Raw genomic sequence first — 72,089 nt, 5'->3', positions numbered from 1 at the left:
GTGAAGACACTGAATTGTGAACATCTTAAACTCCTTTGCTATTCATTGGTCACTTCATCTTTTTATTTTATTTGGTCTCAATACATCTGAAGTTTATGGTTCTTTGGATTTTCTGTTTTAGATTTTTAAATACTGGGATATTCATGTATCTATAGTCCTTGGGGCTTGTGTTTGTCTGGGACCTCTGAAAAGCAGATGGGAAAATGAGATAAAATGTGCTGGCATATTATTGGAGAACTGGGAGAAAATGGAAAGGGAGTGATGAATGTCTGGGATAGCTCTAAGACCACGCGTGCATGATCAGTCATGTCTGACCATTTGTGAGCCCATTTACTGTACTCTGCCAGGCTCCTCTGTCCATGGGATTTTCCAGGCAAGAATACTGGTGTGAATTGCTATTTCATACCGCAGGAGACCTTTCCAACCCAGGGACCAACCCACATCTTTTGAGTCTCCTGCACTGGCAGACAAATTCTTTACCCGTGCACCACCTAGGAAGCCCAGCTCTAAGACCATAATTTCAGTCTAACTCAAAGTATAGAGAAAAAGGAGTAAAGGTTACTAGGAAGCCTACCAAACAGCAGTGTAGTTTAAAGAGAGTTCATTAGGACACCTGGAAGTCCTCAAGCCAGAGGCTGGAGGGAAGTCTGTGTCTCTCAAGAACAATGCTGCCTTTGAATGCTTCCCAGGTCCAGCCATTGACTGGGGACATCCACTGGGAAGTGTGGCCTCAAAGTAAAGGCCGAGGTGGAGTTCAGAGCACCACAGCTGCAGTCCTAATCAGTTAAGCTTCCTGAAGTTGGAAGTCTATGGACCGGGGACTCTTTGAAAAGCTTGAATCTTTATCAAAGATAGTGGAAATAACACGTATATCACTATCAAGTATGCTATACTAGTGAGTGAAAGTTGCTCAGTCATGTCCAACTCTTTGCAATCCCATGGATTATACAGTCCATGGAGTTCTCCAGGCAAGAATACTGGAGTGGGTAGCCTTTCTCTTCTCCAAGGGATCTTCCCAACCCAGGGATTGAACTCAGGTCTCCTGTGTTACAGGTAGATTTTTTACCAACTGAGCTATCAGGGAAGCCTGATTCTATACTATACTAAGGATTCTTTAAATGACTTTAGAGACAACTTATTTTATTGTTTTTTTAAGGACTCATTATAAATGAACATCTTTAAATACAAAGATAATAATCCACACTAGTGTTAATGCTGCTAAGTAATATAAATATGCATAAACATTAAAGGATTAAGGGGAGAAGATAGAAAGGAAGGAGAGGAAAAAGACTCTGACTCTGCTCTTTTTACTGTTTTGCTTCTTTTTACTATATCAGTTTACTGCATACTAACCAGATGAAAGATTATAGGATGGTCTAAAACACAGTAGGCAAAATGAGCTGGCAATGGATGACCCCACCATATGGTCACACATAGCAAATTTGCTTAGTGTCATATGTGGTACCCATATTCTAAAAGAGAAGACTTTGTTGCTGTTTACTCTTAGGTGAAGTATAATCTCAAGTGTAGGTCAGCAAAGAATGACAAGCAGTGTTCTGGGATAAATGTAGGGCATGATATGAAGAACAGAACTCTTTAATTACCAAAAGACGTCATTGTTAAAGCAAAAAGATGGCTTTGAGAATTCAAATAGACTTCTCCAAACAGATCAGATGAATGGAAGAACTGTACAGTTGATGTGGGCATATGGAAGAAATAGTTCTCTCCCAGTTAGATACACAGGAGGACTATTTATGTGCCTCTTTTAGAGAAGACAAGGTTAGTTTGCAGACCAGAGCCAATTTGGGAATGTGGAAGCCTTCATAAAAACCTACTTTCAAATGCTGAATAATTTTAATCTAAATGTGCTGCTAAGGAAAGAAATTTTCACTGTTGCCAATGTTGTTCTTATTGTTTAGGTATGCAATAAGCAAAATAATAACAAAAAAAGTAATTTGCACTTTAGAAATACACCATATATATGAGCCATCTTTTAAAAATATTTTTAAATAGGGAATAATAATTTACATACCTAAAAATTAGGGTATGTTGTTTTCCTTTACAAAAAACAGTATCTGTAGTTCTATATTTTAAAAATTTTAATGTCTTCAAGTAGAGATTTTTTTTCTTTTTTAATTGCTGAGAATGAGAAAAAGTAAATTATGCTTATTATAATTAAAAGGAATAAGTTTAATACAAAGATGATATTATTATGCAAAAAGTATTAGTGAAAGGCATAAAATAAAGACGGAGAAAGGTCAAACCACAAGTTGTTCTTGATAAAGTTGTTTTAGATTGTTGCTATAGGCTTTGCACCCCTTTGGCTCCCTATTTACATTCCCACCTCTCCCTACACTCCATTTCCAGGTCCCGCTGCAAATTGTTTCTGTTTTTAGAGGTGTGTGCTGTGAGGTTCTTCAGAACAGGAGATAAATCCTATCATAGTATTAATCCCTACTGCATTGGTGAAATTATAGTCACTGACTCTTAATTTAAAAACTAAGTAACAAAAATATTTTAGTTACTATAGCCAGAAAAGTATTTCAGAGAAACTGTTAACAGCGGTGTTTATTGTTTAAAAAAAGAAAGTAAAAACACTACAGCACAACAGCCTACTTAAACTAATAGTTACTGCTCAATTACAAAGTCAAAAGATATGAGTTTTGATATAAATTGGAAGTGTAATATGGTTTTTCCAGTATCATGTATGGATGTGAGAGTTGGACTATAAAAAGCTGAGCACAGAAGAATTGATGCTTTTGAACTGTGGTGTTGGAGAAGACTCTTGAGGGTCCCTTGGACTGCAAGGAGATCCAATCAGTCCATCCTAAAGGAGATCAGTCCTAGATGTTCATTGGAAGGACTGATGTTGAAGCTGAAACACCAATACTTTGGCCACCTGATGTGAAGAGGTGACTCATTTGAAAAGATCCTGATGTTGGGAAAGATTGAGGGCAGTAGGAGAAGGGGGTGACAGAGGATGAGATAGTTGGATGGCATCACCACCTCAATGGACATGAGTTTGGGTAGACTCCGGGAGTTGGTGATGGACAGGGAGGCCTGGCATGCTGCGGTTCATGGGGTCTCAAAGAATCGGACACGACTGAGCGACCGAACTGAACTGAACTGAAAGGGCTTAAATTATTTTTTATGTTGTTCAATGAGAAGTTTAGCTTCAATTGAAACATTCCATTGCAGTTTTAGGCTGTGAATTCTATGTTTACTTGTCACTAGGAAATAAAGAGTAATGAGATCTCATATTATATACTAAAAGATTCTTCTAATTCAAAAAGAAGGGAAGATCTGTCAATAAACCCAGCTTTTAGTAATATCAGGTATTAAGAAGAAGCAATATTTATCATTGACTCAGTTTTTAACACTTTCAATTATTAATTTACTCGTTTAATGTTAGAGAAATTAGCAACTTGCCTAAGGCCATGTGACTAATCTATGGAAAAACAAAGGACCCACAAAATCTTAATTTTTACTTTGTAACCCAGAATAATAGGCCACCCAAGCTCTGATAATTTATAAACCTTAAGAGAAGCAATTAAAGTATCAGAAGCCAAAAGAAAATAATAAATAAAATCAGTGTGGGTTCATGAAGGAGGCAGTTTTCTGTTTCCAAATACCGTGATTTATTTATATTTCCTTTTAGTTGACTTTGTGGCGCCTTTACATTTAAAATCTGAACACTGAAAGTAACCATGGAAGTCACTTTTTTCCCAAACTCCATAAACTGGCACTTAACCATTCCTGCTCGATTGATGTCTACTATTTGAATACCTGCCAGAAAGTTCAGTTCAGTTAAGTTGCTCAGTCGTGTCTGACTCTTTGCGACCCCGTGAATTGCAGCACACCAGGCCTCCCTGTCCATCACCAAAACCTGGAGTTCACCCAAACTCATGTCCTTCAAGTTGGTGATGCCGTCCAGCCATCTTATCCTCTGTCGTCCCCCTCTCCTCCTGCCCCCAATCCCTCCCAGCATCAGGGTCTTTTCCAATGAGTCAATTCTTCGCATCAGGTGGCCAAAGTATTGGAGTTTCAGCTTCAGCATCAGTCCTTCCAATGAACACCCAGGACTGATCTCCTTTAGGATGGACTGGTTGGATCTCCTTGCAGTCCAAGGGACTCTCAAGAGTCTTCTCCAACACCACAGTTCAAAAGCATCAATTCTTCGGCACTCAGCTTTTTTATAGTCCAACTCTCATATCCATACATGACCACTGGAAAAACCATAGCCTTGACTAGACGAACCTTTGTTGGTAAAGTAATGTCTCTGCTTTTTAATACGCTATTTAGGTTGGTCATAACTTTCCTTCCAAGGAGTAAGCATCTTTTAATTTCATGGCTGCAGTCACCATCTGCAGTGATTTTGGAGCCCCCAAAAAAGTCAGCCACTGTTTCCACTGTTTCCCCATCTATTTCCCATGAAGTGATGGGGCCAGATGCCATGATCTTAGTTTTCTGAATGTAGAGTTTTAAGCCAACTTTTTCACTCCCCTCTTTCACGTTCATCAAGAGGCTTTTTAGATCCTCTTCACTTTCTGCCATAAGGGTGGTGTCATCTGCAGATCTGAGGTTACTGATATTTCTCCTGGCAATCTTGATTCCAGCTTGTGCTTCTTCCAGCCCAACGTTTCTCATGATGTACTCTGCATATATGTTAAATAAGCAGGGTGACAATATACAGCCTTGACGTACTCCTTTTCCTATTTGGAACCAGTCTGTTGGTCCATGTACAGTTCTAACTGTTGCTTCCTGATCTGCATATAGGTTTCTCAAGAGGTAGGTCAGATGGTCTGGTAATCACATCTCTTTCAGAATTTTCCATAGTTTATTGTGATCCAGACAGTCAAAGGCTTTGGCATAGTCAATAAAGCAGAAATAGATGTTTTTCTGGAACTCTCTTGCTTTTTTGATGATCCAGCGGATGTTGGCAATTTGATCTCTGGTTCCTCTGCCTTTTCTAAAACCAGCTTGAACATCTGGAAGTTTATGGTTCACATATTGCTGAAGCCTGGCTTGGAGAATTTTGAGCATTACTTTACTAGCGTGTGAGATGAGTGCAATTGTGAGGTAGTTTGAACATTCTTTGGGATTGCCTTTCTTTGGGATTGGAATGAAAACAGACATTTTCCAGTCCTGTGGCCACTAATGAGTTTTCCAAATTTACTGGCATATTGAGTGCAGAACTTTCACAGCATCATCTTTCAGGATTTGAAATAGCTCAACTGGAATTCCATCACCTCCACTAGCTTTGTTCGTAGTGATGCTTTCTAAGGCCCACTTGACTTCACATTCCAGGATGTCTGCCTCTAGGTGAGTGATCACACCATCGTGATTATCTGGGTCGAGAAGATCTTTTTTGTACAGCCCTTCTGTGTATTCTTGCCACCTCTTCTTAATATCTGCTGCTTCTGTTAGGTCCATACCATTTTTGTCCTTTATGGAGCCCATCTTTGCATGAAATGTTCCCTTGGTATCTCTAATTTTCTTGAAGAGATCTCTAGTCTTTCCCATTCTGTTTTTTCCCTCTATTTCTTTGCATTGATTGCTGAGGAAGGCTTTCTTATCTCTCCTTACTATTCTTTGGAATTCTGCATTCAAATGGGAATATTTTTCCTTTTCTCCTTTGCATTTTGCTTCTCTTCTTTTCACAGCTATTTGTAAGGCCTCCTCAGACAGCTCTTTTGCCTTTTTGCATTTCTTTTCCATGGGGATGGTCTTGATCCCTGTCTCCTGTACAATGTCACGAACCTCCCTCCATAGTTCATCAGGCACTCTGTCTATCAGATCTAGTCCCTTAAATCTATTTCTCACTTCCACTGAATAGTCATAAGGGATTTGATTTAGTTCACACCTGAATGGTCTAGTGGTTTTCCCTACTTTCTTCAATTTAAGTCTCAATTAAGCAATAAGGAGTTCATGATCTGAGCCACAGTCAGCTCCCAGTCTTGTTTTTGCTGACTGTATAGAGCTTCTCCATCTTTGGCTGCAAAGAATATAATCAATCTGCTTTCAGTGTTGGCCATCTGGTGATGTCCATGTGTAGTGACTTCTCTTGTGTTGTTGGAAGAGGGTGTTTGCTGTGACCAATGTGTTCTCTTGACAAAACTCTGTTAACTTTTGCCCTGCTTTGTTTCATACTCCAAGGCCAAATTTGCCTGTTACTCCAGATGTTTCTTGACTTCCTACTTTTGCATTCCAGAAAAGGAGATGCCTAACATCTCAGTTGGACATTCATACTTGTCTTGTAAACAGGGAATTCTTATCTACAACCTATATTATTCTTAAGTCTTTAGAATTAGAGAAGAATTGGCCATGACCCAACTCTTTTCACAAAGGCATTAATATTTCCAAAGTGAATGTTCATCTTTGATCTTCCATACTTTAAGAAACTTGGCAGTGTTTCTTCAGTTCTAGCTTTCCCACTTGTCTGTCCAGTTTCTATTTGAATTTTTATTATAGATATTAGTGACTTTCATTGTGTACTTCTTTTTCTAGTCTTTCCTTAGTGTTATAACTTGAAAGTAAAGTATCAGTATAGGATTAAGTTACAAATCTGGGCACTGGTGGGTATTGCCATTCCTACCTGCCAGGCACCAGCTATCTGTAATGTCACTGTTTTAGAAAAAAGACACCCAGAATTAACCTGTTCTCAGATTGATGGCTGTGAGATAAAAATTGACAAGAAGATAAACACGGTCTGTGTTTTCTACTTTAAGAAAATCAACATCTTGTCTTGTGGCTTTAAAACTGTAGATATACCAACAGTGTTTTATTTATTTGTTTATTTCTTATCTGGCAAACTAAAACATTAGCTCTTAGACAAATTTGCCCCAGGACAGAAAGGCTGGCCCATTTTCTTATAAATTCTCTCAGTGGAGGAAGCCAGAAAATGTGTTAGTTTAGTTCAGGTTGTTGGATTTGCTACAGGGAAAATCAAACCACACTACAATGATTTATCAGATAATTATGTTGTCTTTAACCACAAACTAATAACTAAGGACTTATGGAGGAGTTAAGATATTTGAAGAGAAAAACAAATTCTAAATCTATTCCTGTTCTTTAAAATCACCAACTAAATAAATAATTACCTTTTCCATTCTGGAATCTGCAAGGCCCAGTAGAATATGCAGTAGACCAGGAAAGGGGAATTCCAGAAAGGGGTTATAATTACCATACTGTTATAAATTTACTCAGACAAATCACTTACATTTGATTTGCCTCAGTTTATTTGGATATAGATTGTGATAGCTGGTCTCTTTACTTAATATTTAAACATAATGTTTTCTATAAATGGTGAAAAATTGTTTATAAAAAAATATAGACAAATATTTCAACTGGTAATATGCTTTTTTCTGAAAATAATGTTTTGTCAAAAGAACATTACTTGGGCAAAATAAAAGTAGCTTAACATGGTTAAATATTTTCTCATTGGGTAATGTACCATTTGGTTTCACATATATGTTTGATGTTTATCAGAGCTCATATTTATGTATCTAGTTACGTGTTATGGGAATATTTTTGTTATTGTTTATTAACTGAGGATAGTACTCATTAAAGTTATGTAAATAAATATATGTTGTATGTATCTATCTTCCAGTTCTTTGAACAATAATTTCTTAGACTTAGGGGAAATATTCTTAAAAATATTTGGTGTGTGTGTGATTTCAGAACAAAAACAATTCTATAGGCAGGATAATATATAACACTAACCTAATACACAATGATAATCTTTGCCATTTAACTATAAATGATTAATCCTTACATATGACCCATATTTGGCATTATAAAATACTCTATTATGATCCCTGTTGTCAAAAAACTTACATTTTTGAATAGCTTTTTTTTTCTACATTATTAGATTAATAATTCCATATATTTTGAGAATAAATATTTTTTACCTTATTACTTTCTTCTATATTTTATTCTGTAATTAGATTTTAAAAATATCACAAAATCAAGTCAGAAGTTATGCATACTACTTTGATCACGCTGCTACTTTGGTGCATGCTTTTGTTGGCAAGATTGGGTACCATTCATGCTCATTCTTGGAAGATCTACCTATCTGTTTATCTAATCTGTCTATCTCAAATCATCATCTATCAAGGCCTTCCACCTAAAAGGAATTCTCTGTCAGACTCTGTGAACTTACAAATGGACTACTCTAAACTACTCAGATAAAATTAATTATGCTATAAATATCATTTTCAGAGTAGTGAACATAGTGGTTTTCTGCATTAAGAGATAAGACATAAAATATTTGTGTAAGATTTAAATAGTCAAGAATTATACTTTAACTTAGAATATTTACTTAATAGGAATGTATTTACAAAGTATATTCAAAGCTAAGATGTCTCTCCTGGAGGAAAATTTCACATCTTGAAGCAGATAGAAATTTCCAGTGCCTATGCTCTATACCTCCTTTTGCTTTAGATAGCTGTTCATTGCTGATGTGAAAGAAGAGGGTGAGGAATGGCATCCTTACAAGGAAGAAAAACATCTGGAATCAAGGAGTAGGCTCCACAAGTCATTAAAGCCTTGCTCTAAGTAAAAGGCAAAACTCTACAAGTGTCTTGAAAACATTAGGGTAAGTCTCATTGTCCTTGGGCTATGTGGGCTATGCTCTTGACTTACTGGTCACTGGCTCATGATCAAGTTTGTTTTTCTGATCTCCTGATGGACTTTCTGCTCTACACTGCTACATAAACCACCAGACTACACCCTCAATAAAATTTGGAAATGTTTTCTGAGATGTGGTTTTTGTAGTAACTTTTTTCCCCCCAGTTCTGGCGAGCAGTTCAATACCAGCCAATCTTATCCCTCATTTATTATTATTATTTTTATTTTGGTGCTGGAAGGGATTTCTTGGATTCAGCTCTCCCCTTTGCTTCTGGCTTATTTAGTTTTAAATATAGCTGAAAGTTATCAACAAGGAAGTACTAAACAAACCTTTGTTTAAGTTTCCAACATCATTCTAAAGATTCTCTTATTTTGATCTAACTATAATACAGATGACTATAATACAGACTAGTGAGGTGAAGTGAAATCGCTCAGTCATGCCCAACTCTTTGTGGTCCTGTGGACTGTAGGCCACCAGGCTCCTCCATCCGTGGGATTTCCCGGGCAAGAATACTGGAGTGGGTTGCCATTTCCTTCTCCAGGGGATCTTCCCAACCCAGGGATCGAACCCAGGTCTCCCACATTGCAAGCAAATGCTTTAACCTCTGAGCCACCAGGGAAGCAAAATTAGAGATACCAAGGGAACATTTCTTGCAAACATGGGCACAATAAAAGGCAGAAATCATATGGACCTAACAGAAGCAGAAAGATATTAAGAAGAGGTGGCAAGAATACACAGAACTATACAAAAAAGATCTTAATGACTCAGATAACCATGATGGTGTGATCACTCATCTAAAGCCAGACATCATAGAGTGTGAAGTCAAGTGGGCCTTAGAAAGCATCACTATGAACAAAGCTAGCGGAGGTGATGTAATTTCAGTTGAGCTATTTCAATCCTAAAAGATGATGCTGTGAAAGTGCTACACTCAATAGGCCAGCAAATTTGGAAACCTCAGCAGTGGCCACAGGGCTGGAAAATGTCAGTTTTCATTCCAATCCTAAAGAAAGACAATGCCAAAGAATGTTTAAACTACTGCAGAATTGTACTTATCTCACATGCTAGTAAAGTAATGCTCAAAATTCTCCAAGCCAGGCTTCAACAGTACCTAAACCCTGAACTTCCAGATGTTCAAGCTGGTTTTAGAAAAGGCAGAGGAACCAGTGATCAAACTGCCAACATCAGTTGGATCATAGATAAAACAAGATAATTCCAGAAAAACATCTGCTTCTGTTTCTTTGATTATGCCAAAGCCTTTGACTGTGTGGAATACAACAAACTGTTGAAAATTCTTCAAGAGATGGGAATACCAGACCACCTGACATGCCTACTGAGAAATCTGTGTTCAGGTCAAGAAGCATGAGTTAGAACCGGACATGGAACAGTGGACTGGTTCCAAACCGGGAAAGGAGTAAGTCAAGGCTGTATATTGTCACCCTGTTTATTTAACTTCTATGCAGAGTACATCATGCAAAATGCCAGGCTGGATGAACCACAAGATGGAATCAAGATTGCCGGGAGAAATATCAATAACCTCAGATATGCAGTGACACCACCCGTATGGCAGAAAGCCAGGAGGAACTAGGGTCTGTTGATGAAAGTGAAACAGAGCATGAAAAAGCTGGCTTAAAACTCAACATTCAAAAAGTGAAGATCATGGCATCCAGTCCCATCACTTCATGGTAAATAGATGGGGACACAATGGAAATAATGAAAGGCTTTTTTTTCTTGGGCTTCAAAATCACTGCAGACAAGGACTTCAGCCATGAAATTAAAAGACACTTGCTCCCTGGGAAAAAATTATGGCCATCCTAGACAGCATAGTAAAAAGCAGAGACATTATTTTGGCAACAAACGTCTGTCTAGTCGAAGCTGTGTTTTTTCCAGTCGTCATGTATGGATGTGAGAGTTGGACCATAAAGAAGGTTGAGCGCCAAAGAATTGATACTTTTGAACTGTGGTCTTGGAGAAGACTCCTGAGAATCCTTTGGACTGCAAGATCAAACCAGTCAATCCTAAAGGAAATCAGTCCTGAATATTAAGTGGAAGGACTAATGCTGAAGCTGAAGCTCCAATACTTTGGCCACCTGATGCAAAGAACTGACTCACTGGAAAAGACCCTGATGCTGGGAAAGATTGAAGGGAGGAGGAAAAGGGGATGACAGAGGATGAGATGGTTGGATGGCATCACTTACTCAATGGACATGAGTTTGAGCAAGCTCTGGGAGTTGGTGATAGACAGGGAAGCCTGGCGTGCTACAGTCCATGGGGTCACAAGGAGTTGGACACGATTGAGCGACTGAACTGAACTGAAAATACAGATGAAAGTAGGTTGTGCATGATATTTTGATTAGATCATTGCCTCATCATTTATTGCCACTGTAATTATTTTTTCTCCTTTAGAAAGTATAAGAGATTTTAATTTTGCTTGTCATTGCTCTTTATGAAGGCATAATTTTGTTTTTTTATGAAAGATAGTGTTTAATTTTTTTTAACATTTATTTTTAATTGGAGGATAATTGCTTTACAATGTTGTGTCGGTTTCTGCCGTACATCAACATGAAACAGCCATATGTATACACATGTCTCCTCCTTCTTAAACTCTCTCCCATCTCCCACCCCATCCCACTCCTCCAGGTTGTCACACACCACCAGGCTGAGCTCCCTGTGCTACACAGCAGCTTCCCATTACCATCTAGTTTACATACAATAATGTATATATTTCAATGCTTCTCTCTCAGTTCATCCCACCCTCTACTTCCCTTGCTGTGTCCATAAGTCTGCTCTTTATCTATATCTGAGTCTCTATTCCTGCCCTGCAAATAGGTTCATCAGTACCATTTTTCTAGATTCCATATATATGCATCAATATACAGTATTTGTTTTTCTTTTTCTAACTTACTTCACTCTGTATAATAGGCTCTACAGATAGTGTTTAATGTTAACACAGTAACATTTTACACAACACCATCTTTTGCCAACATTTCTGAAAAAGAAAAAGAAAAATTATAGTATAGAGAAACTCTGTGCCAGAAAAAGTACTGGATCCTTGATAGAGATTAACTTTACCGTTCATTTATTAATGTAACAAATATTTATTGAGCAATCATTAGTTGCTCATCATTATACAAGTCATGTGGATTACATCAGTGAAAAAAGAAGAAAAAGAAAACAAAGTTCTGCCCTGATGAAGCCTTTATTCTACCCAGAGTTGAGTTTGGGAAGATTAATATGATATCATATATATAATAAAATTATTTGGCATGTTTTGTGGTAATAAATATGTGGAAAAACATAGAGCAGTCTTTGCAGACTAGACTTGTAAGTGACTCAGTGACAATTTTAATCAGTAGTCATAGTGGGCTTCATTGAGTAGGTGACATGTGATCATAGAGAAGAAAGCTATGAAGGCCTGAATGTGGGAGCACACTTGGCATGTTTCCAACATCAACAAGGCCAGAATGGCTAGAATGGAGTGAGCAGGCAAAGAGTAGAGGATGGGTCTCGATCTCATAGGTTCTCAGAAGGGCCTTGTAAGCCATTGCAAGTATTTCAGCTGTAGTTCTAAATAAATGGGGTGATTTTGCAGTGATTTGATTAATAGGATAATATAATGGAACATAAGATCTATTACAATTACTCTGACTTCTTTGTTAGGAAACCTCTAGAGGAGAAAGAGGACATTTAAAATAATGGTAACTCAGATAAATGAGGTGGGTGTACATGATTGAACTGTGGTAAAATCTGCATATCTTTTGAAAATAAAGCTATGGATATTTTCTGATAGGTTAGATCTTTTATAAATGAAAAAGATGAATCAAATATTTAAACTGCAAGATTACCTGAGATTTATCAAAGGATTGACAATAGCTTGAGAAGAAGGACCGAGGCTGAGGTCTGAAATATTTATTATTAAGGGTCAGGGGAAAGAAGGGGATAACATTTAAGTAGAGTCAAGTAAGTAAAAGGACAAGAAAAAGTGGGGACCTAGAAACCAAGAGAGGAAAAAAAAATTAAAACAGCAGTAAATATCAACTGTTTTAAAAGCAAGTATCAATCAGAGGTCAATCAGGAACATAGAACCACTGTGTGTGTTGTAGAAAAGTTATTACTTATGGAATTGCAAGAGCAGCTAAGGAAGTAAGAAAAGGTGATCTCCAAAAAGGATATAAGTGCTCAAGGAAAAGTTGCTAACCAGCCTTCCTGAAAGGTCAATTGGTAGAGAAGACTAAGTAAGGCTGTTGCCTGTGCATTTGGTCATGGCTGGGCTTGTTGTTGATAAGCAGAGCTGCTAGTTTGAAGAAAAGCTGTAAGCAGGGAGGGGTTAGAGGAGAGATAAGTTGAAAGCCACCAGCACTTTGCAGAAACACTATGATCTCCACGAAGTAATCAATGATTCTTCATTTTTGTCTTCCCAATTTGTGAATATTTCCGTCTTGGCTAATTCCAACTCAGAACTATAAAGGGAAAGAAATTCTAGAAAATGTAGTTATAGCTTGGCCATGTTGACATAGCATGAAACAACTACAGTCCACCACTTTCCAACTTGATAGCCATATGTACCAATTTGAATCATGTTTCATTTTCACCTAAAGACAACAGCAAAAATTTGTGTTAGCTTTAGTTGGTATAACTATCCCTCTTGCTGCTAGAAACATACTACTCTCCAAAAGAGGATACAAAGTCTATGCAGCACAGTATCAACATGTGGGTAACCTTCAGTCCTTGTTTAGCTGAGGTATATCCCCTCTTGGTATTTTATAACTTATTTACTGATGAGATATAAGTTCAACCATTCTATTAACCCCATGTTCAAGGTCAGAGAAACCCCAGCAAGACAGTAGGCACTGGAGCGGTGGCTGTGCAGCGCTGAAGTGGCTATAAGGAGATACCCCATGCCCAAGGGCAAAGGAGAAGCACCAGCAAGATGTAGGAGGGGCTAATTCGCATTTAGAATCAAACCCCATTCCCACCAGAGATGCACAGGGGGCTCAAACAAACCTTGTGCAAACCAGGGCGCAGGGACCCCACAGAGACTGAGACAGAACTGTGTGTGAGTGTCTCCTGTGGAGGACGGGTCAGCAGTGGCCTGCTGCAGGGACAGGGGCTCTGGATGTGGCAGACTTGGGTATGTCATGGGCCCTCTTGGAGGAGGTGGCCATTAATCCCACCATAGAGCTGCCAGAATTTACACAGGATTGGGAAATAGACTCTTGAAGGGCACAAACAGAATCTTATGTGCACCAGGACCCAGGAGAAAGGAGCAGTGATCCCACAAGAGACTGATCCAGACTTGCCAGGAGTGTCCAGGGGACTCCAGCAGAGGCGTGGGTCGGTGGTGGCCTGCTGCAGGGTTGGGGGCACTGAGTGTAGCAGTACATGTATGGGATCTTTTGAAAGAGGTTGCAATTATCTTCATTATCTCTGCCATAATTTGGCCTCAGGTAAATAGCAGGGAGGGAATACACCCAACAGAAAATTGGATTAAAGATTTACTGAGCCCCATCCCTCAGAACAAGACCCAGTTTCACCCCTCAGTCAGTCTCTCCCATCAGGAAGCTTCCATAAGCCCCTTATCCTTCTTCATTAGAGGGGAGACAGACTGAAAACCACAGTCACAGAAAACTAACCAATCTGATCACATGGACCACACCCTTGTCTAACTCAGTGAACCTATGAGCCATGCCCTGTAGGGCCACCCAAGACAGATGGGTCATGGTGGAGAGATCTGACAAAACGTGGTCCACTAGAGAAGGGACTGGCAAACCACTTCAGTATTCTTGCCTTGAGAACCCCATGAACAGTATGAAAAGCAAAAATATAGGACACTGAAAGATGAACTCCCCAGGTCAGTAGGCACCCAATATGGTACTGGAAAAGAGTGGGGAAATACCTCTAGAAAGAATGAAGAGACAGAGCCAAAGCAAAAACAATAACTAGTTGTGGATGTGATTGGTGATGGAAGTAAAATCCGATGCTATAAAGAGCAATATTGCATAGGAACCTGGAATGTTAGGTCCATGAATCAAGGCAAACTGGAAGTGATCAAACAGGAGATGGCAAGAGTGAACATTGACATTTTAGGAATCAGCGAACTAAAGTGGACTGGAATGGGTGAATTTAACTCAGATGACCGTTACATCTACTACTGTGGGCAAGAATCCCTTAGAAGAAATGGAGTAGCCATCATAGTCAACAGAAGAGTCCAAAATGCAGCACTTGGATGCGATTTCAAAAATGACAGAATGATCTCTGTTCCTTTCCAAGTCAAACCATTCAGTATCACGGTAATCCAAGTCTATACCCCGACCAGTAATGCTGAAGAAACTGAAGTTGAATGGTTCTATGAAGACCTACAAGACCTTCTAAAACTAACACCCAAAAAAGATGTCTTTTTCATCATAGGGGGCTAGAATGCAAAAGTAGGAAGTCAAGAAACATCTGGAGTAACAGGCAAATTTGGTCTTGGAGTACAGAATGAAGCAGGGCAAAAGCTAATAGAGTTTTGCCAAGCAAATGCACTGGTCACAGCAAACACCCTCTTCCAACAACACAAAAGAAGACTCTACACATGGACATCACCAGATGGTCAAAATCAATCATAGCTATAATTTATATTGTCTTTCTTATCCTACTCATTTCACATTTCCTTTGCCCTCAGGAAGAACCTCATCTGGGTACATATCATTGCCTAATGGTGTGACTCAAACCTTTATTCCATTGACAGTCTCCCTGTATCAGGCGATTGTAATTTGTTTCCTTAAATTTTACTACAGAAAGTGGATGAATGGAGGGATATCTCAGAGGATCACCTGCATTCCACCTATACTGGTTCTAAACCCTTCATCTCTATCCAATTTCCACTTAATAGTCAGAATGTGTTGTCCAATCTGTATAGTAACCCTATTCTTTTCCTGTCGATACATCATAATGAGAAACCCAGAGTGGCCAGATGACAGACTGAATTTCCAGGGTTCTGTAACCACTGCTATACTTCCTGGTGGTAACATTCCATGAGGAATGCAAGCTCCCTCCACTAATCCACCAAAACCCAGTGTTGCAGGCAGGGAAGCACATGCTTTGTGTACAGTTGAGAATTCTCTTTACATTGTGATTTTACGACTCACAGAATTAGATTGTTGATTTGATCTTCAGAAATTTCAACCTCTGTGACTATAGTAGACAAGGTTTTGTTTTTGTTTTCATTTAGGAAGTCTTAGAATTTATTTTTTCTTACTATATCTTTAAATGAGAATTTAAAGATTTAAGCTTATAATTTTCTTTCTCCAAGTTTCTACCACACTTAAAAGCATGTGACCAGGGATTTTTGGTGGTCTGGTAATTAAGATTCCATGCTTCCATTGCAGAGGCACAAGTTTGATTCTTGGTCAGGGTACTAAGATCCCACATGCTATGCAACACAGCCCCCTTGCCCCCACCTCCTCCTAAATAAGTGAGCTACCAAGCCCATTATGACCCTATTGTTTCTAAAGATTTAGTGGTAACGTCTTGGTTACTTAAAACCTTGATTCTGTAGACACCTGGTTATAGATGTTTATAAATAATAATGTAAGCAATTGTTTGCCATTATATGATATGTGGCTCAGACAGTAAAGAACCTGCCTGCAATGTGGGAGACCTAGGTTCAATTCCTGGGTTGGGGAGACGCCCTGGAGAAAGGCATGGCTACCCACTCCAGTATTCTTGCTTGGAGAATTCCTTGGACAGAACAGCCTGCAGGATAAAGTTCATGGGGTTGCATAGAGTCAGACACGACTGAGTGACTAACACTTTCAGACAGAATTCAGCATTCCTTCACTTTCAACATATGCTATGAACTATTCCATTGTTCCCTCTCTCACTATCAAAAGTGTCATTTGTACCTTTGAATCTAACTAGATCACATAACTAATCCCACACTTCTATCCTTAAGGTTTTATTGACTCAGACTGGTATACCACGAAATAATTAATATTTCCAACCATATTTTGATAGAGGATTTCAGATATAGACAATACTTAACACTTTCCAAATGATTCATCTAAGCATTTCATTAAATATGCTTTGAGGCAAAGAAAACTATTAAATATATGAAAAAGTGTTAGTTGCTGTCATGTCCAACTCTTTATGATCCCATGGACTGTAGCCGACCAGGGTCCTCTGTCTGTGAAATTCTCCAAGCAGGAATACAGGAGTGGGTAGCTATGCCCTTCTCCAGGGGATCTTCCCGACTCAGGGATCGAACCCAGGTCTCAGTCTCCTGCAGTCCTGCATTGGCAGGCAGATTGCGTTTATCACTGAGCCACCTGGGAACCCCTTTAATACCTTATTGTGTAGCTTCACACTATTGCATCAAATAGATGTACTTATTTAAACATTCATCTACTATTAGTTAATTTCACAATACAAAAGCCAGTGGATTTTTTGATTGCAACAATCAGAAAACAATTCAAACTTCTTAAACCAAAAAGTGAAAAGTAATATCTTGGTTGAGAAACTGTGACATAATTATTCATTATCTAGCAACTTCAGGTTAAATGTCACATTTAATAATTTCCAACATACTTAAAATAAAGTAAGATAAATGGACAAATCTCCCATTTTGATAAAGAGAAGCAGAGAGATAACACCCAGCAATCACTGGGTGATTGCTCAAAACATATCCTGTAGAGCAGTAAATGCCAGATGCCTTCCTTTCCCTTCCAGCAGCAATGGAATGAGTTCCACGTCCAGCCAATCTTATTCTGCTTTCTAGAAAGGTCTCTTGTTTTCACTTCGTGGTCAGTCACATTGGAAGGGCCTTAAGGAGGAGGATTTTCTTACTGGAAAAATCCTCATCTTTATTAACTCAGAGTATGGGTTTGTGAGCCCATAGACTGAGGAGTAAGTATAGTTGTGCCAGGACTTGTAGCCTCCTTCAAGGTTTTTCAGGAAAAGTACCTCCCTCAAATGATTAGCAAGATGTCACCTTTCTTATTTGTGGTCAGGTTCCAAAGGCAAATATCAGTGGAGAACCATAGGTGATTTATCACAACTTTGGCCTGGGAATTCCTTCTCTTACAGAAAAACTTTGTATCTATATCTCCCTCACTCTCAGCTAATGACTTAGGTCTATTTCTTAACAAATTTTGAGTTAATCGCCAGAGTTAAAGCTGACAAATGAATCACCCCTTGTCCAAAGGTTAAGAAAGAACTTTTCTCAACAAATTAGTTTTCTTTCTTTTATTTTTCTAGACAAGCCTGTTTCTGCACAATGGAAATGAGACTTTGATGAAGGTCATAGGAATGAGCTTATAAAAATGCTCATATTTTTCCTTATTTCCTGACTTTGTAACTCATAGTTTCATTCTTGTACAATAGAATACATTTCAAACACTTGTTTTTGTATCTGTGGAAAAAAAAAAAAAAGATAGTAAGATAGTCACCTTTTTAGCTGAGGAAGAAGGACCTTCATGTTCCTCTCTCCAATTGTGTATTTTAGAGCTTGAATTTTAACATACCTCCTTATTTACTTTGTTCCTATGCTTTTGACTTATCTTTTACTCCAGCCACATCTTGGCAAGCACTTTGTGGAAAGTGCAAGATGACAGCACCTCATACACAACATACCTCATGTTTCTAACTTTTGGCATGGGTCTCCCTGATGAAACCATCTTGTAATTACACTTGTGAAACCTGAAGAAATCTCTTGACCATTGGGAGGAGGCTAGTAGATACATGTGTTCTCTTCTTCTTTGAGCAGACAATTCTGGGCATATACTTCAGTGTTCCTCACCAGGTCCTGGTGGAAGCTAGTCCACACTGACCACAGCAATGACGGACTCTAGAAAACATTTTTGTTTTGGTTTTCTCTCTTTCTCAATTGACTGTTCCCAGTCCCCCAGCCTGATTCTGGGGATCATTCTCAAACTATGCTTGCTACCTTTCTTCAAGTATTTGTTCCAGGCTATTCTTTCTGAAGGAGAACTCAGGCTAAAGCATCTTCAGTTTTATATAAAACAATCATCATTTTATTTGAAATTTTGTTAGTAATTGGCCAGCCCCAGGATGCATCAGGCATAGCTGAATTTCCAGGCTTAAATGATTCCATGAGAATTTTGGCTCCATGTCTTTTCTCTGCTTTCCTCTTAAGTTGTCTTATTCAAGTAGACAGTTCCACATAGTGGCAAGATTGCCACCACTGGTTCGTGGCTTCTACTCTAAGGGAGACTCAGAAAACGCATGCTTCTTTTCCAAAAGTTTCACCAAAAATCCCGGTTATATCTAGTCAGCTTGGCTTACATCACATCACAGACTCAAGTAGTCACTGTCCAGGGTATGGAAGGCTTTGATCCCTGGAGTGATTGAGAGGGGAGAGGGCAGAGGTGTGGTTTCCCAAAGAAAGATCAATTTACCATTACAGAATAGCAAAAGATATGTAACAGGCATTGTTTCTTTCTCCTCCTCTTAATTTCTCTGCTATTTTAGCAATATATATTTTATAAATAATTTTATTGCTGTACTGTAAATTGACTTCTTTATTATACTTTCCTTTGTCTTATAAAGGACAAAGGAATATTTTTAAATCAATAAAATATATTAAAATAGTTAAAATGCATGAGTAAAATATAAATAAAGTGGAACATTTTGATGAAACTGGGAGTTAGAATAGAAACTCTAACTCATAGTAGAAGTGAAAGTGAAAGTTACTCAGTCTTATCTGACTTTTTGTGACCCCATGGACTGTAGTTCTTGAGATTCAGTCCCCAGAATACTGGGGTGGGTAGCCTTTCCCTTCTCCAGGGGATCTTCCCAACCCAGGGATTGAACCCAGGTCTCCCGCATTGCAGGCAGATTCTTTACCAGCTGAGCCACAAGGGAAGCCCAAGAACACTGGAGTGGGTAGCTTATCCCTTCTGTAGCAGATCTTCCTGACCGAGGAATTGAACCGGGGTCTCCTTCATTGCAGATGGATTCTTTACCAACTGAGCTATCAACTCTTAGTAGGGGGCATATGTAAATTTGACTTGACGCTTTCTTGTGGTTATTATGATCAAGCAAATGCAATTAATGAAGAAAATTTGTGTTTGTTTTTTTTTCACAAAAGCAAACATTAAAAGGAAAGAAAAGGAAAATATTTCTCTCACCAGCACCAGAAATTACTCCAGTGATCCTCACCAAGAAAACCATGTACCATTAACAACATACACTTTCAGTTACTTCTGTATAGTAAAATATTGAAGTATTTCATAGAACTGGTCCTTCTAAAGCCATTCACAATAAGCCTAGAGCATTATACTGAAAGGTAAAGTAGAACAGTTCTATGGATGCCAACATACTAAATTCTGGGTATTTGGTTCTCCAATAGCCTGACTTAATGCCAGTAATAGTGAACAAGTTTTCACTAGTTGTGGTACAAATGGGCATTGTTCCTTAGTGTCTTTCCACTGAAATAGGTCAAACAAAAGGTCTATGGTAATATACACTTGGGAAATTTTATTCTCTTAGAATTAAAAAAAAAAACAACTCATTAGTATATTAAATTATTTAGAGGAAATTTATAATAAACATTTTTATTCATTCTTTATTTCATTCACTTATTTATTCAACATATACTATCTACTCTGTTCCATAATATGTGCTAAATGTTTGGAATATGATGGTGAACATCCAGATAAAGTGGATGCTCTCATGGAGCCAAAAGCCTAGTGGAAGAGACTGACATCCACCACAATATCTAAGGAGATAAAGTTACACACTGATATAAATGCTTCAAAGAGATTAACCTGTCACTGGTCTCTGCTAGGACACTTCTAAACATGATATATATATCCTCCCAGAAACACTGTGAATTGGATACCAGTATGATACCCGATTTACAGATGAGAAAATGAAGGTACAGAAAACAAAATCACGTAGCTACTAAATGATAGAGTTGGAAATCAAACATAGGCAAGGTTCATGCCAGAGTCTGTTGTTTGTCTCCTCTAATATGGAAAATAATCTTATAGAACCATCCAAAAAGATTACAAAGATACTGAATTATCCTTACTTGCAGGTGATATGTCGTGGGAAAATAGAACTGGGTGTAAGTAATAACTCTTTCTCAGCAAAATGACATTTGGTCAAAATGTTGACACCAGCCAGAACATCATCCCCAGACACTTCTGCTAAGTCCTGTGGATAAGTTTTCATGCAGGGCAGCCTGTCTTGCTCTACCACTCTGCCCACAGTATCATTCAGAAATCAACAGCTACCCAGTAGTAGACTTTTTCTCCCCACTTTGAAGTCAGAGAATCCTCTTGCTGATGGCCCCTCTGCCAGCAATTTGTTTGTTCTCAAGTAGGGAATAAACTTTGGAATTGTTTATTATTGCTTGATAATGTGTTTGGACATCCTGATACCATGAAAGAGAGGAAAAAATAAACCAAGCAACAAACTGGGTAAGATATGATTAACAAAATACTTACTGGCTCCAATAAAGGAAATCAGAAATATTTCACACAATACCAACTTAAAATAGTAAGTGGTATTTTATTCCACAAGAAAATAATCTAAGATTTATAATAAAACACAGTTCAAAATAGCAAAACAAAACACTCCTCCTCAAACAAAGCAAAACAAAATAAAATACTATAGACTATCTAGGAATTAACAGTAACTAGCTTCAAAGACTGTTATAACACAAGACTTAAATAAATGGAAAGAGGTAATATATTTCTGAATGTGATAACATTATAAAGTCAACAGTAAATTGTCTCAAATTTATCGCTAACTTCAAAATAATTCTAATAAAACTCAAGCAAGATTTTGGAGAAGCATGAGAAAATAGTTCTCAAAAAAATGTATTAAAAGAATAGAAGTCCATGACCAACTAAAACCATTTTTAAAAGAGTAAAACAGCCAGGAGGCCTCATGCTACTAGATGTTAAACTGTGTCACAGAACCATTAACATGGAAACATTGGAGTACTGATACAGGAACTGAGAGATACCAACAGTGTCCTGCACACATAGATGCTAAGTGTAGGATTAAGGAGACACCAAACTTCAGGGGAGAAAAGATGAATTATGTAGTAGACAGCACTGGGAAAACTTGGCTCACTTTTCTGTGGAGAAAACTAAAGTTGTATCACTAGCTACATTGTATACAAATCTAAATTGTGGATGGAATAAAGACATGAATAGGAAAAGTGAAATAAAGGACCCAAGCAGAAAAGCTTAGGAACAAATAATAATATTAAGGGCAGATTTGAAAATATCAAATTTTAGGGAGTTTTGGTTAAATTTTAATCCAGGGAATCTTCCCAACCCTGGGATCGAGCCCAGTCTCTTCCTGCATTGCAGGCAGATTCTTTACCAGCTGAGCCATAAGGGAAGTCCAAGGATACTGGTGTGAGTAGCCTATACCTTCTCCAGCATATCTTCCCAACCCAGGAATTGAACTGGGGTCTCCTGCATTGCAGGCAGATTCTTTACCAACTGAACTATCAGGGAATCTCCTACTAGAGACCAGAATAAAATATTTGTAATGCTTCAAACAAGGAATATCTACAAAGAATTTCTGCAAATCAAAAGGAAAACTCAGGAAACCTAAGTGAAAATGGGAAAGAGGTATATATAGACAGTACACAACAAAGTGCTATATTATTAACTTGCTTTGTTGTTGTTGTTTAGTCACTAAGTTGTGTCAGACTTTTTTGTGCCTCCGTGGACTGTAGACTGCCAGCGTCCTCTGTCCATGAAATTTCCCGGGCAGGAATACTGGTGTGAGTTGCCATTTCCTTCTCTGATTAACTTACAACTTTCAACTAAAGCAATTCCAGGATTCCACAGGATTAGAGCTTAGAAAAATGTCAAGTATTTGTAAATATGTAGAAGATGGAAATTCTTATATTCCTGTGCACTGCTGGTAGAAGTTGAGACTGCTATAGATACCTGATGGTATTTAGGGGAATTATATCAGTCTTTTTATGAGTATACTTCTGAACCAATTATTTCACTCTTTATTGTATCCCTTGTTGTATATACTCTAGTCCGTATGGAGGTGTTTTTTGTTTTATTGGTTTTTCACAAAGAAGGGAGTTGGAGGTAATGAAAGAACTCAGCCCAAGACAACTAGGTGATGAAAAAATGTGATGGGACTTTTCTGGTTGTCCAGTGGTTAAGACTGTATGCTTGTACTGCAGGGGGCACAGGTTCGATCCCTTGTCAGGGAATTAAGATCTTTTATGCTGTGTGGCATACACCCCCTGCAAAAGCCAAAGTCAGTGAAAAAGTAAAGAATGAACATATTACAAATAAATGTGATGAATGCACATAGTGGAGTAGTACGGAGCATTTAGGAACAGTGACTTTGATATGCAATTACCAACCTAGACAGGTTGTGAACAGTGCTGACCAGAAAAGTCAGGGGGAAATACCTTAGATCAAAATCATTTATTTTAACGAAAATAGATATATAGGAAAAACAACTGTTAACATTCCTTATAGATATGTACTTATAAAAGGGCACATATTAAAACAGGGTAGTAGGTCAGTGGAAAGAGAATAGAAGTGGGACTTTTCACTCAAAAATGGTAAATAATGAAAAAATATAAAGCAAAATGGTCATGTGTCCTGATCATTACTGCTATGTAACAAATCATCCAAAAATTTAGTGATGTAAAATAACAGCATTAATTATACTCACTGATGTGTGAGTTAGGAATTCAGAAAGGCTGCAGTTTGTCTGAGAATTCAGCCTAGAAGATTAAAATGGCTGGGGACACAAGCATCTGGGGCTGGTTGATCTATTTTCAAGATGATGTTTTTACTCACATTTGGAATCAAGGATGAGATAATTTAAAGTTTGGTCGGACACAACTCAGCGACTAAACAACAGCCAAATGGAGCTGATCAGCAGAACACTTACACATGGCTTCTCTGTGTCGCCGAGGCTTCTCCCAGCCAGATGGCCGGTATCTTAGAGAAAGCATCTAAAAGGGGGCTTCCAGTGAATGAATGTTCCAAGAGAACCAAGTGGAGGGTGCATGGTCTTTAATGACCTATCTAAAAAGTCACATCTTAACAAATCTACCATACTTTATGATGAAAGAAGCCACAATCACATTCTGATATAAGAACTATCATAGACTCTATTTTCAATAGGAGTAGTGGCAAGAAAAACATTATAGAGATTATTGAGGTCATCTTTAAAAAAATACAGTCTGTTACAGTTATGCCCACATAGGTGATGATAATGTTCCATGAACTATTTGTTTAATCAGTTCTGCCCATCAAGCTTCAAAAACTAAATAGAGAAAGAAAGAAAAGAAGGAGGGGTAGAAGGAAGAAAGGAAGAATCTGATCTAAATTGCAGTGTAGTGTATGGTTAGAGAAAGCTGTAGCCCTTGAGCCAAAGTCTAAATTTTGAGTAGAATTTAGTTGGGAAAGAACATTGCAAGTAGGAGGAACAGCATGTGTCAAGGTCTTGCAGTAAGAGAGAACTGTGGTCATGGCACATACTAGGAAGTGGAACAGAATCAGTGTAATGGGGGCAGCAAGAGATTGAGAGAGAGGGGGCAGGGAGGGAGTACAAACAATTAGGTCATATGAAGCATGTTGCTCCTAAGGGGAAAAGAAAACAAAGGAAGATTGTTAAAAATAACATGACTAAATGTATGTTTTTGACAAGATTTCTCCTTCTGTAGTGTGGCAAAGGAAGAACAAAGTAGGTATAAAAAGACCAGTTCATAGCATATTCACATAATTAGGGACAGAAAAGGCTTTCTTGAAATAAAATGGAAAGAGTGGAAGTGGTAAGATGTGTGCCTGTTCAGGGCAGTAATATCAATGTGAATACTAAAAAGATGGATATGGGTGAGGGGAGGAAGAATTATTCAATATAATGTCTAAACTGTGCAATAGACTCAACTTTTTATGGGCAAGAGGAAGCTGATTAGAGACAGTTTATAAATTAAGGCTTGATTGTTGATTTTGAACATGTCGGGTTCAGAGTAGAAGTCTCAGCTGAAGTAAAATTTTGGGGACATTTGTATAAGTGTAGCTTGTTACGAGTATTGGCAAAAGTTACTATGATTACTGTCGTTGTTCAGTCACTCAGTCATGTCTGACTCTTTGTGACCCCATGAACTGCAGCATGCCAGGCTTGCCTGTCCTTCACTATTTCCGGGAGCTTGCACAAGCTCATGTCCATTGAGCTGGTGATGCTATCCAACTATCTCACCCTCTGTTGTCCCCTTCTCCTCCTGCCTTCAATCCTTCCCAGCATCAGGGTCTTTTCCAATGAGTCGGCTCTTTGCATGAGGTGACCAAAGTCTTGGAGCTTCGACTTCAGCATCAGTCCTTCCAATGAATATTCAGGGTTGATTTCCTTTAGGAGTGTGTGCAAGGATCTCCTTGCAGTCCAAAGAACCCTCGAGTCTTCTCCAGCACCACAGTTCGAAAGCATCAATTCTTTGGCACTCAGCTTTCTTTATGGTCCAACTCTGGACCCAGTAAAGACTACTGGGAAAACCATAGCTTCGACTATAAGGATATCTGTTGGCAAAGTAATGTCTCTGTTTTTTAATATGCTGTCTAGGTTTGTCATAGTTTTTCTTCCAGGGAGCAAGGGTCTTTTAATTTCATGGCTGCAGTCACCATCCACAGTAATTTTGGAGCCCAAGCAAATAAAGTCTGTCAAGGTTTCCGTTGTTTCCCCATCTATTTGCCATGAAGTGATGGGACTGTTTGCCATGATCTTAGTTTTTTGAATGTTGAGTTTTAAGCCAGCTTTTTCACTCTCCTCTTTCACCTTCATCAGAGGCTTTTTAGTTCCTCTTCGCTTTCTGCCATAAGGGTGGTGTCATCTGCATGTGCTGCGCTGTGCTGTGCTTAGTCGCTCAATCGTGTCTGACTTTTTGCGACCCCACGAACTGTAACCCACCAGGCTCCTCTGTCCATGGGGGTTCTCCAGGAAGATTACTGGAGTGGATTGCCATGCCCTTCCCCAGGGCCATCTGCATACCTGAGGTTATTGATATTTCTCCTGGCAATCTTGATTTCAGCTGTACTTCGTCCAGCCGTGCATTTCACATGATGTGCTCTGCGTATATGTTAAATAAGCAGGGTGACAATATACAGCCTTGATGTACTCCTTTTCCTATTTGGAACCAGTCTGTTGTTCCATGTCCAGTTCTAACTGTTGCTATTTGACCTGCATACAGATTTCTCAGGAGGCAGGTAAGGTGTTCTGGTATTCCACAGTGTGTTGTGATCCACAGTCAAAGGCTTTAGCATAGTCAGTAGAGCAGATGTTTTTTTGAAACTCTCTTGCTTTTTCGATGATCCAGTGGATGTTGACAATTTGATCTCTGGTTCCTCTGCCTTTTCTAAATACAGCTGTACATCTGGTTCATGTACTGTTGAAGCCTAGCTTGGAGGATTTTGAGCATTACCTTGCTAGCATGTGTAATGAGTACAATTGTGTGGTAGTTTGAATAAAGTTGAGTTTATTAATGTTTTAGAAAATATGTGACCATACAGTCCCCCTTTTTGTATCATCTATGAAAATCATATGGAATAATTGAAATTTCTCCTAAAAAAATGAATGGATTCATGTTTTTTCAGGAAACTCACTACAAATAATCTCTTTTGGTCCATCTTTTAAATAGTTTTGAATGGCGATTTATCAGAGATTGAAAAGCATGACAATTACTTGGAATTCAATAATGGTAACCCAATCTAGTACTCTTACCTGGAAAATCCCATGGACAGAGGAGCCTGATAGTCTATAGTCCATGGGGTTGCAAAGAGTCAGACATAACTGAGTGACTTCACAGTGGTTAGTAAATTTAGGATCACACTTTAACCAGTCAAGCTGGAGAAAAGAATGACATCTTCTTGAAAACACTAAGCTACCTGATAATAGTAAGATTTATAGCTAAAAATTAGACTTTCAGTGTGCTAAACATTTCATGTGGATTAACTCATATATTCATAATAATCCTAGATTAAGTAATAGTATTATTTTCACTTCAGAGATTAGGAAGCAGACACAGAGAATCTACATTTGTTACAAAAAGTTACCTGTAAGTGAAGAAGCTAGGAAAAAATTAGATGATTAGACAACACCACTTCTTCGTGAAAGGAAGACATGAATGACATGTTTCATGAGAAATACATGAAATAGTATTTTATGTGGCTTTTCTAAAAATATAAGACATGTAATACATTTAATACAATTGGAAAAAATATAAAACTTCAAAGTCTAATTGCTTGGATTAGCTTTCTGAAATTAATCAAGTAGAATATTTCAGATGACTTTTCTCTATCTCACGTGGAATGAGGTGTGGAGGGCTGGCAAATTGTGATTTATTTGGCTTGGACACTATGAGTAATATCTAGGTGGAAAATATCTAGACATGAGACTTGGAATGTGCTTCTTAATCAGTTTTTGGTAGAGTTGGAGCTTCTCATCAGTTTTCTAGCCAAGAGTGTGAGATTGGTAGGTCATCATTATGTATTAGAATGCCTTATTTTTAGCATGTTTCTTGGAAGAGATTTTTGGGAGGCCTGACATATTAGTAAATGGGAGTGTAGAACCTTGATGCCAATGTTCAGAAATGAATTCAGTGTAATTTTTCATTATTTTTTAAAATGTTATTTAAAGAGAAAGTATCATATTCTTTGCAAGCATTCAGTTCAGTTCAGTCGCTCAGTCGTGTCTGACTCTTTGCGACTCCATGAACTGCAGCACACCAGGCCTCCCTATCCATCACCAACTCCCAGAGTTTACCCAAACTCATGTCTGTAAGGTTGGTGATGCCATCCAACCATCTCATCCTCTGTCGTCCCCTTCTCCTCCTGCCCTCAATCTTTCCCAGCATCAGGGTCTTTTCAAATGAGTCAGCTCTTCACATCAGGGAGCCAAAGTATTGGAGTTTCAGCTTCAACATCAGTCCTTCCAATGAACACCCAGGACTGATCTCCTTTAGGATGGACTGGTTGGATCTCCTTGCAGTCCAAGGGACTCTCAAGAGTCTTCTCTAACACCACAGTTCAAAAGCATCAATTCTTCTGTGCTGAGCTTTCTTTATAGTCCAACACTCACATCCATACATGACTACTGGAAAAACCATAGCCTTGACTAGACAGACCTTTGTTGACAAAGTAATGTCTCTGCTTTTTATTATGCTGCCTAGATTGGTGATAACTTTCCTTCCAAGGAGTAAGCGTCTTTTCATTTCATGGCTGCAATCACCATCTGCAGTCATTTTGGAGTCCCTCAAAAATAAAGTCAGCCACTGTTTTCACTGTTTCCCCATCTATTTGCCATGAAGTGATGGGACCAGATGCCATGATCTTAGTTTTCTGAATGTTGAGCTTTAAGCCAACTTTTTCACTCTCCTTTTTCATCAAGAAGCTCTTTAGTTCTTCTTCACTTTCTGCCATAAGAGTGGTGTCATCTGCATATCTGAGGTAATTGATATTTCTCCTGGCAATCTTGATTCCAGCTTGTGCTTCTTCCAGTCCAGCATTTCTCATGATGTACCTTGTATATAAGTTAAATAAGCAGAGTGATAGTATACAGGCTTGATGTATTCCTTTTCCTATTTGGAACCAGTCTGTTGTCCCATGTCTAGTTCTAAGTGTTGCTTCCTAACCTACATACAGGTTTCTCAAGAGGCAGGTCAGGTAGTCTAGTATTCTTATCTCTTTCAGAATTTTCAAAAGCATTTTATAATTTTTACAGATTTTTGTTATATGTATTAAAAAGTAAAAGTGAAAATGCTAAGTGTTAGATATTAATTGGGCATAAAATAATGCATAGGTTTACATATATGAGTATGTTTTGATGTCATAAAAGAAAATACACTTAATGCTTTGATTAACTGATATAATTAAGAAAAATTAAAGTTTAATTTTCTGATTAAATAAGAATGATCTGGTAGAAAATAAACCTATGATTACTTGTTTCTTATTTGCCTCTAGTGCTTTTTTTTTTTTGCTTTGACTTCTATGCTATGAATCATATTCTTGAAACTTCTGGGAACTCAAATCATGTAACACATTACCTGTAAGTAAAAAGTAAATCTAATATTAAAGGATTGATATATGTGTATATCCTATTAAATGACTAGTCTACAGAGTTGAGCTTGTAGTGAGACTAATATTAGAATTACAAATATTATAAATAAAATTATAAATAAAAATAGGCTATACAGACACTTTCTTCCCTTGTCTCTCTTTCTATGGGATCGCCCTTTGTCCAATGTGGGAAAATAAAATCTGAGTGTCTTTCTTTTTTTTTTTCCTTTTTCAAATGATTTCTAATTCAACTTTCCTCTTGAATGATCAAGCAAGGACTGTTGGAGCAAACAAACAAACAAAAAAAGGATGATAACTGGCTAATTCATTATCTGCCTCTTCCTACCCTATGTGCTGTTAAATTATTCCTCATTTCTCATTAGAATTTATATTTTTAAAAGAAAACAATCGTAGTGTAGTCCCATGGAAAACATACTTAAAAACAATTCATGTCAATGTATGACAAAACCCACTACAAAATTGTAAAGTAATTAGCCTCCAACTAATAAAAATAAATGAAAAAAACAAAACAAAACAAAACAATTAGTCTTCAGGTAGCATCTTAAGGTAAAATTTCAAGAAGGGCCCTTGGGGGTAATCTGTGATTTGGGCCGAGTCACCAAGGTAGATAGAACTCAAGTTGAATTTGGAATCAAAGACTAAATAAACAGTATATTTGCCTTGGGGACTGTTTTCAACAAAAATACAATTTTGATTTTCATACTTTTAGCTGGTATAAGAAATCAAAAACATTGGATAACATAAACCACTGGATTATAAATCTCAGAATAACATTTCTTGAATATATTTTCCTCCTCAAACAAAATTTGATCTACTTTAAACATTAAGATTCAGAGGGTTTTGAAAATTGGCAAGTAAAGAGAACTATAAACCATAGTGCTTTGTTTGATTCCTAGTCCACATGTTTCTTAAATTTTTGACTCATATTTATCTCTCTTTTTTCCTCCATCTTGTAAAATGGAAAGAATTCTTTTTCAGTAGCTAAACTGACTCAGTGTCAGTCTAGGTCCTACCTTGTTCCTATCAAATTCTTGCCTTAAACCTCCTTTTCCTGTGCTTCAGGCTAATTCTATTATGCTAGTTCTTGCCTTGATAATCTACACTGGTTCCTCTGAGACTTGAATCTTATCCTTTCCTTATCAGTATCTTTGGAACCTTAGCAATGTGTCTCAAAATCTTATCACATCATTGGATTTTGTTACCTGTTTCTGGGCTCATGATACTATTCATCTGCCTGTTTGGATCTCCAGAGCTTGCTAGTATCATAGCAGGTCTCCCAGATTGCCTAGTTATCTCTGGATGAATTTCTGCCTAATCCTGTCAGTGATTATTTAATCTAAATTCAGGCTCTGTATGCTAGACTGTGGTGGTGGTTTCTGACTCTTGCAACCCCATGGATTGTATCCTGCCAGGCTCCTCTGTCCATGGGATTCTCCAGGCAAGAATACTGGAGTGGGTTGCCATTTCGTTCTCCAGGGGATCTTCCCGTCCCAGGGACTGAACCCAGGTCTCCTACATTGCAGGCAGATTCTTTACCAACTGAGCTACAAGGGATTCTAGACTGTATATAGTGTAATAAAATCACAAATATAATTTCAATGTTGTGTCCTGATATTTATCTAGGTGTTCACTTAGCCAAATTATTTAAATTCATTGAGCTTTTTTTTCTTCATGTTGAAAATGATGCTTTGTATCTATGCTTTATATATAATTAATATAGAGAGAATTGGTTATAGAAATATGGAAATTATATAAATAAGTATATTAAATGAATTGAGGACTGTACTAAGGCACTATACTAAGCTCTTTGGGGGAATGATAATGATCATTTAATGATACCTGTGGTTTTCATTTAAATGACTTGCTGAGGTCTTAGAGTTTATTCTGACTCCAGAGATATAATTACTATGATCTACTTCATACTAATATTGTAAGAAATAGAGATAAGCACTTGGCATAAGCCCCTGGTATCTAAGGGTCAACTCCACTTTTATTTGTAGCTGAGTTTCAAACAGACATGGTTCCCATTATGCTGAGAGTACCTAATATCTAAGTGTATCCTCACTTTGACTTGTACAAGTTAACAAAGTACATGCTATAGTACTATCATTATCTAATGTTGCTTTTCTTGTGCTGCATCTGTGCCTTCCTTATACTTTATTTATATCACAGATAATTCTTTTCTATTTCCTACTCCAATATTTGCATATTTACCAAAGCACTATAATAAGTATATTGGAATACAATTCTGTTTGGGGAATGTTGCAATTAACATGATTTTAGCCTGAGGTAAAATTAGTGTGAAATGTATAACTGACATGAAATTACTTGAATTAACTGTACATAGCTGTCTGGTTTTCCACAGGGACTGATCTTTGTTGCTTGCAATTAATATATAGAAAGTCTCTTAAATTGCTTTTGAAAAGCAGTTTATTTGTCTCTTGACCTTTGAATAAAGTGAAATTCTATTGATTAACTACCCAAGCTGATGCTTTTGGAACTTAATTCTGCCTCTAGTAAATTTAAAGAAAGCAAGTTGCTTAAATTCTTCAAAAATGAATATTGCTCTCCAGAACTGTGAATCTGAGCATTTTACTCAACTTGAAAGTTATCAAGTAAGTAGGTCCTAGTTCTGTGCTTGGCAGAAGACATGAGACTCTTCAGTGACAGACAAAGAACTTTATTAGTCATGACAGGGCAGGTAGCATGAGCTTCGTGTTTGTGTTGCTTCATTTTGCTCCTGGGTCCTTTAAGGATGACACAAATAGCACATGCTGTAGCTTGTCACAGCTGAGGAATTCCAAGATTAGGGAACTGGAATCTGTTATAAACCTGAATCTGTTATAAACCTGACCTTGGCCCTGGAGGAGGTCATTGTCTTTATTGTGCTGGAAATACAAAAACAAACAAACAAACAAAAATAGAAATAAAAAAATAAAATTGTTCTTTGCTCAAGGGAGAGACACTATAGGGCTGTCTCTTTCAAAGATCTTCACACTACAAACATCCTTGAAAAGATAGTCTGGGACATAGGTCAGCAAAATGTACAGAAATACAGAGACCTACATAGAATTGTCTCCTAACAGTTGGTTACCTGGAACAGTCTTTGATTTGGTCCTAAATTATACTTTGATTTATATTCAATCATTCCAGTTGGTAACATCCAAAGTGAAGAAGTTTATTTGTCTTGGTTTTGGGGAGTAATCCACATGGCTACTCCTCTTCTCCCCCCAATAATTTTTTCTATTATTCTGAACAAATCAGAAAAAATATGATTCTACTCTGACACTTTGGGCATCCATTCCAGATAGTGGTGCCTATGCTACATAAAATCTGCATTCACCAGGAATACTTAGAGGTGGAAACTGTTGAACAAGATAAATGTCAATTTTTGTCACTAGCATTTTTGGCTCTGGTTTGCTCATTCAACCTATATGTCTATTATATATTTAAAATATGTCCAGCACAACTGCATATATGCTAAGAATACTATGGGGAATGAAACAGAAAAAAGTTTCTATCTTATGGAATTTATAATCCAGAGGCACAAAAATTCATAGTACCATCTCTGGCATCCAGAAAAATGAAAATGAAGAATTTCCTGCTATATTACCCCACTCTCTCCTTTTTTCTGCTTTACTTCCATTCATATTTACTATTTGTGTGTATGTGTGTGTATATAATATGTAAAACTTATCTACTTGGCTTATCATTTATCTTTTCCTCCTAGAATATAAGGTGTATGACGGCAAGGATTTTTATTCAATTTTATTTGATTTACTGTTTTATTCAATTCCAAATCTGTAGGATATAAAAAGTTTATGACACACAGTAAAGGCTTAATAAATACTTGTGGAATACATCCTTAAATAGGTTTTCAGGGAGTAAAGACCTCCTAAAGATCACTGGAATGGATTAAGAAGAAAATGGATTAAGAAAATGATAGTGGCCACTTGATATCAGATGTAACATATCCATATGTTACTGGGGAAAAAGTCCCATTTTGGGAAAGTTTATCAGGAGCTGTAATTTCTCTAACACAATATAATAAGATGGGGAAGTATAGTTTATTACTGTCAATGGAGCCAGGTTTATGTCTGGTGTGACCAAAAATGGTTTCATATATAAAAATGTTCATGCAGGAACTTCTTTGACAGTAAACCGATCTGAAATTCAGTCAGGCATATAGAAACAAGATACTGTCTTAAAATGTATCTTAATATATATAGTGCAGCAGGGCAGTCTCAATGGAAGGCAATTAACTCAAAGATGTATTAGAGGATCATTCTCTAAGCATATTTAATTAAGATTTTTCTATACTGAGAAGGTTATTATGACAATTCTAAATGACAGAGTTATGTTTTTATCTTTGCTCTTACTTAGGCCAGTTAGCTTAGGAGAATTTGAGTTAAAATACATTTTAAATACTACATTTAAATGTATTTAATGTATTTAATGTATCAGTCCATGTACATTTAAAATACATTTAAAACCAACCATCTAAAGAACTTTTTGATATCTCTAAACTTGGCTAGATTCAGTTTAAAAAAGGAAAGATTTCAGAAATCTCAATGTTGTATACAATTTCATTTTATATACGAAAATGTACATGCTTTTTTTTAAGTTTAAAAATACCCACCTGCAATGAATGTATTTGTTACTTCTTTTGCCTGAGGAAAACGAATTCCCATCCTGTTTTATCTTTGATTTCAAGATTTTCAAATTCAGAATATCCATTAAAAAAAAACTTTGTTCATGTCTTGTGAATATCCTACAGTATTCATTAGGCAGCAGCTGTGAGAAGTTAAAAAAGAAATGAAAAGCAATAATTAAACAAAGGTCTTTATTCATAAACAGTGAGTCTTTACATGATGATGCAAAAAACTCAAACAGTACAGAAGAAATGGACTAAACTATTTCAGGGTGTGCTAGTTTTGAGATTTAGAATTAAAACATCCATTATAGAAGTATTAAACAATCAGTAAGAAATACTATTTTTAAATATCCAAAAAGGTTTTTATCTGATATTTTTATTTCAGTCTACAAAAAGAAGGTGCCATGTATTAGCACTAGAAAGGCATAGGAGCTCATGACTGATCATACTTCTTCTCCCTATAATTTTTTATCACTTTAGTTCATAATAGAAACAGTTTTGATCCTAACATAGCTCATTTTATAAATAAATGATGTTAAACAGCCTACACTGCTTTTACTAAGGTATAAAAAATTGTAGAGCAAAAATTACATGAGTTAATTCTTATCTTTTGCAATCTATTTCCAATGAAGAGAAGATTAAAGCACCCAAATAAAAATGCCTTTTGGATTCATCTTTTATTCATTAGGAGATTATGCCCATTTTTAGCCATCATAGTCTTCTTGTCTAGTCACTGATACTTCTTTCTAGAATTCTAGTTTCTTATTACCATTTATATGATAGTTAAAATATTTTATCCTTTAATTTGGTGAGAGTTTGATAAAAGCATACACATGCTACTGGAGAAGGTAGTCTTTCTAAGAGGGTGCTGCTTGATTGAATCCATGTTTACCAGGTAAATCAGGACTAACCAAGAGAGACACAGTGAGCAACTACCTGGAAACTACAATTACCTGTACCCTCCATTACTATGCAAGTTTAGCATTGTAATTACTACCCTCTAACCAGTGGATACAGTTCTCCTGTTTAACTTGGACTGATATGGGCAAGTCATGATGGGAAAGGAAGAAGAAAGAAGTATAGATTTTGGAATGATCCTGAAACTAAGTTTATGTGTAACAGAATTTAAGAAATAAGTCCTGTGATGGAAAATCAAAGAGCTGTCTCACCACAATAGCAATCAAAATAAGAATTACAATTTGGTAACTCCTTATAATACGTATTGTAAAATATTGTTATTTATTTCATATAGAGCTCTTTGAGGCAGGTATTTTATCATCACCATTTTCTAGATGAATATACAGGAAGAGGTTTATTTAGTTTAACTTTTTTTTCACATATTTTAAGCCAAAAAGTGCTGACTCAAGATCATAGAGCTCAGTTATCCTCCATTCAGGGAACAGCGGGAAGGACACTTCACCCCTTCTCCTTCAGAGGTCATGGCCAGATTGCACTTGGACTTCTTTAAAGCTGCATGTACCACAAGTCTGCCCAAAGTTGACAGAGACAAATGCATTTAATTTTATATTATACTTATATCCTTTCCCCCCTTCAGTCAAGTTTTGTCACACATTTGTAATATAACTATATTTTATTGCTATAGCCTGCTTTCTTTTCTGAAATCCCCTGATCTCCTGAGTAATTTTTTTTTGTTGTTAATTTGCACATGTTTATGTTCACTCTTTGACTTATGAAGTTATATGGACTTGGAAATTCATGGTGCCAGGTATCTGCCATTATAGTATCACAGGGAAGAATTTCATAACCCAAATCTCTCCTGTGCATCACTTTTTTAATCTCTCTCCCCATGAACACTTTTTTCTTTTTTTTTACAGAATCTATAGCTTTGCCTTTTCCAGAATGTTCTACAAACAGAATCACATAGTATTTAGCCTTTTCAGACTGACTTCTTTAGCAGTATACATTTAAGTTTCCTCCATGTCATTTCATGGTTTGATAGCTCATTTCTTTTTATCATTTTTAATTTTCTTTATCAATGTAATATCAGTACTCCATTGTATCATGTACCACAGTTTATCTCTTCACAATTAATGACATCTTGGTTGCTTCCAATTGAGGTGATTATGAATAAAGCTGCTATAAACATACCTGTGCAGTTCATAGTATGGACATAAGTTTTCAGCTCAGGTAGATAAATATTTTGGAGCACAGTTACAGAATCATATAATAAGATTGGCCAAATTCTCTTCCAAATGGCTATTCCATTTTGTGTTCCCACTAACAGTGAATAAGAATGACTGTCACTTCATATCTTCCCTAGCATTTGATACTGTCAGTGTTTGGGGTTTTGGCTATTCTAATACATGTACATTGGTATCTCAGTGTTGTTTTAATTTGCAATTCCCTAACAAGAAATGACATTGAGTATCTTTTCATATACTTCTTTGCAACTGGCCTATCTTCTTTTGTAAGATTCTGTTCTAATCTTTTACCCACTTTTCAAATGGGTTGTTTTCTTATTGTCGAGTTTTATGATTTACAGCATTTAGTAATCTAAATATCCCTCTGAGTACTGTTTTCACTATATCCCACATATTTTGATAAGTTCTATTTTCATTTATGCTTAGTTCAAAATATTTGCTAATGTCTCTTGAGACATCTTCTTTAGCTCATATCTTATTTAGAATCATATTATTTTATCTCTAAATATTGTTGGATTTTCCAGCTACATTTCCATTACTGATTTTTAGTTTATTTCCTTGTGGTCTGATTTAAGTTTGTGAAGGTATGTCTGATAGCCGAAAATGTGATTTATCTTGGTGAATGTTCCATGTGAACTTGAAGCATCCTGCTGTGTTAGTTGAAGTATTCTATAGATGTCAATTAGATCCACGTGATGGATGTTTTTGTTTAGGTTAACTCTGTCCCACTACCTTTTTGCCCCATTGATCTGTTGATTACTGAAACAGAATTGTTAGTTGTTTGTTTGTTTTTTTCACACTAAAGGAGTTGTAAGGTTAACATAGTTATGTAACAGCAAGGAGTTAGAGTTAAATTCCCAAGAATTTACAAAGCTGGATCTCTGCTCACGGAATCTATTTGACACAGCAATCACTACTCTGTTAGCGTTGCTTAAGTTTGAGTCCTCGTGACCCTCTTAGGAAGGCTTGATCCTCTTGCTGCTGCAACTACTTGGCAAACAGTGTCCCCGTACTCTTCACTGAGAGGCAGTAGAGCATGGTAATTAGGATACAGACACTGAAGTCAGTCTAACCTGATTTGAACCCCAGCATAGACCAGCCATGTGAACCTCATTTAACCTCTCTGCACTGTGGTTCCTTCATGTATAAAATGAAACTTATGATTATGTCTAACACATTGGGATCAAATTGGGTAGCTAAGGGGATTAAGTAAGTTAATACAAATAAAATTCTTAAACAAATACTTGGAATTAAAGCAATACTATCTCTTTTGGTAGCTTGAAGTCACTCTCAATCTCTTTCCTACTTGCTAATTTGACCACAAAACTTGGAAATTCAAAAATTTCATTCTCAGTCTCCCTTATATTTAGAGATATCCATTGATCTACCAGGGGGTCAAATAAACAAACAAACAAAATCTCTTGCTATCCTGATTAAAGGGATAGTTGAGATGAATACTTCCCTTTTACACCTACTTCTTCAGCTTAGAAAGCTGACACATTGGCTGGAGCTGCAGCAGGGTAAGGTTGAGATAAGAACTCAGCCCTCAGCATGGACATCACTAAGGTGCTGAGCCGGCAATGGCAAATTCTTATTTCTTCATGAGAAAAACAAGTCCAAATTTGTCAGAGACATGACCTGTTCAATACCAACATGTATACTATATGCAAACTATGGTACTTTCTAAAATGGTTTCCTAGGGTGGGCACAATAAAGGACAGAAATGACATGAACCTAACAGAAGCAAGCAGAAGATGTTAAGAAGAGGTGGCAAGAATACACAGAAGGGCTGTACAAAAAATATCATAGCGACCCAGATAATCACGATGGTGTGATCTCTCACTAGAGCCAGACATACTGGAATGTGAAGTCAAGTGGGCCTTAGGAAGCATCACTACGAACAAAGCTAGTGGAGGTGATGGTTTAAGTTGAGCTATTTCAAATCCTAAAAGATGATGCTGTGAAAGTGCTGCACTCAATATGCCAGCAAATTTGGAAAACTCAGCAGTGGCCACAGGACAGGAAAAGGTCAGTTTTCATTCCAATCCCTGAGAAAGGCAATGCCAAAGAATGCTCAAACTACCTTACAATTGCACTCATCTCACACGCTAGTAAAGTAATGCTCAAAATTCTCCAGGCCAAGCTTCAGCAGTACGTGAACCATGAACTTCCAGATGTTCAAGCTGGTTTTAGAAAAGTCAGAGGAACCAGAGATCAAACTGCCAACATCCACTGGATCATCAAAAACACCAGAGAGTTCCAGAAAAATGTCTATTTCTGCTTTATTGACTATGCCAAAGCCTTTGACTGTGTGGATCACAATAAACTGTGGAAAATTCTAAAAGAGATGGGAATACCAGACCACCTGACCAGCCTCTTGAGAAATCTGTATGCAGGTCAGGAAGCAGCAGTTAGAACTGGACATGGAAAAACAGACTGGTTCCAAATTGGGAAAGGAGTACGTCAAGGCTGCTTATTTAAGTTATATACAGGGTACATCATGAGAAACGTTGGGCTGGAGGAAGCACAAGCTGGAATCAAGATTGTCGGGAGAAATATCAATAACCTCAGATATGCAGATGACACCACTCTTATGGCAGAAAGTGAAGAAGAACTAAAGAGCCTCTTGATGAAAGTGAAAGAGAAGAATGAAAAAGTTGGCTTAAAGCTCAACATTCAGAAAACTAATTTCATGGCATCCGGTCCCAACACTTCATGGCAAATAGATGGGGAAACAGTGGAAACAGTGGCTGACTTTATTTTTCTGGGCTCCAAAATCACTGCAGATGGTGACTGCAGTCATGAAATTAAAAGACGCTTACTCCTTGGAAGGAAAGTTATCACCAATCTAGGCAGCATATTAAAAAGCAGGACATTACTTTGCCAACAAAGGTCCATCTAGTCAAGGCTATGGTTTTTCCGGTAGTCATGTACAAATGTGAGAGTTGGACTGTGAAGAAAGCTGAGCGCAAAGAATTGATGTTTTTGAACTGTGGTGTTGGAGAAGACTCTTGAGAGTCCCTTGTACTGCAAGGAGGTCCAACTAGTCCATCTTGAAGGAGATCAGTCCTGGGTGTTCATTGGAAGGACTAATGTTGAAGCTGAAACTCCAATACTTTGGCCCACTGATGCGAAGAGCTGACTCATTTGAAAATACCCTGATGTTGGGAAAGATTGAGGGCAGGAGGAGAAGGGAACTTCAGAGGATAAGATGGTTGGATGGCATCACCAACTTGATGGACATGAGTTTGGGTAAACTCCAGGAGTTGGTGATGGATAGGGAGGCCTGGCATGCTGTGGTCCATGGGGTCGCAAAGAGTCGGACACGACTGAGCGACTGAACTGAACTGAACTGAGGGCTTCCTAATACAAAGCACTATGCTATGTATTTTATATGTTATATTTAATTCTCACAAAACCCATTGGGATAGGTGCCATTATGTCATTCTAAAGATGAAGACACTGATGCTAGGAGACTACCTAAAAATACCAAATGTACAGTTAATAAGTAGAGGAGTAGGGATTTGAATCAAAGTTTGCCTGAATTTACCAAATTGTTAACAATTATGATATTCAACTGCCCTATAGATACAGAAAGCAACCTAGATGAAGGAAATGAAAGCATTTGAAATGTTTCATAAAAATTAAGTAGAAAAGTGTTTAGCAATTAAAGGAAAGAGACATTTTGCTTAAATTATATAGTTATCTAAACTGATCAAACTGATATTTGTTCAATTTTCAAATTTCCTTTGCCCATAGTAAAATAGAAAAGTGCTACTTAACTTCTAAGTTCAATCTGTTGGAAGAAACCAGTGGTTTGTGTCTAAAGACATTTTCTGTAGAATTTGTGAATGGGTTAGTGGTTGAAATCCACTTCCTAATTGTCATGTGTCCACCCACTGCTTTTGTTATAGACTTTGTGGTTATTCCAAGGTCTGGTATGCTAGGAAGAAGCACTCTTTTTTTTTTTTTTTCTGACTTGATATTTATACTTTTAGCAAAAACAGCATAGATAAAGATTAATTCCATTGCAACAGACTCTGTTTCTATCACTTCTCATGTCAAACTTGCAACTGTATTTTCTGAAAAATGTCACAGGACTACAAATTCTTACCTTTTGAGGCTATAGTCTTTCCAAAAGTAGTCTGAAACTTGAAGAGATCTGTAAACATTTATGTAGGAATCATAACCACAACCCAAAATAAACAAACATAGGAAACCATTGGGGTGGCTCCTGAAGTTTAAAACAATATTAAATGTGCTCACATTGCTACTGGAAGATAAAATAATAACAAAAGCAACTGCACGACTAAATATGTTGTTTCTCCACATGGTTGTTTATGTTTCCTTGAAAAGTAAATTTAACTCTTTTGTTGTTGAAATAGTTATTGTGCATTTTTTGTTTGTTTTTGTTTTTAAAAATTTATTTATTTATTTTAATTGGAAGATAATTTCTTTACAGTATTGTAGCAGTTTTTACTATACCTGAAACCCCCTCCCACATCCCTTCCCACCCCATTCCTCTGGGTTATTGTATTTTTGAATCAAAATCCAAGAAATAATGAAATCGAAGACATAATGAAAATGAAAATGATTATTTGTACAGGTGTTAAGTGTGATCTTAAGTAATATGGATCATAATATGCATCATAATGATTTCTATCAGTACAGTTTTGTTCATTTTGAAGGTTTAAGTGTTGATATAATCTGAATACATAGAATTAAATACAAATGAAAAAGAAATGCAAATTTCTGTCCTTTTGTCCTAATTTCTTCCTCATTTCATTCACTCATTCATCCTACAATTACTTCTATGGCCTCTGCTCTTATAAAGAAGTGAGAGAACTGCAGAATCACCATCAGAATTCATCCTTACCATGTAAAAATTTGATATCTAGGATGAAGAATTATTTGTAATGATGGGGAAAAATAACATGTTAATATGTTGTTTATCTATCATAAAAATAAAAAGATAATAGTAGTAGGGTTTCAGGGAATAGAGAGTTTAATTTAAAAATGGAGGCAGAGAATGAAGAATGATTATATAGAGGTAAAATTTGAAAAGGGTTTAACTCTGAGAAGACTTTTACAGGAAAAGATGGAACACTTCCAGTTTTGGGGAATCAACTTCTGAACTTCTGAATGTCATTTTCTCTGAGGTTTTGGACCCAGAAGCTGTAGCCATACAGAAAAGATAGAGCAGGCCTGAAGCAGTTGTTGACAGAAGGCCTACTTGTAATATTGGCCCTGGGCTGGTGTCTGGAAAATCTGCCTTTGAAATGTTGATACACTGATAAGGTTGTTTTGCCTGCCTGGAACACTGAACACCTGTTTTCCTTCTGAGAGTCTGAAATTTCATTTGTTATGGCTCCTCATATGTGCCTTTGTGACCATAGTCCAATAAAAACCTTGAACCCTGAACACCAAACAAGTTTCCCAACACAGACACATTGCTCAATAAAAAGACAAATGCTTTCATTCCTGAAGGTAGGGCTTCCTGAGTGGCCCTCTCAGGGCAGAGCACAGGAAACTTATGCTGGGATATTCCAGACTCTGCCTTTGTCCCATTCCCTTACTATGGTCCTGCTCTGTACACTTGCTTTGTTGTACTGAGTACAAGTTCTGTGACTCTTTCTAGAGAATCTGTGAAGGTCTGGATGGTTTCTGTGTCCTCAAAACATCAGTCTGCCAGCCTCCTTCATTTCTCACATTTTTTTCCTACCTAGAATGGACATCATATAGAGTCATTTCAGAATAGCACAAGCATCACTCTAAAGTGGAAAGAACATGAGGGATTATATCATTGCCCTACTTGAAGTCCTCCAGTAGGTTCCCATGAAAACTGTTGTCTTCTGACTTTACCAGCAATTCTCAAGGTCATATACATCTCTGTCTCTCCCCTCTGATTGTCATGTGCCAGCCACACTCACCACCTCCTCCCAATTTCTCAAAAAACACCCGGCTTTTATTTTTTTCCCCTTACTTAAGTTCTCTGTTCATGCAGTTAACTCTTTCAGAAAGACTCTCTACAGCCTCTTCTCCCCAACTGTTCACCGTGCACACATTTAAAGGTGTAAAGGTGTGCATTGTTTTCATCTTTGAGGTCTTAGTTTAAGCATCATTCTCTCAAAGAGGGCTTTTTTAGCTATCTGGTCTTAAGTAGTACTTTCTCTTCTCTTTTATGTGCTTTCATAGCACTCTAATTGTTTCTCTTGTCATCTATCACAGTTTCTAATTATATATATATTATATATGTATATATATTTTTCTTTTTAATTTTGTGCCTTTACCATTAGTATAAAAATTCCATGAAAACAAGGATGAGTCCAATTTGTTAATCCTTAGGCTTACTCCTTAATCTAATAGCCTAGCACAGAAGAAGGCATGTAATAGTTTGTTAAACAAAATTTTAATTGAAATACAGGAACCTACATGTGGCCAATAGTACTCAAAGCAAAAAGATCACAGGGAGGAGAATGAACTGTTAAAGAAAATCTTTAGACAAAAGAAAGTGCATCAATTATTTGTTTAAGTTCTTATCATTCTAACAATTTAGGGATTATATGAATTTTATTTTTATGAGTAGAATAAAGTCTGGGCAATTTGCTGAATATTCTTGAACCAAAGCAAAGTATCTTAAGGATTTTTTTGTAGTAGTAAATAAAATACAGAAAAGCCAAGTGTAGGTCAAGGAATAACATCTCTTCTGTAGAGCAAATTATGTGAGAACGTATGGGGAGAATTGTAGGGACACTCATCTAATGAGCTTATATATGTACAAGAGACTCAGGGCTTCATCCAGATGCAAATTCTCTCTAGGCTCAATTTAAACTTTCCACTAAGGAAACATCTAAATGTTCTAATTCAAGAATTGAGTCAGTTTATCACGACTAAAAAGATTGAGAATCAGTTGATCATAGTTATTTATGGATTTGTATAAAAATTTCTCCAGTGCCATGGATTTTGATTTTAACAAACTGATAAATGCGTAAATTTGGCTTCAAACTGATGTTGGGTAAATTTCCATGTAAGTCATTTCCCTAAAAGGCAAATTTCAGAAAAACCTGATCAATAAAAATTCTGATTCAGGGAAATATATTGAATTTCAAAAACTTTAATGTTTGTACCCTAAGTATAAAGTTTGTAAAGTAGAGTTTTGGGGATTATGTTTTCCATTGGTAGCAATTGTTATCAAAATTTTTCAAAATACACAGATATATGTATCATGTATTGTTAGTAAAATGTATTCCTAGAACAGCCTTACATAGTGCCAAAGTTTAGGTATAAATATGGTCAAATCTAACAACTTTGATTCATTTTGCTGATTTTTAGCCAAAGTAAGATAAGAAACTACATCAAGCCAGTATTTAGGAAACTGTTTAAATATTTTGTTTAAAATAGTTGGTTTTGCAAGGCATACCAACTCTATCAGAGGATCTGTCTTAAAAAATTATTTTAAAAAGTTGGAAGCGTGCAGCTGCCCTTGCTTAAGAAATGCTTTGGAAAGAATAATATTTATGTAGTATGCACCATACATATATTATATGATTCACTAGACACAAAGTGGGCACTCAAATACTTGCTGATTTTTTCATTTATCCAACATAACCAGAAGTATATTTTGGGAAGATAATGGATTTTTTTTTTTAAGAGGAAAGGCAAATTACCCCATTTTGTTTGATCTTAAAGAATATAAAATCAGAACTCCAGAATATCATACATTTATGCATAAAGCTAGTTCTATTATTTTCATTAGAATTTCTTCTTATGAATTCAATGCTGATTCTTTTTTTCTTTTTTCTCCTTCTTGTTAAGTAAAACTATCCCCTCTACTCATAAGCTAATTGCATATTCAATCAAAAAAATTATATGAAGCAAACAGTTATTTCTTCCCTCTTTGAGTTAAAGCAAATGGAGAAGCAAATAACAGACTCACAAATTGCTTTTTCAAGTAGTTTCAAGAAAGGAAGACTGAATCAAACGTGGCCAGCTAGTATAAAGAAGCTAGCAGACAGGATTCTAGGATGGAGTAGTAGGGATGGGTCTGGGGCCAACCTCCAAGCATTCCAAATCCAACTTCATCCAGTACTAGGTGTTCTTCAAACAACTTCCCAACCTCACTGGTCCTAGTTTCTTCCTCCACCTTGTTAGGAAAGTACACATGGGCTGAAAAGCTTCCCTGAAGTCTTAATAAGATAAAGAAGACTGGTTTTTTTTTGTTTTTTGTTTTTTGTTTTTGTACATATCAGTATATCAGGCATTAAACAAGTCAACTCCTTTCCTTCAGTCCCAGACAAGTCACTGGGCCAGAGAATTACACAACTCATCAGTTTTTATTCTGAAATAAGTGGCATCAGTTAGAGTGAAGCTTGACAAAAACCACTACAATATTGTAAAGTAATTAGCCTCCAACTAATAAAAGTAAATTAAAAAAAAATAGAGTGAAGCTTTACCCATTTCTCTCTGTTTTTCCTCCCTTTCCTTTATATAAAAAGAAAAGAGATTTGGCTCTCCCTCAAATACTCCTTTTCTCAGTCTTCAAAAAGCTGTTTCTTTTTGACATTCACTCTGAGCTTAAATCATACTTCTTCAGGAAGTCTTTGCTTCTAAAGAAACTGCCTTGAAGCTGTTTACCACATTACTGATTTTAGATTGCCTAATATTGTCAGAGTTGGTTAATTGTCTGTGATTGTTTTGTTTTTTTGCATACCCCTGACCAGAATGCAAGCTCCATGGACAATAATAAATATTAAAAAATGAACAAATGTTGAATGAATGAAGGAAGAAAGAAATGAATAGATGCTTGCATTATTCCTTCTATTAATTTTTAAGTCTTTTGAAACCTAGATGATGTATTTACTACAGTAGTTGGAAAAGTATTTTGCATATATTTGGCAATCAATGGATATTTATGATTGGAATAAAACATTCCACCTCTTATTTCTTAGGAACAAATTCAGTACAGACCTATTTGCTTACACAACGTACATTATTTCCAATTTTAGCATGTGTGCTGCTGGGTTGAGAACAGGTGTGGCATTTCAGACAATTCTACAGTTGTATATTTTATAGTAAAATAAGCACAATGAGTATTTTATATTAATGTAAAAATTTTTTTTATGTTCAATGACATGTGAATATATCTGCAGTGATTTAGAGACATTGTGAGTTATTTTGCTGTCATTTCCTTTTCTAAATGAAGTCCAGAAGTTTACAGGTACTACTTCAAGTCTATTTAAAAAATACAGATGGAATTGGGATTACATGTTTAGCAGAAAAGTCAGAATTTTACAGCTAGAAGTGATCTTAGAGATCATTAAGGTCCATCACTTCTTTCTTATATCAAGAAATTGAGAAAGAGAAAAGTTACTGGTTTGCCTAATTTCTTACAAATATGATTAGTGATATCTTACCAGTCTTCATAGTTACACTTCTAAAATGCCATGTAATTTAGCAAATTACCAAGTTAGAAAAGTAATAATTAGAAAAATAATTAATAAAAAGAGAACTGGATAAACAGAAATAATGCACAATTCACAGTGGTTTGCATCTTCATTTAAAAGTTCATCAGATTTGTGTTGCAAAAAAGCCATTCCAGTAGCCTCTCCTCCTCAAGCATTACAAACTTTAGCTATTTATAAACAGAGAAACATCATCTTCTGAGACAGATTCCAACACAAGTTGGAACACAAGTTCCAACACAAGTCTTCAGGTTGTATCTGAAGTTTCTAAAATTGCACCAGTTTCTAAAGTTTGCAAAAGAGACCTGATTGGCTTGGCTTTGTATGCTCTGTGTTACTGGTTCTCATTTTGTTGTTTGTTTTCTCTTGATCAGAATAGATTACATATATTAATCTTTTTTAAAAAAGTATTTAGTTAATTTTAGTTGGAGGCTAATTACTTTATGATATTGTGGTGATTTTTGCCATACATTCACATGAATCAGCCATGGGTGTACATGTGTTCCCCATCCTGAACCTCTCTCCCACCTCCTTCCCTATCCCATCCCTCAGGGTCATCCCACTGTACCAGCCCTGAGCACCCTGTCTCATGCATCAAACCTGGACTGGCAATCTATTTCACATATGATAATAGACATGTTTCAATGCCATTCTCTCAAATCATCCCACCCTTGCCTTCTCTCACCGAGTCTTTACATCTGTGTCTCTTTTGCTGTCTCACTTATAGGGTCATCATTACCATCTTTCTAAATTCCATATATATGTGTTAATATACTGTACTGGTGTTTTTCTTTCTGACTTACTTCACTCTATATAATAGAATCCAGTTTCATCCACCTCATTAGAACTGATTCAAATGTATTCTTTTTAATAGCTGAGTATTATTTCATTGTGCATATGTACCACAGCTTTCTTATCCATTCATCTGCCGATGGACATCTAGGTTGCTTCCATGTCCTGGCTGTTGTAAACAGTGATGTGATGAACACTGGGGTACATGTGTCTCCTTCAATTCTGGTTTCCTTGATGTGTATGCCCAGCAGTGGGATTTCTGGGTCATATGGCAGTTCTATTTCGAGTTTTTTAAGGAATGTCCACACTGTTCTCCATAGTGGCTATACTAGTTTGCATTCCCACCAACAGTGTAAGAGAGTTCCTTTTCCTCTGCACCCTCTCCAGCATTTATTGTTTGTGGACTTTTTTATAACAGCCATTCTGACTGGCATAAGATTGTACCTCATTGTGGTTTTGATTTGCATTTCTCTGATAATGAGTGATGTTGAGCATCTTTTCATGTGTTTGTTAGCCATCTATATGTCTTCTTTAGAGAAATGTCTGTTTAGTTCTTTGGCCCATTTTTTGACTGGGTCCTTTATTTTTCTGGAATTGAGCTGCCGGAGCTGCTTGTATATTTTTGAGATTAATTCTTTTTCAGCTGCTTCATTTGCTATTATTTTCTCCCAGTCTGCAGGCTGTCTTTTCACCTTGCTTATAGTTTCCTTCATTGTGCAAAAGCTTTTAAGTTTAATTAGGTCCCATTTGTTTAGTTTTGCTTTTATTTCCAATATTCTGGGAGGTGGGTCATAGAGGATCCTGCTGTGATTTATGTCAGAGTGTTTTGCCTATGTTTTCCTCTAGGAGTTTTATAATTTATAAATGGATGTTTAATCCATTTTCCATTTATTTTTGTGTATGGTGGTAGAAAGTGTCTAGTTTCATTCTTTTACAAGTGGTTGACCAGTTTTCCCAGCAACACTTGTTAAAGAGATTGTCTTTTTTCTATTGTATATTCTTGCTTCCTTTGTCAAAGATAAGGTGTTCATAGGTGTGTGGATTTATCTCTGGGCTTTCTATTTTGTTCCATTGATCTATATTTCTGTCTTTGTGCCAGTACCATACTGTCTTGATGACTGTGGCTTTGTAGTATAGCTTGAAGTCAGGCAGATTGATTCCTTCAGTTCCATTCTTCTTTCTCAAGATTGCTTTGACTATTTGAGGTTTTTTGTATTTCCATACAAATTGTGAAATTGTTTGTTCTAGTTCTCTGAAAAATACCTTTGGTAGCTTGATAGGGATTGCATTGAATCTAGAAATTGCTTTGGCTATTATACTCATTTTCACTATATTGATTCTTCCAATCCATGAACATGGTATATTTCTCCATCTATTTGTGTCCTCTTTGATTTCTTTCATCAGTGTTTTATAGTTTTCTGTATATAGGTCTTTTGTTCTTTAGGTAGATATATTCCTAAGTATTTTATTGTTTTCATTGCAATGGTGAATGGAATTGTTTCCTTACTTTTTCTTTCTGTTTTCTATTGTTAATGTATAGGAATACAAGGGAATTCTGTGTGTTAATTTTACATCCTGCAACTTTACTATATTCATTGATTAGTTCTAGTAATTTTCTGGTGGAGTCTTTAGGGTTTTCTATGTAGAGGATCATGTCATCTGCAAACAGTGAGAGTTTTACCACTTCTTTTCTAATCTGGATTCCTTTTATTTCTTTTTCTTTTCTGATTGCTATGGCTAATACTTCCAAAACTATGTTGAATAGTAGTGGTGATAATGGGCATCCTTGTCTTATTCCTGACATTAGGGGAAATGTTTTCAATTTTTCACCATTGAGGATGTTTGCTGTGCGTTTATCATATATAGTTTTTATTATGTTGAGGTATGTTCCTTCTATGCCTGCTTTCTGGAGAGTTTTTTTTTTTTTTTTTATCATAAATGGATGTTGAATTTTGTCAAAGGCTTTCTCTGCATCTATGGAGATAATCATATATTTTTTTAATCTTTCAATTTGTTAATGTGATTTATCACATTGATTGATTTTCAAATATTGAAGAATCCTTGCATCCCTGGGATAAAGCCCACTTGGTCATGATGCGTGATCTTTTTAATATGTTGTTGGATTCTGTTTGCTAGAATTTTGTTAAGGATTTTTGCATTTATGTTCATCAGTGATATTGGCCTGTAGTTTTCTTTTTTTGTGGCATCTTTGTCTGGTTTTGGTATTAGGGTGATGATGGCCTCATAGAATGAGTTTGGCAGTTTACCTTCCTCTGCAGTTTTCTGAAAGAGTTTGAGTAGGATAGGTATTAGCTCTTTTCTATTTTTGGTACAATTCAGCTGTGAAGCCATCTGGTCCTGGGCTTTTGTTTGTTGGAAGATTTCTGATTACAATTTCAATTTCCATGCTTGTGATGGGTCTGTTAAGATTTTCTATTTTTTCCTGGTTCAATTTTGAAAAGTTATACTTTTCTAAGAATTTGTCCATTTCTTCCAAGTTGTCTATTTTATTGGCATATAGTTGCTGATAGTCTCTTATGATCCTTTGTCTTTCTGTGTTGTCTGTTGTGATTTCTCCATTTTCATTTCTTATTTTGTTGATTTGATTTCCCTCCCTTTTTTTCTTGATGAGTCTGGCTAATGGTTTGTCTATTTTATTTATCTTCTCAAAGAACCAGATTTTAGCTTTGTTTATTTTTGCTATGGTCTCCTTTGTTTCTTTTTCATTTATTCCTGCCCTAATTTTTTTTTATTTCTTTCCTTCTACTATCCCTGGGGTTCATTTCTTATTTTTCAAGTTGCTTTAGGTGTAGAGTTAGGTTATTTATTTGATTCTTCTCCTGTTTCTTGAGGTAAACTTGTATTGCTATGAACCTTCCCCTTAGCATGGCTTTTTCTGAATCCCATAGGTTTTGGGTTGTTGTGTTTTCATTTTCATTCATTTCTATGCATATTTTGATTTCTTTTGTGATTTCTTCTGTGATTTGTTGGTTATTCAGAAGCATGTTGTTCAGCCTCCATATGTTTGTATTTTCAATAGTTTTTTTTGTTTGTTTTTTTTTTCTAATCTTACCGCATTGTGATCAGAAAAGATGCTTGAGATGATTTCAATTTTTTTGAATTTACCAAGGCTAGATTTATGGCCCAGGATGTGATCTATCTTAGAGAAGGTTCTGGGTGCACTTGAGAAAAAGGTGAAATTCATTGTTTTGGGGTGAAATTTCCTATAGATATCAGTTAGGTCTAACTGGTCCATTGTATCATTTAAAGTTTGTGTTTCCTTGCTAATTTTCTTTAGTTGATCTATCCATAGGTGTGAGTGGGGTACTAACGTCCCCTACTATTATTGTGTTACTGTTAATTTCTGCTTTCATACTTGTTAGCATTTACCTTACATATTGTGGTACTCCTATGTTGGGTGCATATATATTTATAATTGTTACATCTTCTTCTTATATTGATCCTTTGATCATTATGTAGTGTCCTTTGTCTCTTTTCACAGCCTTTATTTGAAAGTCTGTTTTATCTGATATGAGTATTGCTACTCCTGCTTTCTTTTGTTCTCCATTTGCATGAAATATATTTTTCCAGTCCTTCACTTTCAGTCTGTATGTATCCCTTGTTTTGAGGTGGGTCTCTTGTAGACAGCATATATAGGGTCTTGTTTTTGTATCCATTCATTCAGTCTTTGTCTTTTGGTTGGGCATTCAACCCATTTACATTTAAGGTAATTATTGATAAGTATGATCCCATTGCCATTTACTTTGTTGTTTTGGGTTTGAGTTTATAAATTTTTTCTGTGTTTCCTGTCTAGAGAAGATCATTTAGCATTTGTTAAAGAGATGATTTGTCTGTAAAGCTTTTGATTTCTCCTTCATATTTGAATGAGATCCTTGGTAGGTACAGTAATCTGGGTTGTAGCTTTTTCTCTTTCATCACTTTAAGTATGTCCTGCCATTCCCTTCTGGCCTGAAGAGTTTCTATTGAAAGATCAGCTGTTATCCTTACGGGAATCCCTTTGGGTGTTATTTTTTGTTTTTCCCTTGCTTTTTAAAAAAATGATAATAGTAAAAATATATCTAGGAATTTCTCTGGAACTGTTGAGGGCAGTGTGGGGTCAGTTCAGTTTCAGATAGTTCCTTGTTCTAGCTTATACTTCTTCTCGGGTACTGCATAAAGGCACAGATTCAGTTGGGCCTGCATTTTGTGCCCTTATCAGGTCCAAGCAGCTCAGGTGACCAGATGCTTGGCAAGCACACTCTCCCCAGGTGGGTGGTGCATCTTATCACCTCCCCAGTCCCAGCTGCTCAGTTTACCAAGTGCACCACTAGAGTGCCATCTCAGGTGTGCCATGCATCTCCTCTGGGGAGCTAATCTCTTACTGCAACCCTCCTGGTGGATGTCAACCATCCAGGATCCCAGGAAGACTTGGTTAGCAACTGGGTGCCTGCTCACAGTTTGGTGGAGGATGCTGTCTCTGGGGCCAGATTGCCCCTCACCTTCCTACTCTTGCTGTCACCCATCTGCCTCTCTGCCTTCAGCAGGGAGAGGGGCCGGTCCGCAGCCGGCTAACTCTCCTGTAATATTCACTCAGTCCTTTGTTCTGTAAGCGGACCAGGTTGTGCTTTAGAGCTTTTCAAAGGAAAGCTTTCTCTCTCTCTCTCTCTCTCTCTCTCTCTCTCTCTCTCTCTCTCGTTTTTCTCCCGCTGGCTATCCCACAGTTTGGGTTGCTATCTCACATTAGCTCCCTCAACTTGTTCTCAGGGCATTCAGGCCCAGTTCTTACCCTAAGCATGCAGACCCCGCCTCCCTGTTCAGCCCCCTCTTGCTGCTGGTGGACACAAGCATCTGGGCTGCCTCTCTGCTGGGAGTTGCAGTTAGGCACATAATCTGTGGGGTTTTTTTTCTTTTTTCCTCCCTGTTATGTTGCCCTCTGAGATTCCAAAACTCCCCACAGACCTGCTGGTGAGAGGGTTTCCTGGTGTTTGGAAACTTCTCCTCCTTCACGACTCCCTCTCTGGGATGGATTTCCATCCCTAACTCTTTTGTCTCTCTCTTTATATTTTGTCCTACCTCCTTTTGAAGAGAATATATTGCCTTTCTGGGTGCCTGGTGTCCTTCACCAGCATTCAGAAGTTGTTTTGTGGAATTTGTTCAGCGTTCAAATGATCTTTCGATGAATTTGTAGGGGAGAAAGTGATCTCCCCATCCTATTCCTTTTCTATCTTTGAATATACCCTACATATATTAATCTTTAAGAAATAGTGATATGCGATATTGATATGAGTTTCCATAGTAGCCTCATAAGGCAATGAATCCACCTGCAATGCAGGAGACTTCACATTCATCCCTGGATCAGGAAGATCCCTTAGAGAAGGGAATGCCAGCCCTTTCCAGTACTCTTGCCTGGAGAATCCTATGGACAGAGAAGCCTGGCAGACTATAGTCCATGGGATCACAGAGTCAGATATGATCGAGCGACTAACACTACTAACTAATATTGATATATTTAAAGATGCATTCTTTATGGGCCTCAATTTCTGTCCTATAAAGGAGAAATCTCAAATATATGGCAATGTGATGAAAAAAGCAATAATTTTCATTGTGATACTTTTGTAAGGGAATTGGAGAAAATCATTGAAAAAGGACAGTGTTGTAGTTCAATCGCTCAGTAATGTCCAACTCTTTGTGACTCCATGGATGCAGCATGGTGGTCTTCTCTGTCCTTCGCCATCTCCAAAGCTTGGTCAAACTCATGTCCATTGAGTCAGTGATGCCATCCAACCATCACGTCTTCTGTTGTCCCCTTCTCCTCCTGTCTTCAATCTTTCCCAGCCACCAGGGTCTTTTCCAATGAATATACTCTTCACTGTAGGTTGCCAAAATATTGGAGCTTCACCTTCAGCATCCGTCTTTCCAAAAAATATTCAGGATTTGTTTCCTTTATGATTGACTGCTTTGATCTCCTTGCTCTCCACAGGACTCTCAGGAGTATTCTCCAACACCAGATTTCAAAAGCATCAGTTCTTCAGTGCTCAACCTTCATTATGGTCCAACTCTCACATCCATACATGACTACTGGAAAAACAATATCTTTGACTATATGGATCTTTGTTGGCAAAGTGATATCTCTGCTTTTTAATATGCTTTGTGGGTTTGTCATGGCTTTTCTTCCAAGGAGCAAGCATCTTTTAATTTCATGGCCTCAGTCACTGTCTGCAGTGATTTTGGAGCCCCCCAAAATGAAGTCTATCACAGTTCCCATTGTTTTGCCATCTATTTGTCATGAAGTGATGGGACTGGATGCCATGATCTTAGTTTTTTGAATGTTGAATTTTAAGCCAGTTTTTTCACTCTCCTCTTTCACCTTCATCCAGAAGCTCTTTAGTTCCTCTTTGCTTTCTACCATAAGGGTGGTATCATCTACATATCTGAGGTTATTGATATTTCTCCAAGCAATCTTGATTCCAACTTGTGCTTCATCCAGTCTGGCGTTTCACGTGATGTACTCTGCACATAAGTTAAATAAGCAGGGTGACAATATACAACCTTGACGTACACCTTTCTCAATTTGGAATCACTCTGTTGTTCCATATACAGTTCTGTTTCTTCTTGACCTGCATACAGGTTTTGCAGGAGGCAGGTAAGGTGGTCTGGTATTCCGATCACTTTAAGAATTTTCCACAGTTTGTTGTGATCGACACAATCAAAGGCTTTAGCATAGTCAATAAAGCGGAAGTAGATGTTTTTCTGGAATCCTCTTGATTTTTCTACGAGCCAATGCATGTTGGCAATTTGATCTCTGGTTCCTCTGCGTTTTCTAAATCCAGCTTGTACATCTGGAAGCTCTCGGTTCACATACTGCTGAAGTCTGGTTTGGAGAATTTCAAGCATTACTTTGCTAGCATTTGAAATGAGTGCAGTTATATGATAGTTTGAACATTTTTTGCCATTGCACTTCTTTGGGATTGAAATGAAAACTGACCTTTTCCAGTCCTGTGGCCACTGCTGAGTTTTCCACATTTGCTGGCATATTGGATGCAGCACTTTCACAGCATCCTCTTTTAGCATTTGAAATAGTTCAGCTGGAATTTCATCATCTCCACTAGCTTTGTTCATAGTGATGCTTTCTAAGACCCACTTGACTTCACATTCCAAGATGTCTGGCTCTAGATTTGTGATCACATCATCGTGGTTATCGGGGTCATTGAGATCTTTTTTGTATAGTTCTTCTGTGTATTCTTGCCACCTCTTAATCTCTTCCACTTCTGTTAGGCCCATACTATTTCTGTCCTTTATTGTGCCAATCTTTGAATGAAGTTTTCCTTTGTCTCTAATTTTCTTGAAGAGAGATCTCTAATCTTTCCCATTCTATTGTTTTCCTCTGTTTCTTTGCATTGTTCACTTAGGAAGGCTTTTTAAAATCTTTCCTTGCTATTCTTTGGAATTCTGCATTCAGATGGGTATCTATTTCCTTTTCTCCTTTGCCTTTCACTTCTCTCTCTCTCTCTCATTTTTTTCCTCAGTTATTTGTAAGGCCTCCTCAGACAACCATTTTACCTTTTTGGTTTCTTTTGGGGGGAATGGTTTTGATCATGGCCTCCTATACAATGTTTGAACCTCCATCCATATCTTCAGGCACTCTATCAGATCTAATCCCTTGAATCTAATTGTCACTTCCACTGTATAATAGTAAGGGATTTGATTTAGGCCACACCTGAATGGTCTAGTGGTTTTCTCTACTTTCTTCAAATTAAGTCTGAATTTTGCAATAAGGAGTCCATGATAAGGAACTGAGTCACAATCAGTTCCCAACCTTGTTTTTGCTGACTGTATAGAGCTTCTCTATCTTCAGCTGCAAAGAATATAACCAATCTGATTTTGGTATTGACCATCTGGTAATGTCCATGTATAACGTTGTCTCTTGTGTTTTTGGAAAAGGGTGTTTGCTGTAACCAGTGCATTCTCTTGGAAAAACTCTGTTAGCCTTTCAGTTCAGTTCAGTTCAGTTGCTCAGTCGTGTCTGACTCTTTGCGACCCCATGAATCACAGCACGCCAGGCCACCCTGTCTATCACAAATTCCCGGGGTTTACTCAAACTCATGCCCATCGAGCCGGTGATGCCATCCAGCCATCTCATCCTCTGTCATCCCCTTCTCCAATCCCTCCCAGCATCATGATTTTTTCTAAATAGTCAACTCTTCGCATGAGGTGGCCAAAGTATTGGAGTTTCAGCTTCAGCATCAGTCCTTTCAATGAACACCCAGGACTGATCTCCTTTAGGATGGAATGGTTGGATCTCCTTGCAGTCTAAGGAACTTTCAAGAGTCTTCTCCAAAACCACAGTTCAAAAGCATCAATTCTTCGGCGCTCAGCTTTCTTCACAGTCCAACTCTCATATCCACACATGACTACTGGAAAAACCATAGCCTTGACTAGATGGACCTTTGTTGGCAAAGTAATGTCTCTGCTTTTTAATACGCTATCTAAGTTGGTCATAACTTTCCTTCCAAGGAGTAAGTGTCTGTTAATTTCATGATGCAATCACCATCTGCAGTGATTTTGAAGCCTAAAAAAATAACGTCTGACACTGTTTCCACTGTTTTCCCATCTATTTGCCATGAAGTGATGGGGCCAGATGCCATGATGTTAGTTTTCTGAATGTTGAGCTTTAAGCCAACTTTTTCACTCTCTTCTTTCACTTTCATCAAGAGGCTTTTTAGTTCCTCTTCACTTTCTGTCATAAGGGTGGTGTCATCTGCATATCTGAGGTTATTGATATTTCTCCCGGCAATCTTGATTCCAACTTGTGCTTCTTCCAGCCTAGTGTTTCTCATGATGTACTCTCCATATAAGTTAAATATGCAGGGTGACAGTATACAGCCTTTACCCTGCTTCATTTTGTACTCCAAGGACAAACTTGCCTTTTACTCCAGACATATCTTGACTTCCTACTTTTGCATTCCAGTTCCCTAGGGTGAAAATGATATTTTAGCATTCTGAGACTATGGACATGGCAGCTCTAATTGCAGAACTGGGAAGAAAAGGATACAGCACCAGGGTCTTTCGAGAACAGACGTGTGTGTCTTCCAGTAGCCACTGATTTTTAACTCATCCTTCACCGTTTTCCGTATATCTGTAATATCTTACCATTAGGTCTAGGGACAAAAACTTGATGTACCAATATGATTTTTGCAGTATTGTGTATACTATATTTTCCTTAGGATGAAATAATCATTATCTACAGCAGTAGTTTTCACTTCATAAAGTTAAGACAGTAGATTTCACAGATGATTGAGTATCAGAGTGTCTTCTTGACATTAACATATTGTGTTTATTGATAGCATATTATGATATAATGTATTCATTTGCTAGAGAACATTTTGTGGTAAGATTTTATCTCACATAGGTTAAAAAGTGGTGCCTACTAAGGAAGTGAAAGCCTTATTTTTAGTGCAGGTTGCTTCATATGGATGATTTATTTTTACCCCTCGTATCAGCATTTCTCAGACTGCTTGATCCTCATTTCACTTAATTCTACCCATCAGAAACCTAGAGCCAAAGGTGAGACCTAGTTGAAATAACACCTCAAATCCTGTGGTGCAAATATGTTATGCTTTGTTCTTAACCTTACTTCTTTTGCTTACCATATTGTTAAATGTTTTCTAACTTATTATTTCATATATTCTAAATAAAGTCCTTGATATCACTTTATGTATAGTAAGATATTAAGGAGAGGTATAAGTTAAAAACCCCCCACATAAGAGTTGTACATCATTATTTGAGGGTTTCATGTTTGCAAGTTCACTACTTGCTTAAAGTTATCTGTGACCCGCAAATCTATGCTTGCTGCCTCCACTGTCATGCATACCCCCTCAGAGTGTGAAAAATGAGAATCCTCTGACACATATGTTCCCAAAGGAGTAGAAAAAAGTGGTATTCTGCCTTCTTGTTTCACTTCTCATACTGTAAACAACTGGCTATTTAATGATCTGTTTAGTGCTGCATTTTTTCTTTCACACTAGTGGATTTTTTGTTGGTGATTTTGCTGTTTAAAACAGCCAGCAGTGTTCTAATGCTGTCTTGTGTTTCTAAGCTAAAAAAGTCTATGATGTAACTTACAGAGAAAATATGAGTGTTAGATAAGCTTTGTTCAGTTGTGAGTTATGGTTCTGTTGGCTGTGAATTCAGTGTTCATGAATCAATAATACAGTATATCCAGACCAAGTAAGAGATAAATGGCAAATCTATATGCAAGGCAGCTTTGAAGAGCACTAAGATATCCTCTGTCATGTGTGAGGAAGCCATAGAAATGATAGAAAAGCAGCTACCTCTGTGAATCCATGAGGTGAGAATGATACTAGTCACAATGTTACTCAGAGAAAGAGAATCAATAGGATGTGTACATATACAGACAGAGAGATTAGTTTTAAGAAATTGGCTCATATGATTGTGGGGGGTTGTTAAGTCCAAAATCTGATGGAGTGGGAGGCAGTTTGGAGATAGCAGTTGTAGTCCAATAGCATTCTGCTGTCAGAATACCCTCTTTGGGGAGAAACAAGATTGTTGTATTAATAAGGTCTTCAATTGACTGAATGAGGCCCTTCCACATCATAGTGGATCATTTCATTTTACTCAAAATTCAATTTGTGTTAATCTCATCTGAAAACCACATTCACAGAAACATCTAGAATAACATTTCACCAAATATCTGGGGACCAGGCACCACGGCCCATCCAAATTGGCACACAAAATTGACCATCACAAAGCCAATAAATAAATAAATAAGCACAGTGTTTAAGACTGAAATAATAATAAATAAGTAATAAATAATAATAATAATAAATAATATATAAATAATAATATAATAATAAATATAATAAATAATATTATTATAAATATAATAAATAATTTATTATAATAAATAATAAATAAATAATAATACATAATAAATAAGCACAGTTGTAAGACTGAAAGCCAAAAATACTTATGGTAACATTACCTTGGGCCAGCAAAATACTAGACCTTTCTTGGTTAATATTTTTGGGTAATTGATTGTTTATAAGAAATATATATTGAATGAGGTGTCTTTAAAGAAACCACATACAAAACAAATTTATGTGTTGGGGAATTACAAAACATACTGTGACAAGAGAACTCTTGAGAACCTAACACTTTAGTTCCTAGGAGCAATTGTTCAGTATTTGCTAATTCAATGTTTGTGGCTATATTCTAGAGCATAACTACTCTGAATGAATGGAATCAACTATACATACAGATGGTGCTTAAATCTATCTCCCTTACTACTGTGGTGATCCCCAGATCACACATCCTAGGGCCTAATGGTTTCTTTCCCTGGATGTCTAAAAGGAAAATTAACACCCAAATGTCAATAATTAAATTATCTTTTCCACCACTAATATTGTTTCTTTCCCCCCTGAAATCCTATGCTTACTCTACATTCCTTAACTCAGTGAGAGGATTCATCATCCAGTCAGCCAACCAAACCAAAAATTGGAACTCCCCCCTTGACTTTTTCTTTTCCTGTAACACCACACCCATGACTACTTGATCAGCACATTCTAGTTCTGTTTATTTGCTTATATTTTTACCTTTCACTATTTTTCAATTCAACTGTGTCTCGTCATCTCTGTAGTATAGACGGGTAACTAAGAACACTTGTGTTAAGGTCAGATGGAACTGATTTTGATGTTCAGAAAAGGAAATAGAGTTGACTCCACAACTGAGTAGATGGAAATTATTGAGTAAATTAACTTGTATCAACCTCATTTCCTCATTTGCACAATGTAGATGATGAAACTACCCATATCATCATATAATGTTGAGCATTACTTCTCAACAGAGACACACAAGCATAGTACAACTGTGGCTGGCACTGTTACTCAAGAAAGTGGTTATTCTTGTTAGTCTATAAGTCAGTCACTGTGCTAAGTGCTAGAAACATAACAGTGAATAACATGGTCCTTGGCTTCCATACTCACTTTGTTCTTGTTGTTTAGTGGCTCAGTTGTGTCTGACTCTGTGACTTGATGGACTGCAGTATGCCAGGCTTCTCTGTCCTTCACCATCTCCCAGAGTTTGCTCAATCTCATGTCCATTGAGTCAGTGATGCCATCCAACCATCTTGTCCTCTGTGGTCCCCTTCTCCTCGTGCCTTCAATCTTTCCCAGCATCATGGTCTTGTCCAATGAATCAGCTCTTCACAGTAGGTGAGCAAAGTATTGGAGCTTCAGCTTCAGCATCAGTCCTTCCAATGAATATTCAGGGTTGATTTCCTTTAGGATTGACTGGTTTGATCTCCTTGCAGGCCAAGACTCTCAAGAGTCCTCCAACACCACAGTTCAAAAGTATCAATTCTTTGGTGCTCAACCTTCTTTATGGTCCAACTCTGATATCCATACATGACTACAGAAAAACCCATATGGTATGGCTATCCATACCATAGCCCATACTCATAAGGTTTATAATCTATTTGTTGAAATTCTATTTAAATATCATACTTAGGGTCATCTTCAGGTATGCTCTCTTTTTTGCTTAATTTCCTCTATTTTCTTTTTTCACATTTGGGAACAATGAAAAAATTAGAGCAGGAGTTGATATGAAAAGATAGAAAGTGTCTTTATTTCATTTCTTCAACATTATCTCATAAGGATTAGTCCAATTCATTTCCAGCAAAGGCAGTTATCAAAGGGTTAGATTTCTTCTTCCACTGAAGTTTGTTTTCTCCACAAGACTGAAATGATTCCATTTGTTTCTTATTTTCATCAACACACTGTAACTATCCTGAAGAACTGTGTCTTTAATTACTGTGCTTTGTACCCGAGACAGACTGCAAGGACCAGGACAAAGCAAAGCAGGGAAGAATGTCTTTGAATTCACATTTCAATCACATTGTTGTTTTAATCATAGATTAAAGATGTGGACAAATAAGCGCTAAGATGGGGCCTGGAGACAATGACAAGGGGGGTGTTTTGCAGATGTTTACATGTTACTGGGAATTCCTGGGATATACCGAAAAAACTACGCCTATTATCTCTATGTGAATGCCTCTAAAGCAGCACTGCCCAGACATATGGAACAGGTTTTTCTCTACCCAGAAAGAAATTAAAATTTACAGAAAGGAAGTAGAATGAGTAGACAGAGAATTCATTTATTATGTGGCTCCTGTGGACCATATTATCCAGGGAACAACACTGAGCAGGCCCCACACAGCAGTGGCTTTATAACTGATTCTACCATATGTGTAGAGCATTTGAAATTTCTCCGAAGTTGAACTCTCTGAAATGCAGCTGAGATCTCTTCAGTTAGTTCAAAGAGGTATACCACCACTTTGAACAAAATTATTACAGTCTGTTATTTTTAAAGGACCCATCTACCCACTAAAGAGTATAGGTTACACTGTAAATCCCAAATCAGCATAGATTATTATTATGCTTTAACGTTTCATACCACATAGCACTCTAGAAAATAATTCTGGTTTTGTTTAGTAGGTTAACAGGTGAGTACCAGAAAGCCTTCTTCATGGAGCATCTTTTGTTTCCAAGAAGAAAGAAATTTACACTTGTAAATTCTTTTTCATGTGAGACTCAATAGAAAAACATCATCTGTAGCAAACATCAATTTATTGGGGGGGGAGGGAAATGAGTGACATACAAAGACCAAACGTATTAAGTCTTGCTTCACAAAAATGAATAAATAAATAAAAGGTATTTAATCCTCAATTTTGTTCTCTGAAAGACTGGAGCTGCACCTGAATTTTAGTTGTTATGCCTTCTCTTCATATATTTACCCTTGATGTTGCCTTCAAAATATTCCTTCTTGGCAAACTTTTTCAGCAGCAGGAGACAAATTAAAGAGAGTCTCAAAGCAAAGCAGGGTACAGTGTCTTTGAATGCAAATTTCACATCATTGTTTTCATCATGAGATTAAAGATGTGTACAAATAAGAGCTGGTGTGGGGCCTGGTGACAGGGAGTAGGGTGTTTTACAGATGTTCAGAAATTATTAAGAATTACAAGTGGATATGCCAAGAGACTGTGGCAATTATCTCTAGTAGAACAGGAACAGAATAGAAAACTAACCATATTTGTGACCATATTATTGTATAGGAATTGGACTTGTAGTATATATTTTTAATTTTTTAAAAGTCTTTACTGAATTTGTTACAATATTGCTTCTGTTGTTGTGTTCTGGTTTTTTGGTCATGAGGCACAAGGAATCTTAGCTCCCTGACCAGGGATCCAATGCACATCCCCTGCTTTGGAAGGCAAAGTCTTAATCATTGGACAACCAGGGAAATCCCAGTAGTATAATTTTTGCAAATATGAAATAAAGGCAAAATTTACATCAACTATGGTCCTGATTTTTATTTTCTCAAAAAGAAAGATAATCTCCTGGGACAGAACGAGAGACGTAAAAGTATTATTTGAGTTATACTACTTCCTGTAGTTGTTTTTGCTGTCAAAGTGGGGAATACAGTTTATACAGGCTTTCCAGATGATGCTAGTGGTAAAGAACCCACCTGCCAATACAGGAGATATAAGAGATGCGGATTCAGTCCTTGGGCGGGGAAGATCCCATGGAGGAGAACATGGCAACCCACTCCAGTCCAGTGTTCTTGCCTGGAAAATACCATGGACAGAAAAGCCTGGTGGGCTACAATCCATACGATCGCAAAGAATCAGACATGACTGAAGTGACTTAGCACACACGCATAGTTTATACTCATGAGAACTAATATGTACACACTTTCTTCACACCTACAAAAACCGATAGTGAAAGAGAAAAAAAAAACTAAAATTTTGAAGCCTTTATTCATCTTATGCTGTAGAAACGAGGTCATTTAATATAGTGAGCTATCTTTTTGGGAATTTTCCTCATGACAAATGAAGCTGATTATCTTTTTATGTAATTATGTAGCTTCTTCTGTGAAAAATCTAATATTTTGCCCATTTTTACTGAATCATCTTATTATTTAGTTGGAAGTATTCTTTATATATTTTGAAAAGCAGATGCTTTGTTTAATACATGCATTTCAAATACTTTATCTCAGTCTGGTTTAGCTTTTTCATTTTCTTGAGTGTCTTTTGAAGAGCAAATGTACTTAATTTTGATGAAATCTAATTTATTATTTTTTCTTCTATGTATTGACTTTTTGTATACTGTCTAATAAAATCCCCCCCATTACCCCCCCCCCACAAAAAAAAAAAAACAACAGGTAATCAAGGCTCTATCTTTAGAAGGAAAGAAAATCTGGAGTAGAAAGTCTTATGTTAGTAAGACTATTTATAAATCTTTAGATATGCAGAGGCTGAAGTGAGGAGTGGAAAGTATAGATAACCATATGTGAAAATGTGATGGCAAATGTGTTTTCAATGGCATCTGAGAATAAAGGTGCTTTTAAAACAGAAAATCAGAGAGATTAGAAGAGGATCATTTTAAAGTATATTTGGAACAGAGAGGCTAGACTCAGCAAATGAAGGTGAGAGATTCTAAGCAATACATTGGCCAAGCAATTTGTGAGAACACCCAAACCCTTAAGAAAATGATACATGCAAAAATTTTTTAGTGGTTTCTTGAGGAATTAAGGAGAAAGAGTACATTTTAAGTTTAAATATTTTTGAAAATCAGAGGAAAAAATGGCTACAGGTGGTGAAATACAAGTGAGATATTCTTAATCTACTAGAAAATGATTTCAGGACTTAAAGTTAGACTTCCTGTTGTATTTGATGAAAAAAATCAGACTCGGGCTAGTAGATTTGAAGGAAGAGTACCCATAACATGGGCTTAACAGAGGCCTGTGTGCGTGAAGATCTAAGCAATATTTTGGCAAGCAACTGATCCTTAAGAAGGGAACTACAGAAACCAGATAAAACTCAAAAGGTCATTGAGAGGAGAAACTTTTGAGCAAAGCAGAGTTTAGTTGCTGAAGCTTAGATTGTTCTTTGATGCAAAGCTAGCTTCAGAACCCCAGGGAAAAGAGGTGAAATAAAAAGAGTTGGATCTCTCTCTCTCTCTCTCACACACACACACACACACACATACACACACGTAGAAAGATACGGAGGCATGGGCAGTGGTACCTTAGAGTTCATAAACAGAATGCAGGTAAAAGAGGTAAGAGTTTGTTTTCTCCTAATAAACACCTATACTGCAGTTCATTGTAAACTTTATTACAAAATGGCAGACTGAGAATTTGACCTGGGGAAAAAATGATGACATCTTAATTGTTAGTGAGATTAACCTAATTTAAATTAGAGAACAGAGAACATCATGTATTAGAGGCACTTTTAACTATCAAATCAACAGCATAAACAGGAGGTGAAAGAATGCAAACCTCACAAGACAGTTCAGAGAACACTTAGAATAAGTCTGATTTATCTGGAGGACATTTAAGATAGACTGATTTCTAGAAATCTCCAAATGGAGGCTGAATTGGAAAATAACATTTTATTAAGTCTAGCATAATTGTATTTCATTCCAATTCTGGTGAGTTCTGAGTCACAGAAGTAACTTAATTTTAAATTTGCCTCAGTGTATTGGAAGAAAAGCTAGGACTAACCTAGACAGCATATTAAAAATCAGAGACATTACTTTATTTTACCAACAAAGGTTCATCTAGTCAAAGCTATGGTTTTTCCAGTAGTCATGTATGGATGTGAGAGTTGGGCAATAAAGAAAGCTGAGCACCGAAGAATTGATGCTTTTGAACTGTAGTGTTGGAGAAGTCTCTTGAGAATCCCTTAGACTGCGAGGAGATCAAACCAGTCAATCCTAAAGCAGATCAGTCCTCAATATTCATGGGAAGGACTGATGCTGAAGCTGAAACCCAGTACTTTGGCCACCTGATGCGAACTGACTCATTGGAAAGACCCTGGATGCTGGGAAAGATTGAAGGCAGGAGAATGGGACAACAGAGGATGAGATGGTTGGATGGCATCACATCAACTCTTGTTGGATGGACAAGCTCTGGGAATTTGTGATGGACTGGGGGTCCTGGCGTGCTGTGGTTCATGGGGTCACAAAGAGTCAGACACGAGTGAGCGACTGAGCTGAGCTGAAGTCCATTCATGTTGCTGCAAATGGCATTCTTTCATTCTTTTTTTATGACTGAGTAATACTCTATTGTATAAGTGTGTGGGTGTGGCACATCTTAGTAATCCATTCATCTATTGATGGGCATTTGGATTGCTTCCACATCTTGACTATTGTAGATAGTTGCTTTTATGAACACTGGGGTGAATATATCTTTTTAAATTAGAGTATTTTTCTTTTTTGGATATATTCTCAGGAGTAGGATCATAGCATCAAATGGTAGCTCTATTTTTAAGTTTTTAAGAGACTCACATATCACTTTCCATAGTAGCCACACCCATTTATATTCCCCCCAATATTGTAGGAGGGTTCGTTTTTCTCCATACTCTCTCCAGCATTTTGATTGTAGACTTTTTTGATAGCAGTTATTCTGACTAGTAAGAAGTGATACCTTAATGTAGTTTTTATTTACACTTCTCTGATGATTTGTGATGTTGAGCATCTTTTCATGTGCTTGTTGGTCATCTCTGTGTCTTCTCTGGAGATATGTTTAATTAGAACAATTTTTCAATAAAATATTATTTACAAAAACAGGAAAGTGGCCACACTTAGCTCAGGGACTATAGTTTGTCAACCTTGGTATATGGTAAAAATAATGATATATTTCTGGATAGTTTCCTGACAACATTGACCCAATATAAGACAATGAGGTCTAAAAGGCCATCATGGGCTGGCATAATCAAGAATTCTATTCCAAATTAAGCACTTACTTATTGAACCAATATTTAGTGAACAATGGTTAGTGGCAGGCACTCTGCTATTACCTGTAGGCCACAATGACTTTTGGGACCTGGCTTTGCCTTCTGAGAAGCAAACATGTGTTGCATGATGACTGGTTATTATACTTCAGTTAAGCTATAATAGAGAAGAAAGTTGTTAAAGGCCCAATTAGAATGATCAAAGGATTGGAAAGGTTTCTTTATAAAAGATACACTTAAATCATTAGGATTCCACAATCATGCTAATATGTTACACGTGGTTATTTACATAGAAACGATAGCTTGGGAAGTTGCTTCTATTAAATGTTTTGTTTATTTATTTTAAGAAAAAGATGATAATATAATAGTAAAAGAAGAACTTTTTTTAGAAAATGGAGACATTGATACTCAGCAATTCACATTTTATTTTTTATGTATTTATTCAGACTTTTCTATATGTATGTACTTTTTACATTTTTATTATTTTAGCCAAAATGTAACCTTGTTTTGCTTAATTTTGTAGTATATAGCTTTATGTCATCTGTCATTATAATTTCATTCAATATTGGTGGCCTCTTCTGATGTCTTTGACTTTTCACAGTGCAGTGTATGTCACTTATGGAGGTCTTCTTAACATATTTTCTTTTTTTATCAACTTTTTCTCTCCTTAGCTCCAGATATCTCAACAGTCTATTGTATTTTCCCCTGACTAGTGCTTGGATACCTGGAACTCAACATGTCCTGCAAATAAATTATCATTAGCCCTGTTCATAGCCTTTATGTTTCCTTTACCTCTCATCTACTCAAATGGTATTATTATAAATCAAACTCCCAAGGCAAGATTCTGGGGGTTTCTTTTGATTTCCTCTTCTCCCTCTCCTCCAAGTCCCAAACAATTGTGTATTCAGTATTGTCACTTTTATCTCTTTGAATCCACTGCCTTAGTCTAGCCAATAACATTACTCACTGTGATTTTTGCAAAAAAACTCCTTTCTCTCCCCAGTTGAACATCTTCCTTGCTGCACAACTGGTTGTTCAAAACATACATCTGAGTTTTTAAATTCCTTCTTAACATCCTTCAGAGAATTTCAAGAATAACCCAGACTCTTAAACATAAGGACTAGAAATCTAAAGTAAGTTGGTTTATGATAAATGACACTTGACTGGTTTACTGATCCAGAAGAAATGCAGAGGGGCTGAGAAGATCTCTGGCTCAAATGGTGTCTTTGGTCTCATGTTGCTATTTCTCTGTTTTTATGTCTCTGTCACCTCTCTCTGTTTTTCTGTTTTGCTCTTTCTCCCAGCTCTTTTCTCCCTCCCTCCCCACATTTCTTATTCTTTATCTCTACCTCTCCGTCAATTTTTAAAACATCTCAACCAAATCAATAAAAGAGTTTTTATAAAAAGCTAGATATGAATCTAATTATCTTGAAAAACTAGTGCAAAGAAAGAAAAATCAATGTTAGAAAAAGAAAGCTAATGGTCTGAAGGTGACAAGCTAAGTTCACAGATCTGTCTCAGTACAGTTTCTCAGTCGTGTCTGACTATTTGCAACCCCATAGACTGCAGCATGCTAGGCTTCCCTGTTCATCGCCAACTTCTGGAGCTTGCTCAACCTCATATCCATTGAGTCAGTGATGCCATCCAACCCTCTGTCATCCCCTTCTCCTGCCTTCATTCTTTCCCAGCATCAGGGTCTCTTCCAATGAGTCAGTTCTTCACATCTGGTGGCTAAAGTATTGGAGCTTCTGCTTCAGCATCAGTCCTTCCAATGAATATTCAGGACCAATTTCCTTTAGGATTGACTGTTTTGATCTCCTTGCAGTCCAAGGGACTCTCAAGAGTCTTCTCCAACACTACAGTTCAAAAGCATCAAATCTTTGGCACTCAGCCGCTTTATGGTTCAACTCCAACATCCATACATGACTACTGGAAAAACCTTAGCTTTGACTAGACAGACCTTTGTCAACAAAGTAATGTCTCTGCTTTTTGATATGCTGTCTAGGTTGGCCATAGGTTTTTTTTCCAGGGAGCAAGCATCTTTTAATTTCATGGCTGAAGTCACCATCTGCAGTGATTTTGGAGCTCAAGAAAATAAAGCCTGTCACTGTTTCCATTGTTTCTGCATCTATTTGCCATGAAGCGATGGGACTGGATGCCATGATCTTAGTTTTTTTAACGTTGAGTTTCAAACCAGCTTTTTCACTCTCCTCTTTCACTTTTATCAAGAGGCTCTTCAGTTCCTTTTTGCTTTCTGCCATAAGGGTGGTGTCATCTGCTTCTCTGAGGTTATTGATATTTCTCCTGGCAATCTTGATTCCAGCTTGTACTTCATCCAGCTCAGCATTTCACATGATGTACTCTGCATGTAAGTTAAATAAGCAGGGTGACAATATACAGCCTTGACACACTCCTTTCTCAATTTGGAATCAGTCTGTTATTCCATGTCCGGTTCCAACTGTTGCTTCTTGACCTGCATACAGATTTCTCAGGAGGCAGGTAAGTTGGTCTGGTATTCCCATTTCCTGAAGAATTTTGCAGTTTGTTGTGATGCACACAGTCAAAGGCTTTGGCGTAGTCAATAAAGCAGAAGTAGATGTTTTTTTAGAACTCTCTTGCTTTTTCGATGATCTAATGGATGTTGGCAATTTGATCTCTGGTTCATCTGCCTTTTCCAGCTTGAACATCTGGAAGTTCTTGGTTCACGTACTGTTGAAACCTAGCTTGGAGAATTTTGAGCATTACTTTGCTACCGTGTGAGATGAGTGCAAATGTACAGATATGTCTGGGCTATCTTAAATCCCACTTGAGGTCCAGGGAAATCATTAGACACACAAATTATTTTTATTATTTTGAGTTATAATTTATATAAATTAATGCATATAATTTATTTCACTATTTGATTTATTCTGGTTCATTTTTCTTGTTTCTGATTTTCTTTTATTGAGCAAGTTAACTGAATAATATGTACCAATATTTTCTTCCATCATATCCTAGTAAGTAAGACTATTAAGAGCAACTGAATAGTGCTTTTATCTAAAATGCACAGGCCAATATAAAAATTCAGAGATTGAAATTAAGTTGAATATATATATACACACATACATACACACATGAACTCATACATTCAACAAACTTTTCATTATTTCACCTATTTAAAACTATGGATTATTATTCAATTTATGAGTTATAAGTTACTATTCTTGAAACAGTATAGTTTTGAATGCTAATTATTATGAGCAGTCAACACATTAATAATGAGAAAAATAACAATTTTAATTCAAACCTCCAATTCCAAAGTGTTATTTATTAATTTTTAGTACTGTGAGATCTGCTGATGTTTCTTATATTATGAATACTAATACATGTCACTATAGAGCCCAACATAAGGAGAGGATTGGCTCCATACTGGGACAATCCTCTTGGAGAGACGAGGAAGTATCAACTTACAGATTCAGAAAGATGTTTCAGGACGTTTTTGTTGATGTTTCCATCTGTCGCCTGATACAAGGTGTTTGGCTACATCTAACTTTAGGAAGAAGGGTCTGCACACGTTTCTGGTGGGTCTCCATACTGACTGACCTATGAGGCAAAGAAGGAGTACTGCATTAGCAGATAGGGCATATTTGTTCCCACTGTGATTTATGTGTTTATAGACATGTTTTTCTTTTCTTTTTCTTTTTTTTCCTGAATCTTGAACCACTTAAATCCAGACTCTACCAATTGTTAGTTACAGCTGTCCAAAATTGTATCCCTTGACAATATTTTAAGGTTTTCTTTTAAAGCATCATGTATATAGATGCTCAAGGACCCACCACTTGTATTCTCCATTTAAAATTTATATGAAAGACCCCATAGTCTAACTCCTTACATGTATGGTTAAATTTTTATTTTCACAAAGAAGGACATGCTGTTATTTAAATCTTATTGCCTCTTCAGATGTTTACTTTCAAGTAAGATTCAGGCCAAATTTCTAATAATTGTCTAATGCTACATAAAGAGATTACTACATTAAGCATCATGAGTATTTACCTTTGATTCTTATACTAGTATTTGTTATCCCTTAACTGAACTATTGAGTAAAGATAAGGAAACATATATTTATTTAATATTTTAATCATTAATTTAATCATTAATATTCATCTGATCATGCATATTTTTAATACTGTAATGTGTGGGAGATCATTATAGAAGCAATAGACCATTATTTGCTAAGACTGGCAGTTAATCCTTAAGTCATGTCTAACTCTTGTGACCCCATGGACAGTAGCCCACAAGGCACCACTGTCCATGAGATTTCCCAGGCAAGAATACTGGAGTGGGTTGCTGTTTCCTTCTCCAGGGGATCTTCCTGACCCAGGGATTAAATCCAGGTCTCTTTCACTGAAGACAGATTCTTTACAGACTGAGTCACCAGGGAAGCAATATTTGCTAAGACTGGATACGTGCTGTAGAGACTGGACCATATTGTTAGAAATAAAAGGAAAGATAAGGTCATATAACTATCAGATTACTTGGTAGAAAATTGATTAACACAGTAATTATTACTACAGAGTAATTACTGCTACAGAGACCTAAGGCTCATGCACCACCTGATATGTCAAATTATTAGCATAAATTAGCTAACACAGTGCAAGGCCCCAGGTAATTAAAAACACTCTTATTAGTCCAAATGTTTAAAGGGCTTAGAAGTTATCTCCCAGGAGCTGGGCCACTCAAGTGTCAAATATTCTCTGGAATGAATACACATCAGACAACTGAGCCCTGTGATGTATTACTTTCCACAGGTCAAGGAAAAATACTCTAAACTGTACCCTCCCTATTTTACTACTATATATGTTCTCAAGGTTATTTAGGGATATATGGCCTCCCAGATGGCTCAGTGTTAATCTCCTTGACAATGCAGGACATGCAGGATGTGCAGATTTGATCTCTGGGTTGGTAAGATCCCTTGGAGAAGGAAATGGAAACCCACTCCAATATTCTTGCCTGGAAACCCCATGAACAGAGGAGCTTGGCAGGCTAGAGTCCATGAATCACAAAGCATCAGACATGACCGAGTGACTGAACACAGCACATGTAATTATTACATTTATTTTAAAGTACCTGTATGATAAAAAATCATGGAGAATTTTGAAAATGTATTTTTTTTTAAATGAGTGAATTTGAGATATTAAAAATATAACAACAGAATCTGTAGAAGCTTTGATAATGGTGGTAAATGTAATACTACATTTAGGGAAGCAAACGGTTTTCCAACCAAATTACTAGATAACATATATTTATATATGGTTTCCAGGAGCAGTTCAAAGATTTTGAAGTCTTTAGACTTGGATTTTATTTTATTTTAATTATTTATTTATTTATTTATTTTTTTATTAGTTGGAGGCTAATTACTTCACAACATTTCAGTGGGTTTTGTCATACATTAACATGAATCAGGCATGGAGTTACACGTATTCCCCATCCCGATCCCCCCCCCACCTCCCTCTCCACCCGATTCCTCTGGGTCTTCCCAGTGCACCAGGCCTGAGCACTTGTCTCATGCATCCCACCTGGGCTGGTGATCTGTTTCACCATAGATAATATACATGCTGTTCTTTCGAAATTTCCCACCCTCACCTTCTCCCACAGAGTTCAAAAGTCTGTTCTGTACTTCTGTGTCTCTTTTTCTGTTTTACATATAGTGTTATCATTACCATCTTTCTAAATTCCATATATATGTGTTAGTATGCTGTAATGTTCTTTATCTTTCTGGCTTACTTCACTCTGTATAATGGGCTCCAGTTTCATCCATCTCATTAGGACTGATTCAAATGAATTCTTTTTAACGGCTGAGTAATATTCCGTTGTGTATATGTGCCACAGCTTCCTTATCCATTCATCTGCTGATGGGCATCTAGGTTGCTTCCATGTCCTGGCTATTATAAACAGTGCTGCGATGAATATTGGGGTGCACGTGTCTCTTTCAGATCTGGTTTCCTCAGTGTGTATGCCCAGAAGTGGGATTGCTGGGTCATATGGCAGTTCTATTTCCAGTTTTTTAAGAAATCTCCACACTGTTTTCCATAGTGGCTGTACTAGTTTGCATTCCCACCAACAGTGTAAGAGGATTCCCTTTTCTCCACACCCTCTCCAGCATTTATTGCTTGTAGACTTTTGGATAGCAGCCATCCTGACTGGCGTGTAATGGTACCTCATTGTGGTTTTGATTTGCATTTCTCTGATAATGAGTGATGTTGAGCATCTTTTCATGTGTTTGTTAGCCATCTTTATGTCTTCTTTGGAGAAATGTCTGTTTAGTTCTTTGGCCCATTTTTTGATTGGGTCATTTATTTTTCTGGAATTGAGCTGCAGGAGTTGCTTGTATATTTTTGAGATTAATCCTTTGTCTGTTTCTTCATTTGCTATAATTTTCTCCCAATCTGAGGGCTGTCTTTTCACCTTACTTATAGTTTCCTTTGTAGTGCAAAAGCTTTTAAGTTTCATTAGGTCCCTTTTTTTTTTTTTTTTTTTTTTGCTTTTATTTCCAATATTCTGGGAGGTGGGTCATAGAGGATCTTGCTGAAAGAGAAATTAAGGAAACAATACCATTCACTATTGCAACAAAAAGAATAAAATACTTAGGAGTATATCTACCTAAAGAAACAAAAGACCTATACATAGAAAACTATAAAACACTGATGAAAGAAGTCAAAGAGGACACAAATAGATGGAGAAACATACCGTGTTCATGGACTGGAAGAATCAATATTGTCAAAATGGCTATTCTACCCAAAGCAATCTATAGATTCAATGCAATCCCTATCAAGCTACCAACTGTATTTTTCACAGAACTAGAACAAATAATTTCACAATTTTTATGGAAATACATAAAACCTCGAATAGCCAAAGTAGTCTTGAGAAAGAAGAATGGAACTGGAGGAATCAACCTGCCTGACTTCAGACTCTACTACAAAGCCACAGTCATCAAGACAGTATGGTACTGGCACAAAGACAGAAATATAGATCAATGGAACAGAATAGAAAGCCCAGAGATAAATCCACGAACCTATGGACACCTTATCTTTGACAAAGGAGGCAAGGATATACAATGGAAAAAAGACAACCTCTTTAACAAGTGGTGCTGGGAAAACTGGTCAGCCACTTGTAAAAGAATGAAACTAGAACACTTTCTAACACCATACACAAAAATAAACTCAAAATGGATTAAAGATCTAAATGTAAGACCAGAAACTATAAAACTCCTAGAGGAGAACCTAGGCAAAACACTCTCCGACATAAATCATAGACTTGGATTTTATTAACAGCACATATGTTTTAAATATATTTTAAAATTGCTTTAAAAACATTCAAACGTGTAACTTACTCAGTTTAAGTATATTAAGAGGATACCAGTAGATTGGCTTTTGCTAAAAGAATTCCTAGCTTCCCAGGTGGCTCAGACGGTAAAGTATCTGCCAGCAATGCAGAGACCTGGGTTTGATCCCTGGGTCAAGAAGATCCCCTGGAGAATGGAATGGCAACCCACTCTGGTATTCTACAGTCCATTGGGTCACAAGAGTCAGACATGACTTAAGGACTAAACCACCAGTCTTAACAAATAATGGTGTATTACTTCTATAATGACCTCCAGAACAGGTAATAGAATTCCAGCTGAGCTATTTCAAATTCTAAAAGATGATGCTGTGAAAGTGCTGCACTCAGTGTGCCAGCAAATTTGGAAAACTCAGCAGTGGCCACAGGACTGGGAAATGTCAGTTTTCATTCCAATGGCAAAGAAAGGCAATACCAAACAATGTTCAAACTACTGCACAATTGCACTCATCTCACACGCTAGCAAAGTAATGCTCAAAATTCTCTAAGCTATGTTTCAAAAGTATGTGAACTTCCCAGATGTTCAAGTTGGATTTAGAAAAGGCAGAGGAACTAGAGATCAAATTGTCAACATCTACTGGATCATTGAAAACCAAGAGAGTTCCAGAAAAAACATCTACTTTTGCTTTATTGACTATGCCAAAACCTTTGTGTAGATCACAACAAACTGTGGAAAATTCTTCAAGAGATAGGAACACCTTACCTGCCTCCTGAGAAATCTGTATGCAGGCCAAGAACCAACAGTTAGAACCTGACAAGGAACAACAGACTGATTTCAAATCGGGAAGGAGTACGGCAAGGCTGTATATTGTCACCCTGCTTATTTAACCTATATGCAGAGTACATCATGAAAAACACTGAGCTGGAAGAAGCACAAGCTGGAATCAAGATTGCTGGGAGAAATATCAATAACCTCAGATATGCGGATGACACCAGCCTTATGGCAGAAAGTGAAGAGGAACTAAAAAGCCTCTTGATGAAAGTGAAAGAGGAGAGTGAAAAAGTTGGCTTAAAACTCAACATTCAGAAAACTAAGATCATGGCATCTGGTCCCATCATTTTATGGCAAATAGATGGGGAAACAATGGAAACAGTGAGAGAGTTTATTTTCTTGGTTCCAAAATCACTAC

The sequence above is a fragment of the Cervus canadensis genome, chromosome 3, assembly GCF_019320065.1.
Source record: "Cervus canadensis isolate Bull #8, Minnesota chromosome 3, ASM1932006v1, whole genome shotgun sequence".
In the NCBI taxonomy this organism is placed as follows: domain Eukaryota; kingdom Metazoa; phylum Chordata; class Mammalia; order Artiodactyla; family Cervidae; genus Cervus; species Cervus canadensis.
Note: the sequence above shows the minus strand (reverse complement) of the source record.